Source organism: Myotis yumanensis, unplaced genomic scaffold, assembly GCF_028538775.1.
Source record: "Myotis yumanensis isolate MYYU_CA2020_CCGP unplaced genomic scaffold, mMyoYum1.0.hap1 SCAF_22, whole genome shotgun sequence".
In the NCBI taxonomy this organism is placed as follows: Eukaryota; Metazoa; Chordata; class Mammalia; order Chiroptera; family Vespertilionidae; genus Myotis; species Myotis yumanensis.
Genome location: NW_027223773.1, coordinates 3,200,306 through 3,261,815, shown reverse-complemented (window position 1 = coordinate 3,261,815; position 61,510 = coordinate 3,200,306). Strand labels below are relative to the sequence as shown.

The 61,510-nt window shown below is 52.8% G+C and overlaps 4 protein-coding genes across 5 annotated transcripts in view; 3 read left to right on the top strand and 1 right to left on the bottom strand.

The window, feature by feature from the left end:
• The first annotated feature begins 1,310 nt into the window (after nt 1–1,310).
• Nucleotides 1,311–27,264, top strand: NUP133 (nucleoporin 133). 2 transcript variants are annotated; one of them, XM_070401211.1, is made up of 26 exons: nt 1,311–1,562; nt 3,158–3,276; nt 4,399–4,502; nt 4,953–5,060; nt 5,318–5,452; nt 6,066–6,236; nt 7,752–7,907; nt 8,438–8,508; nt 9,046–9,193; nt 9,985–10,132; nt 11,049–11,206; nt 12,174–12,265; nt 12,835–12,998; nt 14,065–14,159; nt 15,546–15,770; nt 16,502–16,624; nt 17,428–17,527; nt 18,010–18,261; nt 18,908–19,041; nt 19,741–19,899; nt 20,461–20,596; nt 21,268–21,386; nt 23,050–23,130; nt 24,204–24,268; nt 25,488–25,576; nt 26,645–27,264. In XM_070401211.1, the coding sequence occupies exons 1-26, from the start codon at nt 1,381–1,383 to the stop codon at nt 26,779–26,781; spliced, it is 3,471 nt and encodes a 1,156-aa protein (XP_070257312.1). In that variant the 5' UTR covers nt 1,311–1,380; the 3' UTR covers nt 26,782–27,264. The 2 variants fall into 2 exon arrangements, with proteins under 2 accessions (XP_070257312.1, XP_070257313.1); XM_070401212.1 differs by lacking the exon at nt 1,311–1,562 and adding an exon at nt 2,315–2,505.
• A 4,261-nt stretch (nt 27,265–31,525) lies between these two features.
• On the top strand, nt 31,526–34,349 carry ACTA1 (actin alpha 1, skeletal muscle). The gene is made up of 7 exons (XM_070401255.1): nt 31,526–31,603; nt 32,396–32,536; nt 32,660–32,984; nt 33,114–33,275; nt 33,374–33,565; nt 33,706–33,887; nt 33,980–34,349. The coding sequence occupies exons 2-7, from the start codon at nt 32,408–32,410 to the stop codon at nt 34,121–34,123; spliced, it is 1,134 nt and encodes a 377-aa protein (XP_070257356.1). The 5' UTR covers nt 31,526–31,603; nt 32,396–32,407; the 3' UTR covers nt 34,124–34,349.
• An 8,761-nt stretch (nt 34,350–43,110) lies between these two features.
• On the top strand, nt 43,111–55,713 carry CCSAP (centriole, cilia and spindle associated protein). Its single transcript, XM_070401213.1, has 4 exons — nt 43,111–43,195; nt 44,102–44,566; nt 48,543–48,823; nt 51,267–55,713. The coding sequence occupies exons 2-4, from the start codon at nt 44,191–44,193 to the stop codon at nt 51,441–51,443; spliced, it is 834 nt and encodes a 277-aa protein (XP_070257314.1). The 5' UTR covers nt 43,111–43,195; nt 44,102–44,190; the 3' UTR covers nt 51,444–55,713.
• A 4,832-nt stretch (nt 55,714–60,545) lies between these two features.
• RAB4A (RAB4A, member RAS oncogene family) overlaps nt 60,546–61,510 on the bottom strand; it is a 16,920-nt gene continuing 15,955 nt past the window's right edge. Inside the window, exon 8 of the mRNA XM_070401120.1 lies at nt 60,546–60,638. The gene's annotated coding sequence lies outside the window, so the exon portion shown is untranslated. The remainder of the gene's footprint in view (nt 60,639–61,510) is intronic.

Sequence of the window (61,510 nt, the reverse complement as noted above, 5' to 3'; positions counted from 1 at the left end):
ATTGTGGTTGGAAAATATCCTTGGTATGATCTCAATCTTCTTAGGTATGCGAGCCTACTTTTGTGTGTGTTGAGAATGTTCCATGTGCACTAGAGAAGAATGTATATCTTCCCTACTGTTCTGGGATGAAACACTTGGTAAATATCGATTATGTCCATTTGGTCTAATGCATCATTTAAGGCTGATATTTTCTTACTGATTTTTCTATTTGGATGATCTGTACATCACTGTCAATGGGGTGTTCAGGTTCCCTACTATAAATTTGTTTTTGTCAGTTTCTCCCTTTAGTTCTGTTAGTGATTGCTTTGTGTATTTTGGTGCTCTCTGGTGGGGTGCATATATATTAATAAGTGTTATGTCTTCTTGATGTATTGTGCCCTTTATCACTATGAAATATCCATCTGTGTCTCTTGTTACCTTTTATATCTGGAAATCTATTTTGTCTGATATAAATACAGTGATACCTGTTTTTCTCTGAATGCCATTTTCCACCCCTTCACTTTGAGTCTGTCTTTGCAGCTAAGATGTGTCTCCTGAAGGCAGTGTATCGTTGTTTTGTTTGCTGATCCATCCCATTACTCCTCTGTGCCTTTTAATTGATGAGTTCAATCCATTTATATACATATATATGTATGTGTGTGTGTGTGGATATATATATATTAATTGATTTAAGAGAGGGGGGGAAGGAGAGATAGAAACATCAATGATGAGAATCATGGATCGGCTGCCTCCTGCACGCCCCCTACTGGGGATCAAGCCTGCAACCCAGGCACGTGCCCTTGACTGGAATGGAACCCGGGACCTTTGAGTCCGCAGGCCCACGCTCTATCCACTGAGCCACACCAGCCAGGGCAGCCCATGTATATTTAGAGTGAATATTGATATATGAAGATTTCCTATAGCCTATAGATTTACCTTTTTTATTTTATTGTTGACACCCTTACAGATGTTCCCATTTCCCCACCCCCACCCCTTGGCCTACCTCTGCCAAGCCCCCTCCCTTCCCTGTGACCATCAGCCTATGTTGTGTGTGTCTATAGGTCATACATACGTGCCCTTTGGCTAATCCTTTCACCTTTCCAGTCCCCTCCCCTCTGCGCTTAACGTCATCATCTCGCGCACTCCCTCCAGCGCGCGGGGCGGGCGGCGCGGCGCTTAACGTCATCATCCAACGCCCACCTTCCCAGCCCCGACCGCCGGCGCGGCGCGGCGCTTTGACGTCATCATCCAACGCCCAGTCCCGACCGCCGGCGGGCGCGGCGCGGCGCTTTGACGTCATCATTCCGCGCCCTCCCCGCCCCACTGTTGAATCTCCGCGCGCGCAGCGCAGCCGCCCCACGGCCGGCACCCACGCGCGCTCTGTAGCTTTTCCTTCCCGTCATGTTCCCGGCCGTCTCGTCTCCGCGGACCCCGGGGCCGGGCGCCCGGAGGGGCCCGCCGGGTGGAGTCGGGGCGGGCTCCACGCCGCGGGCGGCCGGCAGGAAGGGCCTGTCCCTGGGGTCCGGGGCCGGCTCCCCCGCGCTCTTCTCCCCGGTCGGCCGGCACAGCTCGCTGAGCTCGCGGTAAGCGGTCGCCCCCGCCTGGGGCCTCCGGGCCTCGGGGGGCTGGTCGGGAGTGTCGGGGAGACGGGCGCCCGCTGCCCGGGCAGGTGACGGGGCGGCGCCGTCATGGACCGGCCTCCGCTGTCGCGCTCTCCGTGGGGTTAGCTCCGTGTGGAGGGGACGGAGGGCGCGTTTGCACCGCCGGTGACCGCCTCCCTCCCTCCCTGTGACCTGGTGGGAGTTCTCCTGTCCGGGAAGAGACGGGGACGGTGGCCCCCTCCGGCCGGGGGCGTCAGTAGGAAACGCCAGGCGGATGGAGAGCGATGGTGGGGATGAGGCCCCCAGTCATTGTGTGGCACCTGACATGCTCGCTGCCCATTGGGATTGTAAAGGGCTTTTAGCTACACACGTTCACCTGCAGCTAAATCAATCGGAGAAAGGCTTCCCATGGGCAGGGAGGTGAGAATAGCTTTGCTACCAGGTGAAAGCTTGGCGCGCCGGCCCGCACCGCTGGTCCACACCACGCCCCCTTTCGGAATTAACCTAGGGCTTTAGGAGGAGGCAGCATGTTTCTGAATAGTTTGATGATCCTTTTTTAAAAATGTATTTTTATTGATTTCAGAGGAAGGGAGAGAAACATCAGTGATGAGAGTGGATCCCTGATGGACTGCCTCCTGCACGCACCTACGCTGGGGATCGAGCCCACACCCGGGCATGTGCCTTTGACCGGGAATCGAACCCGGGATCCTTCAGCCCGCAGGCCGGCGCTCCATCCAATGAGCCAAACCGGCCAGGACAGTTGGATGATCCTTTAAAGAAACATCTTTGTTGTACTACCCTGTTGGTCAGCAAAGCTCTGAGCCAGTCTGTATTTGAGTCTCCTCGCTTAATCTTCATATGATAAGAGATTGAATAGCTTTTAAACTGGTGACTCTCCATTATTTTTCTGAACGTTAAAATGAAGGTGAGAATAACATTTCTCTGGCTGTATCGGCTGTATTGAATGGCAGGTAGCAGCAGCTACGTGTGACCCATTTAACTTCTTTTTTTTTTTTTTTTAATATATTTTATTGATTTTTTTCAGAGAGGAAGGGAGAGGGATAGAGAGTTAGAAACATCGATGAGAGAGAAACACCGATCAGCTGCCTCCTGCACATCTCCTCCTGGGGATGTGCCCGCAACCCAGGCACATGCCCTTGACGGGAATCGAACCTGGGACCCTTCAGTCCGCAGGCCGACGCTCTATCCACTGAGCCAAACCGGTTTCGGCTTAACTTCTTTTTTGTTGTTAATCCTCAGTGGATATTTTTTCCATTGCTTTTTCAGGGAGAATATTCAAAGCTAAGGAGGCAGAGTTATAAAGAGTTTAGGTGAATGGCACGTGCATCCAAAAACTAGAGTATAAAAGCGTAAGGCCCAGGTCTCCTAAATCCCGTCAGTCTTTAATGAAAAATACATTTAATGACGCTGAATACATGAGCCAGAGTTGTTTTTCACTGTTCCACTTCATATTTCCTGTTCATCAAAGCTCTCCTCTTTATTGTGGAAATAGATACGTAAACATCGGGGTGACGGGCAGTGTAAGTTCTGCTGAAGGAATGTGCTCTCTTCTGTAGGGGAACACCCACCCGAATGTTCCCGCATCACTCCGTAACCGAGACCATGAACTATGACGTGAAGACGTTCGGATCGTCTCTCCCCGTGAAGGTCATGGAAGTCCTGACGTTGGCCGAAGGTGGGTGTCGGCTTCCGTTTGCCTCTCGTCGCAGTTCGCACGAAGCCTCGCTCCAGCCTGGAGCTGGAAATGGGCGCTTTCTCTGCCAGCCCTCCGCCTAAATGGGCGGACAGGGGCAACCTGTTTGCTTTTTCACTGTAACTGAGAAGTATCATAAATTTAGAAGCAGACTTTCATTCCAGCACAGTCAAAGCTTTAACGGCTGTAAGTCCTGCAAATGCAAAACTCGGTCCCATTTCAAAAGTTCATTGGGGCCCGGCCGGTGTGGCTCACTGGTCGAGCATCAAGCTGTGAACCAGGAGGTCATGGTTCGATGCCCAGTTGTGGGTTCGATCTCCAGTGTGGGGCGTGCAGGAGGCAGCTGATGAGTGATTCTCTCTCATCATTGATATTTCTATCTCTCTCTCCCACTCCCTTCCTCTCTAAAATTTATCTATCTATCTGTCTATATATGTATATATAAAAGATTTTCATTCTAGATCTGTGATTTTCTGGAATGTTGTTTTTCAAACTATAGGTGGTGACTGAGATCAGTTAAGTGTTTCATAACCAACATTTTTTAAGAAATGAAATAAAGTAGAATCTAGAATATCAGACTGCATCTCAAATAATGTTAAGTTTTGTTTTTTTTTATTTATTTTATTTATTTATTTTTATTTACATTGTTTATGAATGCGTCATGATGTAAAATGTATTCATACTGTGAAGGACAGAAAAGTTGAAAGTAAGTACTCCGTTCTAGAAGACGGAATATTTCTCATCAACTTGAACTTGCACATCTTGACTATAATAGTATTACAGAAAGTAAGATATCTTGTTTATTAACAAATAAAAATTAACAAATGTTAAACCTAGGCCCAACATACACTTTTTGTCTTCAGGTATATTTCTAAAAGTGGTTATCAGAGTAAAATGGATCTCTTGTTTTGGATATTGATAACTCCTGAATGATATACAAGAGTATTTTTTGTTGTAAATTAATCTCCTTAATGAGTGGTAATTTTTGTGGTGAAGACTGTGGCAGTGAAGATTTTGATGTAAGGAAATGTTAACAGTTGCTCTTTTTCAGACGCTAAGATGCACTATGTACCTCATTTTCTTTCCCCTTATATTTTTGTTTAGATGATGATCAGCTGACTGTTCGCATAGATGAAGGTGGATGGGCTTGTCTGGTCTGCAAAGACAAGCTCATTATCTGGAAGATTACTCTGTCCCCCATTTCTAAGGTAATGGCTCTTTGGAGAGTTGAAAGGAGATAGAGGAGAGGGAACCAATTGGCCCTTAATTTTTACCCTAAATTCTTAGAATTGTTGGGAGGAGAGTCTGAAGCTACTCAAGCATGAGTGGATTTGCATGTGCATAGTGATATGAAATACTCAGCATGTACTTCTCTCTGAACCAGAATACTCTTTCCAGTCCGGGAAGAGATTGGATTGGTTGATATTCAGAGTGCGGTCTAGTTCCTAAGTTTTCCTGATTTTATATCTCTTAAGAAACTTTGTTTTACTACTGGAAGCCTGATCGAAAATTCTGAGAAGAAAGAATATTTGTAGAGTGCTGTTTCCAGCAATGAAATAGAACGTAAAATATGCAGAGAAAGAAAATGGTGGAGTCAGATGCATATTCAAAAAGGTGGACTTGCTGTGAAAGGTCTTTTGTTGGGCTCTGTTCCGCAGTTATCTGTGTGCAAAGAACTTCAGCTGCCACCCAGTGACTTCCAGCAGAGCGCGGACCTGGTGGCGCTCTCGTACTCGGCTACCTCGGGTGAAGCGCATTCTACGCAGGTAGGTGACTTGAATGCTTCTTGAAATCATTTTTTTCAAATAAGGGGGATGTTAAATCTCATGCAATTGTACAACCGAAGGAAAAAGTCAGTTTTACTGTATGATGATTTTTTTCAATATAAAAAGGTGTTTTTATTTCTGATTTTTCCTAATCAGATAGTAGATTGCCCTGGTGTTTTAATATCCGCTTCATCAGACTCCCAGTTCTTGCGTCCTCCTTTTACCGTGGTTGCTGAGTGTGGTGATCTTGTTTTCAGTCTGTTGCTGTCATGGCTGCCACCAGAGAAGGAGCCGTTCGCTATTGGCCAAGTCTTGCTCGCGAAGACGCCTACACAGAGACTTGCGTAGATTCGGGAGGTGATAGGACTTACAGTTTCCTCACAGCGGTGCAGGTATCGTATACGATGGATATCCTTCTGTCTGTATTGGAAAGCTGTCACGTGGCTTAGAAGGGGGATTGGAATGACTAAATATTCCGGGTTTTGAACAGACCATGCAGGCCAGGGAGTGATAAAAGAGAGACGAGACGGATGGAAGGGTCTATGATCTGAACAGTTAGAGCAAGAAAGGGCTTCTCATGGGGCTCTGAAACGTCAGCACTGGAGAGTAGCTAGTGGTCATTTCTTTCAGGAACATTTCACACGAGTGACGTAAAAACTGACACTACGCAGAATGGTTTGCTGCTTTATACTCTGCAGGTTTACCAAAGAAATAAAATCCTACACTCGATTTGTTTAACCTGCAATGTGGTGAACCTGTAATTTAAAAATCAGAAAAAATAGGCAATTTAAGAAACAACTGCAACAACAGTTTTTCCATGTGGAATTAATAGTCTTAAGTGAATGGATTCATATGTAAGTTATTAACTAGCAGTGTTCCTTTTTATCCTCGGAGATTTCTTGTGAAGGGATAGATGATTTTCCTTGTATTGAAGCATTTTGTGTTGATTTTTTTATCTTGATGTCAGGCGCTTCCCTGAACTAATTGCACAGTATTTGTTCACAGGGAGGAAGTTTTATTTTGGCCGCGTCAGGAAGCCAGCTGATGCGCCTGACGCCTGAGAACTTGGGGAAGATCCATCAGCGGGCCCTGCCCCAAGGCCAAGGCGTGCTCTCCGGGATCGGGCGGAAGGTTTCTTCTCTCCTGGGAATTTTATCTCCTAGCAGTGATCTCGTAGTAAGTTGATCAATCACTTTGTTTTTATAAGCTTGTTTTTTAAATGTATTTTTATCGATTTCGGAGAGGAAGGGAGAGGGAGAGAGAGATAGAAACATCCATGATGAGAGAATCATTGATTGGCTGCCTCCGGCACGCCCCACATGGAGATCAAGCCCACAACCCAGGCATGTGCCCTGACCGGGAATTGAACCGTGGTCTGGTTCATGGGTTGACGCTCAACCACTGAGCCACACCAGCCAAGGATAAACTCCGTGAGTTTTTTTTTGTCCTTAACTCCTTATTGCGAGTTATGGGAACAATGAGGAGCTCCCAAATTCATAAGAATTATTGCACCGAGTGGAGACTGCCCTCAGCCGCCTGGTCAGCCTGCATCTGCGGGCCTCCTCCACCTGCCTCTCTCTGGGCTTCCGTCTCCACCTTGATGCTGTGGCTCCGGAGGGCGTGGCCCCTTCTTCCATGAGCTGGCTAAGGAGAAGCCTGAGGGTGCCCAGCGGCTCTTAAAGACGCACACCCAGCACGGTGGCTGCGTTCTCCTCCAGGACACGCCAGAGCCTTTCCCACAGGGAGGGGGTGAAATTCAGGACGCCATGGGAGCCACCATGGCCTTGGAGAGGAACCAGACCAGGCCCTGTTGGATCTGCAGGCCCTGGGTCCTACCCGCAGGGAACTCTCTGACTTCCCAGAGGAGAGGAAACTCCTCAGGAAGATGGGTGACACCTGCCTCACCCCACTGGCTGCCAGCCCCCGGGCTGGGCGAGTATCTCTTCAAAAGTCTCCCCCTTCAGCATGACTGGGAGCCTGTGGAGCCCAGAGGCCTTTGAGGGGCCCCTCTGCATCCCCTGGGGTCTGGCTTGTGCCTGAGCCTCTCTCTCCCCGAAACCACTAGGCATCCTTTTCACCACCCTGGAGCCCTCTCCCATGCATTGGACCAAATGGAAACAAGCTTTTTGCAGCAAAAATGAACAAAACAAAAACACTCATGTATATCCAACTGTAAAACACATGTATACTTCATAAGCCAGCAGATGCTTAAAAGGCAAAATAGTATACGTGTCACCATCTACACACGCCCCTCCCGATTCAGTTTTGTCTAACAGTCTGTGGTCCAAAGCCGTTGATTAGAGCTCCCTTGCTGACTGGGTTTGCAGACTTACATTCCAGGCTCTGCTGTGCGTCCCTGGTTTCTCATTGGGCCTCATCTCTTGCCTCTTTTCTGGTTATGACCTACGTGCCGCTCACAGGACTGCTGGTCCTCTGCAGACCCGTCCGTTTCCCCGCCACCACCACCTCCCGCCCCGCGTGGGCCTCTGCCTTTATGTCTCTGCCTGTGGAAGCCTGCCTGGCTCTCGGGTCTGTCTCAGCATCACTCCTTCCTTTGGGTCCTAAATGAAGAATTCTGCTGGGAATACGAATCAAGTATCATAAAAGAGACGACGTTTGAATTTCAGAAAAATAGCGTATTAACATCAGAACTGAATCGGTGAACTTGACTTTTTTCTCTTCTCCGTCCAGCTCTCCAGTGTCCTCTGGGACAGCGAGAGGGCCAGCTTTTACAGCCTGACCAGTGCCAACATCAGTAAGTGGGAGGTAGATGAGTCGTCGGAAAAGCAGGTGCACAGCTGGGACATCCACAGGGCCCTGAAGGAAAACATCACCGATGCCATCTGGGTGAGAAACGGCGGCCTCGCCTCTCCTTCACATCTGTGGTGACATGAGTATGCTTGTCCCTTTAGTGCTTTATTCGTAAGAACATATTTTAACGTAATATACAAACACAGGTTTTAGCCATCGGATAAACAAATCAAGTATCCAAGCTCTAGAACAGCGGTTCTCAACCTGTGGGTCACGACCCCCTTGGTGGTCGAATGACCCTTTCACAGGAGCCTAAGACCATCCTGCATATCAGATATTTACATGACGATTCATAACAGTAGCAACATTACAGTGATGAAGTAGCCACAAAAATAATTTTATGGTTGGGTCACCACATGAGGAACTGTGTTTAAAGGGCCAGAAGGTTGAGAACCACTGCTCTAGAAATATTGTAACTCCCTGATTGACTTAATAATGTTTAAAACGCATGCGTCACTCAGTAACTGAGCTGCTGTGGCTGAGGCACGTGAGCCGGTGCTGGGGATGCAGAGGTGACCGATGAGTCCCGTATGCACGGAGCTTACCTTGTTGATGTCTTCACCTAGGGATCCGAAAGCAACTACGAAGCTATCAAAGAGGGGGTCAACGTTCGGTATTTGGATTTGAAGCAAAACTGGTAAGCAGTTACTCTGTCATAAAGAACCTAGGTAGTTGTCTGGGGAGGAAGTTGATGTGTGTGATAAAATAATGGCAGTCTTGCTAGGTCTCTAATGCTAATCTTGCCTGCTGACTGAGGGGCCCTGTGTTCGATTCCAGTCAGGGCACATGCCCGGGTTGCGGGTTCGATCCCCGGTGGGGGCGTGCAGGGGGCAGCCAATCAATGATTCTCTCTCATTGTTGACGTTTCTATCTCTCTCTCCCCTCCCTTCCTCTGAAATCAATAAATATATATATTTTTTCATTGTGATTATCTTTCTATCATCTTTACCACCTAAAATAGTTCCATGTTTTTTTAAACATGAAGACTTTTAAAATAAAGATGTCAGTGGACGTTTACACACAGGTTTCCGTGTGAGCCCCGGCGAGTGCTTCTCCTGTGTGCACATCTGGGAGTGGGCTTGCGAGGCCGCATGGGAAGTGCATGTTTAACCACGTGAGGAGCTGCCAGGCTGTTTGCCAAAGACTCTGTCGCTCTCCCTTTTGCCCTGACCAGTGACGGGCTCCTGGTGCTGGCAGCCGCGTGGCACCCCGCAGACAGTCCCTGTCTCGTCTATTACTCCCTGGTGACAGTGGAGGACAATGGCTACCAGATGTCAGATGCCGTCACAGTAGAGGTCACTCAGTATAACCCACCTTTTCAGGTAAGATCTTACCTAAGTTACATCCCACAGTGATGACCGCATGCTGCGTTTCCTTCCCCTAACCATTTCGGGGTCAGATTCTTTGAGAGATTCATCTGCAGGGCTTGGGTATATTTTATTTTATTTTATTTATTTGGGGAGGGGTGTGTGTTTTAAAATAGCTCTGTTTTAGATACTGCATTTTACTTGCCATCTCAGACTTGCTCCTGTGCTCAGGTTCAGCTAAAGAGAAATGAGAGTCGAAGCAGCTGACAGCAAGCAGTTTGCTGCTGCCCACCTAGCTCTGTGAAGAGAGCCTCATGTCTATATTGTTGAGTAGAAAGAAAATATTGATGGTGAACCTCCAAGTGAACAATAAGGAAGAAACTGGGTAGACACTGGGGTTTGGTTTTGAGCCCTGTCATTACAGAAAAACTCCCTTTCGCTCCAAGCAGGGTTATATTTGTAGGCATTATGCACTTAAAGCTCACGTAAATTATTAAAAAGGTGAAGAGATCTCCAATGTTAAGCTTCTTAATAGCAATTGGACATATTGTTTAATAACTATGATGTTCATGAGGGAAAGCCTTAACCACTGTTAAGTTCATTTCATTTAACTTCGTATAGTACTAATTCTGCTAAATCCTTCTTCTTAATGTGACTGGTTAAACTGAATATTGTAAGGAAATCTAATTTGTTCTTTTATTTCAATAAGCCATAATATGTTGTACCAAAGTGGGAATTATGAAATCATACAGACAAGCGTTCGTGTGTCAGTTCTCAGGAATTGGAATTTTGAATTTAATTTTCAGTCTGAAGAGTCGGCCATGTGTCGGTTGATGGTCCCTGACTTCTCCAACCAGACCACCTACCTGTACAACGAGAGCACCGTCTTTGTGTGCTCCACCGGCACCGGCAAATTCTCTCCTCCCCAGGAGAAGATCGTCTTCAATACCCAAGGTACAGAGCAGTTAGACAGCGAGATCAGGGAACTCGTTAGTCATTCTTGTATCTTTATTCTTCTTCCATAAGTGTTTCTTCCAGCTCGATACCTCCGGGGTTGCTGAGACCTTCAGTACCATACACCTATGGTAGCTGAAGTCACAGCCCTAGTGAGAAACTGATAGGGGGGTAGAAATCCCAGGCTGTCATGTTTATGGACAAAAAAATAGTAATGTTTTCTCCAGAAGAGACCAAGAAGGAAAGAACAAGCTAAGAAGCAATTGCTTATCCTTGGTTAGTGAGAGTGCCTCATTCTGAGTTGTTCTTTAAGTAAGTGTATCCAGACCCCTGGATGAGAAGATTCATGGGGGAGGGAGCGAGGGAGGGGGAATTAGCCATCTGGAGGGTGAAAGAAAGCCAAGCAGGTGGTTAAATCAGGATATTTATCTAAAGGGGTTGGGCAGAGGGCAGAATCCCAGTGAGGCAACAGGATGAAACCTCGATGTTCTGGTCCCAGCACGAGACTTGGCTGGGTGGGTGGGATGGCATTAAGCAGGCCCTGAGCAAGCGTAGACCTCCCCCAACTCGCTTCCTCAGTGAGTCACCTCGGAAGAGAACAAAAGGACCCATCAGAGCACAAACGCTGATACTGTGAATTTTGCAGGACGAGTCATTTGATTGTTTTTGCTCACTCTGCCTGCTGTTGTCTTGCGAGGCTAGTGTTGATTGTCCTGAAGCTGAGGGCACAGGCTGCTACTTCAGACAGCAACAGGTTCTTGACCTTGGACCCGGGCTAAAGAACTGCGTTCACAGCAGGAGTGATATTGTAAAGGCCAAGGACGAGTCTTCGTGCGTCAGCTGATTTTCTGCCGAGGGGGCAGATTTTAGGAAGCATCTGTTCGTGTGATTGATGGTGTGCTTTGCTGTCTTCCAGGGGACAGTATTTTAGGGGCCGGTTCCTGTGGTGGTGTCCCGATCCTGTTTTCTAGAAACAGTGGCTTGGTGTCTGTTACTCCCAGGGAAAACGTGTCCGTATTAGCAGAGGACCTTGAAGAATCTTTAGCATCTTCAGTCGCTGGGCCCAGCAATGAGGTATGTGGTTCTGTATTGCTTTTACATTTTGATCAGGCTGTTTCCACAAATGTTTTTAAAAGTCAGGTAGTTTTAAAAGCGTTGTGATGAAAACATTCGTTCTTTTCTCTCTCTCATCCTCTTGGTCCTCTTTGCCAGAGCAGCCACTTTTAAGTCCTTTTTGCTGTTTCTTCTGGTATTTTTTTCTATATTTCTAAGTAATAACCATATATTGCTCTCTCCTAATTCACCAATTTTAGACATCCTATTATAGAAGACTAGAAGCACGAAATTCGTGCAAGGGGCTCGGCCCTCGCAGCCACGGCTGCATCCAGAAAGTCATCTGGAAGGACGTCCGGAAGGTTGTTCAGCTGTCTGATCTAATTAGCATATTACGCTTTTATTATTATAGAAACCATTGGTATAGAGCAGTGGTAGGCAAACTTCGGCTCGGCAAACTGCGGCTCTCGAGCCACATGCAGCTCTTTGGCCCCTTGAGTGTGGCTCTTCCACAAAATACCATGTGCGGGCGTGCACATACAGTGCGATTGAAACTTCGTGTCCCATGCACAGAAGTCGGTATTTTGTGGAAGAGCCACACTCAAGGGGCCAAAGAGTCGCATGTGGCTCGCAAGCTTCAATTTGCCAACCACTGGTATAGAGAGTATGGTGTACCTGTGTTATTGCTGTCATAGGTGGGCCCAGTTTTTAGTGCAGTAATTAGGAATATTCTGCTGGGTCGGCATGGCTCGGTGGTTGAGCATCAACCTATGAACCAGGAGGTGACGGTTCGATTCCCAGTCTGGGCACATGCCCCGGTTGCAGGCTCGATTCCCCAGGGTGGGGCGTGCAGGAGGCACCCCATCAGTTACTTTCTCTCATCATTAATGTTTCTATCTCTTCCCCTCGGATGTCAATAAAAATATATATTTTTTAAAAAGAATATTCTGATACCTTCACTTCTAAACTACCATTTGTTATTTTACAGAGTATGGTTTTTGAGACCTCTGCAAAGAACGAGACCATAGCCCAGGAGGATAAAACCAGATTGCTAAAAGCCGCTTTTCTGCAGTACTGCAGGTAAAACCGGTTTTTAAATTATGGCTTATTTTAAGTCTGAGGACACAGTTTACTGACATGCTCCTTATTTGATGACCGAGTGGGTTGGAAGAATGAGCCGTTAAGGAGAAATGCTTTTTGAACTTGACGCTTTCACAGCTGTTATTCTGAACTTGGTCGTCACAGGAGGGTCCCAGCTACGGGGGGAGATGATGTAACACCCTCTCCACTTCCTGAAAAGCAGGTTTTCCCTGCCCCTTCAATGATGTTGGGTCCCCTCTGCCCTTCCCCAGTCATCGTGTATGCGTAGCTTTCTGTTTAATCGGCTGATTCCTCATGACAAGTCGTGGGCTGTTCTTCATCGTCCTGTCATTCTGTCTCCAGTGCCTGGCGTATTCTGAGCATTCAGCATATACAGTACTTGCTGAATTCCTGAATGCATTTAACTAAATGTTATTCTAAGTCGTTACCTTTGGGCTAGATTCTAGCCGCTAGAATATGGGACTTTAACTTCACAATTAACTTTCTCACGGTGGCTATTGAACATGCTCTGCCTCCTTTCATGCTTTGGCTTCCCGATTCCGTTTCAGAAAAGATTTGGGTCATGCTCAGATGATGGTCGATGAGCTGTTTTCCTCCCACGCGGATCTGGACTCCGACAGTGAACTGGACAAAGCTGTGGCCCAGATCAGCATGGACCTGGTGGACGACTACCCCGCCTCGGACCCGCGCTGGGCCGAGTCCGTCCCTGAGGGTGAGCACGTCCTGGAGTTAGTGTATGAGGTGATCTGTTCTGAGAAGAACATCCTGGCTCTTTTGTTTAAGTGTCTCTCAAAGCATATAGTTTAAGTTTATGAAACAGTTTAGTATTAACTCAGGATTTTTTAAAAGGTGGTGACTCTCCTTGTAGTCGATTGTGAGAAGGGCTCCACACAGACCTACGTGTTAGAATAGAAGCTGAGGGGACGATGGGGCAGATCTACTTGTTTAGCCGAAGACTGTGGATGAGCCCTACTTATCTGCTCGACGTTTTATTTCTGAAAGGAAACTGGTGTCATAGGTAGCAGGTGGCACTTACTAGCATCCAGAGTAAGTGATAGTTCTGGCGTAATCGCTGTGCTTGGCTATAGAAGCTGTACATTTCCCTACGCACTGCAGTGAGCAGATCCCAGCATGTGGAGTGTGCACACCACGTGTCTGCCTGCCGGGGGCTGTCCCTCCGACACCTCCACCGCAGCCCTGGGCACTTAGAGTTCCCAGCCTGGGAACTGTCTCAGACACCCCTTTCCCTCCCTAAGTTCCTACTTAGCAAGCTTGCCAAGCCTCCAGAGACTTAGGAAGAAAACTTAAGTGTTCACCTTTCCTTCACTGTTTCTTCTGAGCTGGCCAGCTTAGACTGATGAAAAACAAATGGTTAAACTAGTAGTAACATATTCTATGTTTTAAATACAGTATGAGTGGTAGCAAACTCCAAAATTTTTCCCTAAGTTTTCTAAACTCTTGGGTAATCCTATATAATAAAAAGCAGATATGCAGATTGGCCCCTTGACTGGGAGTTCAACCAGTGGGTGTGGCTGGCCAGCCAACTGCCCGAGGCCCCTCTCCTCAGCCGGCCCTGCTTCCAACACACACCCCGATGGGGGCGGGGCCCCACCCATACACAAATTCATGCACCGGGCCTCTAGTGTTATAAATAATTGCATTGAAAAGTTGGTCTTTTCCTTTTGTATGGCTTTTTCTTAACTTTTTATTCTCATCTCAGTAATTACGATAAAGCCGGTATGTTCTGTGTTTTAAGTTTCGTTGCTGTGTTTCAACAGAAGCTCCTGGGTTTAGCAACACATCGCTGATCATCCTGCACCAGCTGGAGGACAAGATGAAGGCCCACTCTTTCCTCATGGACTTCATTCACCAAGTGAGCGTCCGCCGCTGGGAGCAGGGCCCGGACGCTGCTCTGCGGTCCCGTAGTCGACTCCCCCAGGGCAGCGGGGAAGGTGTCCTTTTGGTTTTTGCATTTTCTCTTCCTTTTTTCCAACTTAAAAGTAAATACGTCCAGGGCTGTGTGGAGACCTATTACCCCAAGTATAAAAGTTGCATTGAAAATAAGATAAAAAGCACAGAAATCGTGTATTCCCGAAGAAGTGTTGTTTTAGCTTTTCCTGGGATAGCCTGCCTTTCATTCAGATTCCCCTGTGCTTTCACGTCAAGCTTACATTTTCCTGAGCTGATGTATTATCAGAAAGACAGTGGAGAGGAATAAGGCGATAACAGTAAGATTTTTAGCTGAGGATTTTTAATTTCGAAGTGCCCTGAGAATCAGATTCTCATTTACAGTGCTTCTTAAAGGGATAGTGCCATTTATATGGAGCCTAAAGTAAAATTAAAAAACATGTCTGCTATTAGAATTGTTACACAAAACCACACAGTTTTGCCATTATAGTGGCTCCCATGCCTATGTCCCAATGAGTGAAGCTAGTCTCATTTTTGCTTGTTTTTCCCCAAATCAGGAAGCCTTCGTGTTAAAAAGATTCTAGTCCCTGATGCCTGATAGGCCTTCCTGTGGGGACGAGAACATTCTCTCTGCTGTTCAGTGCGTAGCTCCCTGTTCACAGCATATAAAAATACATAGAAACCAGGTCATTTATTCATGATGCGGGTTACGCTTAAAATGTGGAAGACTTTTAGTGTTTATGTCTGTCTCCTGGCTTTTGGTAGTTCAGGTTATTGTAATGATTTAGCAAATAGGAAGTTAGAAAAACTCTAGAACCTAGTAACATCCCAGAAATGGGCACCAAGCAAACCAGAGGTTGGAGTGCAAAGGATTAAAGACCCTCCCGCTTGTACCCCCACTCCCTCCCACACGCACGCACTCACTGGCTTTGGGGTCTGGAAATCGGTTGTTGAAGATGGAAACTGCTAAGTTAATAGCCCACAAAGGTGTGGAATCCAGGGGAGTTCAGGGATGCAGACAGGAAAGAAAGACTTTATCATTTTGATAACCAGAAGCAATCACTTGAGAAATAAGATATCTAGAGACAACAGTGGACAGGAACTCAGGAGTAACCCTAAGCTTAGAACTGGAATGTCTGTATTTCCTCCAGGTGTTAGCTGTGCGTGTGTGTGCGTGTGCGTGCGTGCGTGCATGGCTGTTGGAAATAGCCAGGAGAGGCAGCTGGGGGGACTTTGTGGGGAGCGCTAGGACAGTGGCTCTGCACCCCCCGTGCTTGGGTGGGAATGTGACTGCATTCTTTGTGTCCCTGTAAATGCATTCCAAGAACGTGTGTGTCTCTCTCTCTGCAAGGTGGGCCTGTTTGGGCGCCTGCGCACTTCCCCAGTGAGAGGGACGCCCATGGCAACGCGGCGGCTGCTCTGTGAGCACGCAGAGAAGCTGTCGGCCGCCATCGTCCTCAAGAACCACCACTCCCGGCTGCCTGAGCTCGTCAACACGGCCATCCTGATCGCTTTGCACAAGCGGGACTGTGACATCCCGGCCAGCCTGACCCCCGCAGACATCTTCTTTAGGGAGGTGAGATGAGCGCTCTTCCCTTCGTGGCTGCATCGAGCTGGGCCTCTTACACACAGATGATGCCCACGCAGGGGAAAGATGGGGGACAAAGAGCTCGTTGAAATTTTAAGTTGGACTTCCTACTTTCTGGGTAAATTATTCAAAAAGTACCACTGATTGATGGCTTTCCGGTGCTCGCTGAACTAAGAAGCCCTCCCTATCCTTGCTGAATGTTTTAATCCACATTTTAAAATATATTTTTATTGATTTCAGAGAGGAAGGGAGAGAGAGAGAAACATCAGTGATGACAGAGAATCATTCATTGGCTGCCTCCTGCACACCCTGCACTGGTTAATCCACTTCAAATGACAGAAGACAAAGTCTGCACATGCTCAGTGCAGATGCGGCCCTGGTAGGCCTAATACATAGTGCAAGTCAGTGACAATGTCACATTTCCCCCAGATATTTTGAATCCCGCAGATAGCTATGAAGGGCTGCCTGTACTTGGTATTTAAGTTTAAAATCTACCTGATAACAGTCCAGAATTCGCTTACCTATAAGACTTAATTATTTGGGTACTCTAATTTTTCAAAGTTAGGGGATTTGAACTTTTCTTCATTTACCCATTTATTTTCACCATTACTTGTTCTTTTCTGACTAATGAGCTGAAGGCATAGTGGATTCTAGGTGGTTGTGATTGTGACCCAGCACCCTAATTGTGACACATGGTTGACGTCTCTCTCCTCCCGCAGGTGTCCCAGGTAGATACGATCTGTGAGTGTTTGCTGGAACACGAGGAGCAAGTCTTAAAGGAGACGTCTTTGGAATCAGTTGAATGGGCTGAGGTGGTGATCAGTGTGAACAATATTCTCAAGGTACCAAAATACAGTGCGGTTTTCAGCAACTCAAAGCCCAGATGTGGATAGAGAAAATGGTTTCTCTAATCCTATTCTGTATCACCAGTCATTTATAAGAGCTTTGCCATTTGTTAATTCCGGAAAGTTAGAAATTGTCAGTCATTTCATCAATCAGTTAACACGGCGGTTCTCAACCTGTGGGTCGCGACCCCTTTGGCGGTTGTACGACCCTTTCACAGGGGTCGCCTAAGACCATCCTGCATATCAGATATTTACATTACGATTCATAATAATAGCAACGTTACAGTTATAAAGTAGCAACGAAAATAATATTTTGTGGTTGGGTCACAACATGAGGAACTGTATTTAAAGGGCCAGAAGGTTGAGAACCACTGAGTTAACAGCTGTTTTGATATTTGCATGTGCATGTTAAGTTTCTGTAATCCTGGGTTCTATTTAGCGGGATAAACATCTCTTTGGAGAAGGATATATATATATCATTGCAAATGTATTAATATTCATGTCACTGTCTAAATAAGTCTGTTTTTTAACTACTCAAAAGCTCACTACTTATTGATTAAAACTTCCATTTAATTTTAGCCAATGTACTTGTTTTTTTTTACTTTGGTTACCATAGTTTTCAAAAATTGGAGTTAGATTATGGAGTTAGATTTCAAATGCAAAAAAAAACCAAACAGTTATCCTCTAGGCCTGTGTTGAGGATTTTTTCATATAAGGAGATTTTGATGTTCCGGATTCCCTTGCGAAACACTGGGACTCATTGCTTTCTGCATATGGTAACGCATTTCATTTTTCCCCAGGACATGCTGCAAGCTGCTAGTCACTATCGGCAAAACAGAAACTCCTTGTACAGCAGAGAAGAACCACTGGAAAAGGAGCCTGAATATATTCCGTGGACGGGTGAGCTTGCGAGCACTGCGCCCAAGGTTACTGGTCTCCTAGCAGTTCCTCAAAATACGTTCTAATGACCCATCACTTTGGAAGCTGAGCAATTCCCCTAGTGCGGGGTTGGAAGTGAAATGCAGAGTAGCACCTACTAGGGTTTAATGCACATAGTTATTCATAGAGGCGGGGCCTGGCCCTGGAGGAACTGACCTATTCTATGTTGACTTAATAGAAGAAAGTACGTGGAGTAGCATGAAAGGAATTTAGAAGGGAGGGAGGGCGGGAGGGCGGGCCGGCGGGCGGGCCATGTTGACCTGTCTTTGCTGGGGAAGTCTCCGTAGAGAAGATGGGGTTTGAGCCGGACAGAGAGAGGGGTGCTGAGCTCCTGTCTGGTTCTTTCCCAGCGGTGGTGAAGCGATAGGATGTTCAGGCAGGTGGTCTTTCCCCGAAGCACTATGGAGCCCTCACTGACCATCTTATTTTGTGTGATTTCACAGCAACCAGTGGCCCTGCTGGCGTGCGAACAGCAATAATGCGCCAACATGAGATCATCCTGAAAAGGGTTTATCCGCAGGCAGACAGCAACCTCCGGAACATTCTCACAGAGCAGCTGGTCGCACTGATCGACTGCTTCCTCGATGGTTATACTTGTCAGCTCAAGTCTCTGGACAGATCCAGGGATCAGGAAAGATTTAACAACCTGGAGACTGAATACGTACAGAAGAGGTCAGAAATCTTGTCTCCGCTGCGTAAGTGCCTGGTCGTCAGCTCGGGCTGTGGGCCTTGGGATTCGCAGAGCAGATGCAGGCGTCCGGTCATATGCCATGTACTCAGTGTAAGAGCATCAGCCCGACCGTGGGAAAGCGGGCAGCTTTCTGTGTCCTTTACTCAGCCTTGTTTCATGAGGATTGGGGGGAGCCGCTGTTTTCCTCGTACGTGAAGGAAGGGAATAGCATCCATTGAGGAAGCCAGGGACTGAATTGGCATCTTTAATGATTTAACTTTATTTATTTATTTTTTAAATATACTTTTACTGATTTCAGAGAGGAAGAAGGAGAGAGACATAGAAACAGCAGAGATGAGAGAGAATCATTGATTGGCTGCCTCCTGCACGCCCCAGGTTGGGGATGGAGCCCGCAACCCGGGCATGTGCCCTGCCAGGAATTGAACCATGACCTTCTCTGTCATAGGTCGGTGCTCAACCACTGAGCGTCTCTGGCTGGGCTCTTTAATGATTTTATATAGATTCTGAAGCCAAATGTCAGTAACTGGAAAGGTTTCTATCCCATTCATTGTTTTTAGGATGTAATATGGATAAGGGTAAAATGGCAAGTAATGTTTTTTTCTTAAGTTTTCACTAACAAGCTTTGTTTCCATCTGGTCTTATTTCCGCAGTCACTCTGGGCCAGTACTCGTGGGCTGCTTCGTTAGCAGAGAAATACTGTGACTTTGACATCTTAGTGCAGATGTGTGAGCAGACGGACAACCAGACCAGACTCCAGCGCTACATGACGCAGTTTGCTGACCAGGTAACGTGCTGGGACTGGGCAGTAGCTGCTCTGTTAAGGTTTCACCATTTCCTGTCTCACCTGGGTTTTTGGAAGATGATACCATCTTTTCGTGGTTAACTTGGATACTAATTTATGTATTCCGTTTCTCTGTAAACGGGTAGACTATTCTTTGCATAGAAGTATTCCTGAAAGATTTCCGTAGGTGTGTTAATATTGGTAGAGCTTTAAAACTTTGAATGGAAAATAGGGGAAGCATAGGACGATGCTTTTAGAGAGCCCACATTCCCACACACCTCAGGTGTTGTTCACCTTGCTGCAAATCATGCTTCCTATTTTTAAAAAAAGTTCCCATTGCCCGGCCGGTGTGGCTCAGTGATTGAGGATCAATCTATGGACCAGGAGGTCATGGTTCAATTCCAGGTCAGGGCACATGCCCAAGTTGCGGGCTCAATTCGCCAGTAGGGGTCGTGCGGGAGGCAGCCGGTAGATGATTCTGTTTGAGGAAGATGTTTCCGAGTCTGAATGTCCTCATTTGTCCAATGTGGTGATTCAGTGAGGTTCTTTCTGAGGACCTATCATACAGGAAATTAGTGTTAACATAAGATTTCTATTCTGGAGTCTCAGACCTTGGGGAGAAATTTAATATCTTATTATCAGAAACATATGTTTTAAAACTGTTACTAAACGGTACTGGGTCCTTGGCTTTGTTATTTGTAGAATTTTTCAGACTTTCTCTTCCGCTGGTACCTGGAGAAAGGGAAGAGAGGCAAGCTGCTCTCTCAGCCCATTGCTCAGCACGGACAGCTGGCGGATTTCCTGCAAGCACATGAGCACCTCAGCTGGCTCCACGAGATTAATAGCCAAGAATTAGAAAAGGTAAGAAGGATTCAGTTATATGGAGCAGATTTAGGGAACTTTACTTAGTTTTACTGCAGTCTTTTTGTAATTAAAATCCTACTTATAAATCATTTAAAATGTGTATCTCTCTCTCTCTCACATAATTTGAATGCTTTTGGTCTATGATAGTGTTGCCATTACTTCTTAATCTCAATTACAAATATAGTCCATTGTGATTTGACTACTATTACAGTAAAATAATGCACAAAAGTTTGGTTAACATGTGAAATAAAAATGTTCAAATTATGAGTCAAAACAGTACACAAATTAATTTTTTAAATTCCTGACAAGATGTTGAAGTGACTGTAATTGTTACAGAGCAAATGCATTTTATGTGTTTCTTTTCCCAATAATTAGTGTGGGTGGTTGATATTTTATTGTAAAATTACTTTTCCTTATATATGGTCCTCATCAGTTTTCAGGTTTGCTAATATTGACTTGATTTTTCATTGATGTAGCTTAGAGGGGAAAGTCTGAGTTGTACTTAACGTTTATGGCTATTTAAATTAGTAACCAAGTTTCATATTTTGTTTTTTGTAGGCTCATGCAACACTCCTGGGTTTGGCAAATATGGAAACTCGTTACTTTGCAAAGAAAAAAACCCTTCTTGGCTTGAGTAAATTGGCTGCATTAGCTTCAGATTTTTCAGAAGATATACTGCAAGAGAAAATTGAAGGTAAAAGAGAATTTTAACAAGGAGGGAACTATTAGATACGTCTCAACTGGGGCATTTCACAGTATAGTCAGCAACAGGGAAGACACCAACAAAGACAGGACGCTGCCTTACCGGAGCCTCAGAGCCATGAGACCAAATGCAGTGTGAGATGCTTTTTATTATTATTGATTTTGCTTTTTAGAGAGAGAGGAAGGGAAAGAGAGAAGCATTGATCGGCTGCCTCCTGTACGTGCCCAGCCCAGGGATTGAACCCACAACCTAGGTATTTGCCCTGCCTGGGGACTGAACCCAAAACCTTTTGGTGGACGGTTCGCTTCAACCAACTGAGCCACCCGGCCAGGGCCAGCGTGAGATTGGCTGGCTCCTGACTCAGCTCCCAGATAATCGAAACAGTTACGGCAGACATTTCAGGGACAACGGGAAATTGGAACATCCTCCCCCCGATTAACTGGTTCTGGTTGCTGTGATAATCCGTGTGATTTCGATGGAACCGTGAATGTTTTAACGTAATCAGGAATCAAGGAGGAGCAGAATTAAATCACCCGAAGGTGGCTGAGGAGGATGAGGTGATCTTTAGAGAGCGTCCTTTTTCTTGTGAAATTCAGATCTGCTTCAGGACAGAGCAGCAGTAAGAGCTGGTGCCCCTCCTCACCATCTCGTTCTGATTCTAGAAATGGCCGAGCAGGAGCGCTTCCTGCTGCACCAGGAGACGCTGCCCGAGCCGCTGCTGGCGGAGAAGCAGCTGAGTCTCAGCGCCATGCCAGTGCTGACCGCGCCGCAGCTCATCAGCGTACGTGCTTCTCGGGCCCTCGCGCCGTTCCGCAGTCCCCAAACCTCAGTCTCTCCGCGTGTAGCGCAGTTTCTAAGAGTAGTCACCTTTCCACTTCCTGTTTCCTGGTGACGTCCCCCTGGAATCGGTTGTTGGGAGCTGCCTGGGAGCAGGAAGCCGGTTAGCAGAGAGCCATGGGCCGGCCCCACCTCTCTGCAGCCCATCTGTTCCTGAAGATGCTGGTGACTGGCAGCAGTTCCTTGTGTGTGACCTCTTCCGTTCCGGACAAATCTGTGCCATCAGATACCTTCCAGGCTCTTCTCTAAGGAAAGTGGTCCAAGGGCCTGGATGTAATAGCTCGTAGCTGCCATCCTCTCGCTTTCCCTCCGCAACGTGACCTGTTCCTGAGCATCGCTAGACGCAGGCCGCAGGCTGGGGAAGGGGTTCTGTTGCTATGGGCGCTGGTGGCTTCAACTCCACTCCTCTTTCCTCTCAGGAAAGCGTTTCAAATGCAAGAATGATGTCTTAGGATTACCTTGAATTTGCTCTGATTATGTTTAAGAAAGGAAGAGATTAAAAAACATTCACATAGCAATTCTTAGTAGCAGATTTCTTATAATCGAGCTCACACAGCCTCTCTGATACAGCATATTCAGTCTAAAAATCTAAGATGCTGCTGCTTGTATGACTCACCGTTTTATGTGTCATAAGAAGGAAGAAGTAGTGCCAGTTTTACTCTATTTTATGAATACACCATCAAATTTGATACCACACCAAGTTCAGAGATACTAACATGTGGAGAAAAAAGGATGGTCAGACACAGTGAAATAAAGTATTGTTTTTTTAGGTACTGTAATATACATTTGTATTGATTTCAGAGAGTGAGAGAGAGAAACATCAATGATGAGAGAGAAAATCATCAGTCGGCTGCCTCCTGAACACCCCACACTGGGGATCGCGCCTGCAACCCAGGCATGTGCCCTGACCAGGAATCGAACTGTGACCTCCTGGTTCATAGGTCGACGCTCGACCACTCAGCCACACCAGCCGGGCTTTTCTTATCTTTTAAGTAAATTGTAGACCAATAGCCTGCTTTATCATAGATCTCCATTTTAAAACTATTTGCAAGGGCAACATCTCAAAGCATTATAGCCAGCTCTAAAAGTTCAAGGGCAGCAATTAATTGCAGAGTATTCTTGGTCTAGCTCAGTGGCTGAGTGTCGACCTATGAACCAGGAGGTCACAGTCAGGGCACATGGCCAGGTTGCAGGCTCCATCCTCAGCTGGAGGCGTGCAGGAGGCAGCCAATCGATGATTCTCTTTCATTGATGTTTCTTTCTCTCCCTCTTCCCTCCTCTCTGAAATCAGTAGAAATATATTATTAAAAATATATTTTAAAATGATGCTGAAATGTATATATACTACTTTGAACCTAAGAATGTACATTTACTGGCATTTTAAAAATATATATACCAGGTTACTCAAATTAGTGACTGATTGACCATATGCATATTTTAAAAGATAGTTTACCGTGAGAGAGATGGAGTATAATTTGCTAATGTGACATTGTTCTTTACCATAAAAATAACCTATAACTTACTTGAAAGACAATGCCTTCTCCAAGAACGTCTCTAGTCTGCTTATGTCTTTACTTAAACTGGTCCTTTATCTTTACCTGCCGTAGCTCTACGTCTGCGAGGAGAACGGAAGAGCTAACGAGTATGATTTCAAGAAGGCCCTGGACCTGCTGGAATATATCGATGAGGTGGGTGAGGTCACGCGAGATGAGCACAGGCACAGTCAGGGTTATACCGGGTTTTCTGTAGAACTGAATGCATTAAACACAGCCTCTCCGGCCAGTCATGAGAATGTGGGAAAGGCTGGCTCCGCTCCCCTCGCTCCTGGGTTATGTGCCGCTCTTCAGAAAGAGGGCGGTGTCATTTCCTGATGCTTCTCACACATTCCCAGGTGTCTTTTTTCTGTGCACAGATAGAAAATGCTGCTTCTCAAAGTCTGAAGGAATTTTTTTCTCTTTCATTTATTAAGCCATGATTAGTTCCTCGGTTTATGTTGCTTTATTAATTTGTTCTGGATAGTATTCACCCTATTCTCAGCCTTGGAAACAAAAGAGATGATGATGAAAATTCTGTGGGATGGGTCGTTGGCCTTGCACTTGAATAGCTGGTAGACTGAAAACAGCCATTGGGAGGAGCGTGGCGGTTCTTGAGACTATCCTGCTAAGCGGAATGAGTCAGGAAAAGTCAAAACCATATGGTTTCCCTCAAGTGTGGGACATAGAACTGAAAGCAACAAATGTAAAAACCAAACAAAATGTCATAAACAGACAACAGTGTGGTGGTTACCAGAGCGGAAGGGGGCAGCCAAGGGGGAAGGGGTCAGTACATGGTGACGGGAAATGTGACTGAACGGTGGGCACGACGCAGTGTACAGACCACGTGTCTTAGAAAGTGCACTTGGAACCTGTGTAACCGTATTAACCAAAGTCACCTCAGTGCATTCAAAGAAAAAAATAAACTTTTGAAAAAGAATAAAAAACAATGTTTTGGTTTTTACATCTCCTTGTTTAAAATCTTAACCCTCTCACTGTGTCTGATAAAATCAGATTATCCGAGGAGAACCAGAAACCAAGTCACAAATTATTAATTGGCTTACTCCCCTGTGCAGTGTTAATGTTTTAAAGGAAGGGAAATATTTTTAAATTATGAATTAAAGTAAAGCAATAATTATGCAGAATTAGGAGTTGACACAACTCAAACTTAAGCATGTGTTTTTTCAAATCCGGACTTAATGAGGATTTTTTGTTGTTTTGCTGTGAAGGAGGAAGATATAAATATAAACGACCTGAAACTGGAAATCCTTTGCAAAGCTCTTCAGAGAGATAAGTAAGTTCTCGCGGCGTGAATCTGAGATGCGCTTTTGGAAAAGTGCTCTGTAGGGATATTATATCGTACACCAAGTAATGTTGTGGCCTAATTGTATATACGCTATTATAAAAATTGTAATGGTTGCATTAGTCATCTTAACCTTTTCATTAAATAATTAAGGCATGGCTTAAGAATTTAGGAACACTGATACAATTTTCCTTTAAAATTTAGACTGTCAGTTTACATGAAAATACATGCTCCTTATTTTCACAGAAGTATGGCCAGTTCTCCAAAACGACCTGAGGCTACTTTTTTTTCTTTTTTAATGAGTGGTTATTACAGTTCGAGGCTCGGCGCCCTCTAGGTGATGGAGACCTGGTTGCACATCCCTCTCCGCCCTACACAGCGGCCCTTTGACTCCGGGATGGTGGAGTGGATGGTGGCAGAGACAGACTCAGTAACCAGCTGTGGGGATGGGTGCTCCCAGGAAGAGAGTTTTTAAAGGAGCAGGATTGGTGCTGCCCCAGCTCCCCTTTTCCTGTGGTGGTGAGAGCGGCAGCAGAACTATTTTTACGGAAGCGTTTCTCCCCCTGATCCCTCCCAGAGGGAGAACTGTTGTCACACTTGGTCTTGGAGGTCAGCCTCAGAAGCATTTCGCTCTGCCTACTTCATTCTCCTTCCTGATCGTCACTAAACACCCTGTCATTTGGCCGCAGTTCCTGGCTTTTTGTTTATCACGTTGGGTAAATCCACTGATTACTCATTACCTCGCAGTGTTGCTGTGTTGGAATTTCATAGTGGATAAGCTCCACCAGATAAAGCAGACTTCATACCAGGCACCGGTTCCCTAGTTGCCCTTTTATGAAACCTGAACGTCCATGTGAACGGTAACTGGCCTGCGCGCTCGAAGCTCATGCTCGGGGTCCTCTCCAGGTTTGTAGCGTCTGCACAGAGATCCCCGGGGACGATGCCTCACGACTTGGTTTTGACATCAAACACGTAATGGCTGTATTTGGCGAACGGCTTCCTAGGTGTGGCTCCTTGTACCAATACAGAGAGTCTCCGTATCATCAGCATGTAAAGCTCCTTGTTCCAGTCATTTGAATGAGGATCGCAGGACTCCCCGTTCGCTCTGCCTGCGCCCCACAATCAAAACAAACCCCAGTAGCAGACAGACGCCACTTACGTCACAGACGCCGTGACTTCATTTCCCCTTTATCCTGATTCTCTTTTCCAGCTGGTCCAGCTCAGATGGTAAAGACGATCCAATTGAAGTATCGAAAGACAGCATCTTTGTGAAAATCTTACAGAAACTTTTGAAAGATGGTGAGTGGCTTGTGACTATCGGACACGAAGCATCGCTCCTCAGTTTTAGAAACTTTAGGATAACGGGGTTTGCCAGGGTGTCAGGTGCTGGGGGTTTAAGGTTAAACAGTAGCATGTTCAGAGCTAAGCGACTTGTTTAAATGAAGGAAGCCTGTGTCAGGTGAGGCCTCCGTCCATGTGGGTCCTGGTCACTGCCCTGCGCAGCCTCCGTGCCGGACGGGGCGCGGGAGCAGATGTGGGCTGTGACATTGAAAGTCGATAAGATAGAACGGATCATTTCCTGTAGTTTTTCACATTGAAAACTGGAAAGTACTGTGATAGCTTTTACAAGTGTGATACTATATTATAGGGAAAACGGTTTTATTGAAAGCTTAATAGTGATGAATGTATGTAGATAATTTGTATTTAGCCTGATAGCATTTATTAATCTAGATTTTTTATTGTATAACAAGTATAAAAAATTGTGCTAAGCGCTTTAAGAGTAGTAAAAAATAGGATTTTGAGAAGCTTATGGTAATTAACATGTTATAAAATATTAGTTTAAATATTTTTCTCCAGTTTTCTTTATCAAATGAGAAAGTTTGTACCTACTCTCTTGTAACTCCCCAGACCTCACTGTAACAGTCTGTTCAGTCGGCTCCCTGGCTTCCGGCTCTCCAGGGGGCTGGGGAAGAAATGATCCCACCACCACCACCTGATTTTAGATTTAAACTTGAATACATTTGGGGATCCTGTCGCTAGCTTTTAGGAAAGTATTTCTACCACGTTATTTCCAAGTCGGAGGATATATAATCGTTTCCAGGTGATGGTTACTTTAAGAGAAACACACCTCCCACCTGAGAGGAAGGGCTTACGCTGTGGAGAAAAGGAAAGACGTCAGGTCTCATTGAAGACCTAGACAGACGGGCTCTTTTGACCACTCGGGGGAATGGAGCAGCTTAAGGCCGGCCTTTCCCAGCAGCCCCCGCGGCAGCACCATCGAGATAGAAGCGCAGGTGTTCACATCCCCATCACCTGATTCGTGGGAGAGTTTCACAACAATAAAAACCGACTCTGTTTGTGTCGCAGGCATTCAGCTCAGCGAGTACCTGCCCGACGTGAATGACCTGCTTCAGGCCGAGCAGCTCGGGGGCCTGAAGGCCAGTCCCTACTTCGCCTTCGTTTTGAAAGCAAATTACGAATATTACGTCCAGGGACAGGGGTGACTTCCGGAAACGGCCATCATCGCTGGGAATCGGCGTCAGCTTCGTGGGAAAACATTGGCCTTAACCATCGGGCTTTCTGTGCCGTCTCACCCTGTTCCGATGCGCGTTAGACTTTACCTGGAAGCTCCTGAGAGCAGCTGTGACCACCGTCCTGGTTTAGTGACATGTGTTTCCTCTCCACCTTTTTCCGTCTGAACTGTGTTCGTTGTCCGGGTGCTCGCTGCCCATTCTGTCTCCTCCCTCTGCCCAGAGCGCTGAGCTCCTGCCCTGGTCCCGCTGCCTGTGCTCCTGGCGCGTCCAGGCCCCTGTCCCGCGGCCCCGAAGCCGGCGGGCTGCCCTGGCTGTCCCTGAAGTTGCTGTGGCTCGGGTGCTGCGCACGAAGGGACTCGGGCCGGTGTCTGTCCCGTTAGGCTGTTGGGATGTTAGTAAGATAAGGGTCACGTGTCGCTGACTCGTCAATAAAGTGTTAGACGAAATGACAAAGCAGAGTGGGCCTCATTCGTGTGAATGTGGTGCCTGATGGGCTCGTTGGGAAAGCCCTAAACTGCATACATCAGAGTGTTCAGGAGAGTGTTCAGGGCATAAAACATGTGTGGCTCGGGTTTCCCACGAGGCTGACCAGCTGCTGGCCAGGGCTTCAGTCACCTGACCCAGCGGGGGAGGAGCTAATAGAGACCAGAGCAGAAGTGAGTGACAGAGACTGGGGGAAAGTAAACCTGTGACTCCAACAGGAGTAACTCCCGTGGCCATTTTGAAATACACCTTAGGCTGTTGGGGGCTGTGCATCTGCCATATGCTGTGACTTCTCTTGTTGGGAGATGTTGTGAGCATTTCTGCGTGTCCCTAACCTGGCTCAGTAGCTCCCCCTCACTGTCCGTGGGTTCTTCCGTCTGCAGCGGAACCGTGGCCAATGAAACCAGTCTTCCCACAGGGCTCCTGGCAGTAGATGAGACTTAAGCTCCTACGGCACCTCATCAGCGCTGCAGCGAAAGGTGGCAGGAAACCATGCCATTCGAGGACCCTCTGTGTTTCTCAGCCTTTTTCCTGATCACTCCTTCCCAGGGGCCTCTGTGGACGGTGTTTCCTGTCGCCCGGCCTCTGCCCCTCCCACCCCACCCCCCATGAAGGTTTAATCCCACAGACGCGCTGTGTGTCTTTACGTACCATGGCCTTTGGTGGCCACCAGCCACTGTGAGACCTGAGGCTTCTCACTCCCCCTCCAAGGGCCAACTTCATCGCCTTTGAGCAGCCATGGCTTCAGGTTTCTTCAAGAGACAATTTTTTAATGACTGTAGGACACTACCTATGGCAGCACTATTATTGAACAGCGCGCTCTCTCTCAGGAGTTGGAGGGACGAGGCTGAGAGAACGGAGGTGTGAGCAATGGACAGCTGGCAGCTGAGGCTGCAGACAAGCAGGCGCTCAGCCCAGCGCCCGGCCGACGTGGTGTGGACTCTTCAAGGCTCTGGGCCCTGCCGCTCACTCGGCGAGAGCACAGCACTGTGCTCCCAGGGCGAGCACGGATGGAGGTGGCTTCCCGCCTGCTCCTGCCTCTGTCCCTCAGCCAGGAGTCCAACAAGACCCGAATGGGACTGAGCAGCCACTCAGAGGCCCAGCAGAGGCTAAGCCGGCCCCCACTGTGGCCGATTGCACGAGCTGTGTTCTCAGGCCCCGTCTTCCCGGGGTTGCTGGCCCAGAAGGCTTCTTAGCTGAGAGTTGTGTATTCAGTGCTCGCAGTGTGTATTTAGTGGACTCTGAGCTTAGCAAAGCTAGCTGTTGCGGGGGAGCCGGTGAGGAAGAGGGCAATGGGGGGGAAAGGTGACACGTAATACTTTCAACAATAAAGATTTTTTAAAAAAGAAAAGCTTGCTAAGGAGAGAGAGGAGTTGCCTTGAGCAAGAATTTTGGAAAATATTAATTCCATTCCCGTTTAAAATGTCAACAAGTTATTAGGTATTTAGTGGATTACAGCACGTTTCTTCCTACCAAAATTGAAGCTATCCCCCTTGCTTTTTTTCCTAGTATCTCCACTACCCATGACACAGCAGGACACAAGTATTAAAAATGAAATGTGGGTCTGTCCATTCTTCATCGTCCTCCAACATCATTGGAAAGGCTAACGTGAACCCTGGCCCGGTAGCTCAGTTGGTTAAGCATCGTCTCCATGTGCCAAGGTTGTGGGTTCCACCCCCGGTCAGGGAGTCAACCAATGAATGCCAACGTAAGTGGAACAACAAATCTAGGTTTCTCTCTCTTTCTCTCTCTCAAATCAATTTTAAGATACTCTCAAAGTAGGCCACATGTTAGGACACAAAACAAGGCTCTACAGGTTCAAGAAGATTGAAATCATATCAAGCATCTTCTTGGATCACAGTGGCCTGAAATTAGAAATCCACTCCAGTAAAAACAAAAACATTCAAACACACGGAGGCTAAAGATCATGTTATTAAACAATGAATGGGTTGCCAATGAGATCAAGAAATAAATAAATAAATAACTTCCTGGGAACAAATGAAAAAGCACACAGCGACCCAAAGTCTATGGGACACAGTGAAAGCAGTTCTGAGGGTAGTTCATAGCAAGACAGGCCTTCTCCAAGAAGCAAGAAAAAATTTTAATAAACTAGCCCTACAACTTACAGAATTAGAAAGAGAACAACCAGAAAAGACCAGAGTAAGTAGGAGGAAGAAAATAAGAAAAGATCAGAGCAGAAATAAATGGCATAGAGGCTAAAAAATAAAATAAAATACAAAAAAATCAATGAAACCAAGAGCTGGTTCTTTGAAGAGTTCAAGATTGATGGCCCTTTAGCCAGACTCATCAAGCAACAAAGAGAGACCTAGCTGGTTAGCCCAGTGGATAGAGTGTCAGCCTGGGGACTGATGGGTCCTGCTTCTGCTTGTGTACCACTCCGGTCAGGGCACATGCCTGGGGTTGTGGGCTCCATCCCCAGTAGGGGGCGTGCAGGAAGCAGTTGCTCCATGATTCTCATCATTGATGTTTCTCTCTCTCCCTCTCTGAAATCAATTAAAATATATTTTTTCAAAAAAATAAACAAGCTTTCCTATTTAAAAAGAGAGAGAGAAATAGGACCCAAATAAATAAACGTGTTTTTTCTAAAGGCTAAATATGAAACCATCGTAGCTTTGAACTGACGACCCTTTGCACTAACCACACTCCTCGTTCTTGAGTTGACGTGGGTCATTTTTAGGAAAAGCCACCCTCAGGGTGTTTTATATCCCCGGAGGGCCCACACCTGTCCCAGCTGCCGGCTCCGTTCCCCAATGGGAATGGCGACTATTTTGGGAACACGTAGGCACTTGAGAAAAATGAACAATTCCGTTCTGGCCTGCGCCCCATCGCTGATGTATCCCCCAAAGGCACGCCACTGAGTTCATGCCCGAAGATTGCTCCTGCTTGTGTTCCACAGCGAGGTTAGGACTGTCCTTGTCCTGGGGGGGGGCGGGAATGTGAGGCAGGCGGCTCCCGCCTGACCTCCCGTGACCCCCACTCCACCTTCCCACAGGCAGATCCAAACCCCAGGAAGTTTGGAAGCATCTCCCTGAGGCAGTATAAATAGAAGCGCTCCAGCCTCTGCTGATGGCGACTCCAAGGTGGACAGGCCTTGGCCAGCCTCGTTCTCTAAATATAAAGATGCGTGTGTGCAGCCTGCGGCGAAGGAAGCGCTGCAGCCTGTCCCACAAGCAGCGCCATGTCCTTGTCCTTGTCCTCTATCGACAGGGTGGCAGGGCTTCCGCCCGTCAGAGCGCCCACCGCCCGTGCGTCCCAGGAGGAGGCTCTGTGATCCTCCCTGTAGGGGGGTAGGGCGCTCAGCTGGGCCCACCGCCACCTGGGGCCCCTCACCCCGCGAGGAAGAGACCCTCCCATAGGAGTCACTTTTCCAGGCACCTCTGAGTGCGCTGCGGGTGGCCCTGCCCGCAGCCCTGGGTGCCCGGCTTGGTGCCCGCAGCTGCTGGCTGGACCCGTCCCCGGGAGCCCGCGCCTCCGCCCCACCCTCCTCAACCTCGGTGCCCGATGCCAGCTGTCTGCGCGGGGCAGCTGCCGACGGCCCTCTCAGCGGTGGGGGTGGGGGCCGGCTTAGACCTCTTAGATCTGCCCCCCTGAATTGGGGCGCTCAGGGGTGGAGATGCAGCATGAAGTTCCCCGGGGAGGGGTCGCCTCCCTTCCCTGCCTGGGACCCAGACACACCGGGTGTCACTCCTTCTCCCATCTTCTCAGCACCCCAGGCCCGGGACCCCTAGGACACGGCTCCCTCCTCCCTGTAGACGCCAGGGAGGTTTGGGGGCTGAGTAAGGAACGCGAAGGGGAGAAACGTGGGAGTCGCCGTCAGGAGCTCCCAGTGCGCGCAGAGTGGACGGGGCGGGAGGCTTTGGGCAGGACAGGTGCAGCCACAGGCGCGGCGGTGACCCTCGCTCCACCCTGGCCCCTCCCGCGGGCCACTGGGCCTGGTTGGGAGGGGCCGCCCGGCCCCGGGAGACACTCCATATACGGCCCGGCCCGCGGTACCTGGGCGCGGGCCAGGCCGCTCCTTCTATGGGCAGCGCAGGGGACCCGGGCGGGGGCCCAGGCCGCGAACCGGCCGAGGGAGGGTCTCCGGTGCCCAACACCCAAATATGGCTCGAGAAGGGGAGAGACATTCCTGCGGGCGGCGCGGGGGAGGGAGGGGAGCGCCCACGGGCTATATAAGCCCTGAGCGGGGGCGCCCTCGGCCACCGCAGCGGACAGCGCCCCGAGAAGCCTCGCTTCCCTCCGTGGCAGCCAGGGCCCCAGCCGGAGAGCTACAGGTGTAACCACCGCCCAGGTAGGGCAGGAGCAGGAAGGGGACCGAGGGACAGGCCCCACCCACTCGTGGATCAGCCCCCACGCCCGCGCGCCCTGCGCCTCGGCCCCGGAGCCACGCGCTCCTGGTCTAAAGAGGAGACGCGAGACAATCAATCGGCCTTTGCATAATGTCTCCAAAGTCTGCAGATCCATCCCCCTGCGGGCCGCTCCGCCCCGCAGTTAGCGTGCGCCCAGGCGCATGAAAGGTTTTGTCTCAACGTCCCCAAAGCAAATGCCTCCCAACCGAGCGCCAGAGCCAGGGGGCAGCCAGGCCTGGACTCCCCGGCTCGGCTCCCAGCAGGCGAAGGGCGCTCGGTGCTGAGTCTGGAACGTTCGGGGCCGTTCCTCCGGGGACCCGGCATCGCGGCCCTTCCCACCAGCTCCCTCCGCCCTCACCCGCGCCCGGCGAGTGGGTATCGGGCCTCATTCTCCCCGGGTGCGGCCCCGGCCTGGAGCGGGTGGGCGCTGGCGCCCGGCTCCGGCCGGCAGCGAAGGCACAGGGTTTCCGGGGACGCTGTGCGCCTCGGCCCCGGGCTGGAGAGATTCCCAGTGTGGGCTCCACCTGCGTCCCTCTCCCAGGCTCAGCGCAGCCCCGGGCGGGGGAGCGCAGTCGGAGGCCGTCCCTTCCCGGTTCCCCCGGCTTGATGCGCGGCGGGGCTGGGCGTGTCCATCGGTCCCGCGGCCGCAGGGCGCTCGGGCGGGCGGACGGGCGGGCGGCGGGGTCTCCTGACCCCACGCGCCCTGCATCTCCGCGGCCCTTCTGTCCTCGCAGAAACCAAACACCATGTGCGACGAAGACGAGACCACCGCCCTCGTGTGCGACAACGGCTCCGGCCTGGTGAAAGCTGGCTTCGCCGGCGACGACGCGCCCAGGGCCGTGTTCCCCTCCATCGTGGGCCGCCCGCGTCACCAGGTCAGGCTGCGCCTCGGCGGAGGGGGCTGGGCCGGGGTCCCCGCGGGGGCCCAGCGACGCGCGCACCTCCCGGGAGTCCAGGCGACGGGGGGGCGCTGAGCGCTCGGTGTCTCCGCTCCGCAGGGCGTCATGGTGGGCATGGGGCAGAAGGACTCCTACGTGGGCGACGAGGCGCAGAGCAAGAGGGGTATCCTGACCCTCAAGTACCCCATCGAGCACGGCATCATCACCAACTGGGACGACATGGAGAAGATCTGGCACCACACCTTCTACAACGAGCTGCGCGTGGCCCCCGAGGAGCACCCCACGCTGCTCACCGAGGCGCCCCTGAACCCCAAGGCCAACCGGGAGAAGATGACCCAGATCATGTTTGAGACCTTCAACGTGCCCGCCATGTACGTGGCCATCCAGGCCGTGCTGTCCCTCTACGCCTCCGGCCGTACCACCGGTGAGTGCCCGCCCCCCCCTCCCCGTCCCCCCAGTGCGCGCCCCGCAGCAGCCGGAGCCCGAGCACACGGGGCCGCCGGCCTCACTCCCGCCCACCGGCCGCCCGGCTCACCCTGCCCCGCCCCCGCAGGCATCGTCCTGGACTCCGGCGACGGCGTCACCCACAACGTGCCCATCTATGAGGGCTACGCGCTGCCGCACGCCATCATGCGCCTGGACCTGGCGGGCCGCGACCTCACCGACTACCTGATGAAGATTCTCACCGAGCGTGGCTACTCCTTCGTGACCACCGGTGCGCGGCGGCCGGGCATCCTGGGCGGGCTGGGCGGGCGGCGCGCGGGTCCCGGGCTCCCGCGCTGAAGGCTCCCCTCCGGCCCTGGTCCCCCGCAGCCGAACGTGAGATCGTGCGCGACATCAAGGAGAAGCTGTGCTACGTGGCCCTGGACTTCGAGAACGAGATGGCCACGGCCGCCTCCTCCTCCTCCCTGGAGAAGAGCTACGAGCTGCCCGACGGGCAGGTCATCACCATCGGCAACGAGCGCTTCCGCTGCCCGGAGACGCTCTTCCAGCCCTCCTTCATCGGTGAGCGCCCCCCTGGGCCCGACCCGGCCCAACCCGGCCCGGCCCAACCCGGCCCGGCCCGTCCCCGCCCGGCCCCAGGGCGCGCACGCGGGTCCCACCACCTCCCCGCACCGGCTCACGCTCCCCCGCGCGCCCCCCAGGCATGGAGTCGGCGGGCATCCACGAGACCACCTACAACAGCATCATGAAGTGCGACATCGACATCCGCAAGGACCTGTACGCCAACAACGTCATGTCGGGGGGCACCACCATGTACCCGGGTATCGCCGACCGCATGCAGAAGGAGATCACGGCGCTGGCCCCCAGCACCATGAAGATCAAGGTGGGCGGCCGCCCGCGCCCCTGCCGCCTGCCCGCCCGCCCGCCCGCGGGTCCCGGGCCGCCCCCAGACCTGACGCGCCCCTGTCTTTGCAGATCATCGCCCCGCCCGAGCGCAAGTACTCCGTGTGGATCGGCGGCTCCATCCTGGCCTCGCTGTCCACCTTCCAGCAGATGTGGATCACCAAGCAGGAGTACGACGAGGCGGGCCCGTCCATTGTCCACCGCAAATGCTTCTAGGCCCCGCGCGCCCCCGGCGCGCCCCTTCTCCTCAGGACGACACCGCTGCGCAGCGGCCACCGCGGCAACTTTGTCTCCAGCCGCTTCCGTCGCGGCCGCCGCAAACCGACACAGTGTTTATACCGTGTACAGACATTAACTTATTTACCTCATTTTGTTATTTTTCAAACAAAGCCCTGTGGAAGGAAAAGCAACACTTGAAGCATTAAACACAGCCACTCTGTTATGCTGCGTCGAGTTCTTTGTCGTGTTGATGGGCCGGGGTGGGGGGCGGCTGGGGGCGGGGGCGGGGGGGGTTGCCAAGAGGGACCCCCTTTTCTTGCGTCACGTTCCACAATAAGTGCGCCCCTTACCAGACCTTAGTTAAGTCTCCCCGGGGTCACGATTTCCCCTCTGGATCCCATCCATTCTCCAAACTGGCGGGCGCGTCGGGCCCCACTGGCAGCGCGCGCGCGGCTCGCCGAGCGCCCTCCCCTCCGCAGCGCGCGCGGCTCGCCCAGGCCCGGGCGCTGGCCGTGGTGCTGAGCCCGAGAGCCGCCCGCAGGGCTCGCTGCTCCACCCCCCGCAGGCGTCTCCGTGTTCCCCAGACCCAAAGGCTTGTGTTTTGCGTTTAACGAACCCGTTTTCGCCTGTGAGTGCAGACGACCCCTTCCCTTCTCCATTGGAAAGCCTTTGGCGTCGTGCCCGTGATGGTGGCGCAAAGAAGCGCTCTTCAGTGCCGGGCTGGGATAGAGAGGCGCCCAGGTTGGTGGTGGGGGGGGGGGGGGGGCAGGGAAGGCCACGGGAGCGCTTCACAAAGGATGGCGCCTGTGCTGGGAGCCCTCAGCAAGGCAGTGTCTGGAGGAAGAAGAGTAGCTCGGCCGGCGTGGCTCAGTGGTTGAGCATCAACCTATGAACCAGGAGGTCAGGGCACATGCCGGGGTTGTGGGCTCGACCCCCAGTAGGGGGCGTGCAGGAGGCAGCCGATTCATGATGCTCTCTCTTCATTGATGTTTCTCTCTCTCTCCCTCTCCCTTCCTCTCTGAAATCAATACAAATATATTTAAAATAAACTAAAATAGCTGCAGTCTTTTCCCTGGGTCTGCAAAGTACCAGGCTGCCAGGGCGCCAGCTGGGAGGCAGAGGGCCTGGAGCCTTGCAGCCGATGCCAATGTGTCACATGTCACCAGGGTCAGCTGAGCCAGGGAAAACGAAAACATGAAGGGCGAAAGGAAAGCTAAGGCGGTTAGAGTGATAAGTCCCAGGACGGCTTCAGTGGGAGGGATGACAGGCGATTCTTTTTTGCCTTTTTAAAAAAATTATTTATATTTTTTATTGATTTCAGAGAGGAATAGAGAGGGAGAGAGATAGAAGTATCAATGATGAGAGAGAATTATTGATCGACTGCCTCCTGCATGCCCCACACTGGGGATCGAGCCTGCAACCAGGGCATGTGCCCTTGACGGGAATTGAACCCGGGACCCTTCAGTCCATAGGCTGATGCTCTATCCACTGAGCCAAAACAAGCCAGGGCTTTTTTTGCCTTTTTATATTTTAATATTTCTTGCAACCTCCTCCCACCAAGAAATATGTTGTATTTTAATATTAAAAATATTAAAGTAAACAATAAAAATAAAGAAACAGAAATCAAAGTTTACGTCCACTATCCCAACAGCCGTGATTGATATTTCAGTGACTGGTTTGGGCCGACCATTCATTGGTGACCCTGCGGTGACCCGAGGCCCGGGTCCTGAGGCAGGTGGAGGGGCCTTGGGGTCTGGGCAGTGGGTCAGAGGTCAGCTGGCTGCATCACACGTGATCACACGTGATCCCAAGGTGGCACTGGCTGAAAGGAGCTAAACTTTCTTTATTCTTTTAAATACATTTTTATTGATTTCAGAGAGGAAGGGGGAGAGGGAGAGAGAAACATCAAGGAGAGAGGGACATCCTCAATTGGCTGCCTCCTGCACACCCGCTACTGGGGATCGAGCCTGCAACCTGGGCATGTGCCCTGCCCGGGAATTGAACTGTGACCTCCTGGTTCACAGGTTGGTGCTTAACCACTGAGCCGCACCGGCCGGGCTGGTCTTGGTTCCTCTTGAGCTCACTTTCACTCCACGATGGCCCTGCTAATCGGCACAGCTGCCAGTCATCAACTAACCCGCTGACTTCTTCGGCAAACGCTCACTGGGCACGCTCCGGGGCCCGGCCTGTGCTGGCAGGGGAAACGGTGAGCCCGGAACCGCGGGGTCCCCCCCCACAGGCTGACCACGCCGTGGGGCAGACAGTTAATCAGTGACAGCACCTCGCAGTGTAAGTCTGTGCATTGGGCAGGTGCTGGGAGGCAGGGGCGCGGCCCTGGCAGCAGAGAACAAGCCAGGGGCGCCTGGGGGCCGGTCTGAGCAAGGGCAGGTGGGGGAACCCTGAAGGGTCAGCAGGGTTAACAGGTGGAGGAGGAGCAGCTCCTGCGAGGCCAGGGGGGGCCCAAGCCCTGAGGGGGGGGTGCGGCGGAGGAAGTGGGGGCGGGTGGAGGGTGCAGAGAGACGCACTGAGCAGACCCTTCATGGCTGAGCATTGATATTTTCTTTCTCTTCTGTTTGTTTTCTTTCTTTCTTCTTCTTTGTTGTTGTTGTTGTTGACTCTATTACAGATGTCTCCTATTTCCCTCTCCTTTGCCCCCCTCCACCCTGCCCCGCGCTCCCCCCCACCCACCCAGGCCTTCACCACATTATTGTCTGTGTCCGTGGGCTGGGCGCCTGTGCATATATATTCTTTGGTGGATCTCTTTCCCTCTGAGGTCTTTCCGTCTGTTTCCTTTATCTTTATTCCAAGAGCAATGGAGAGAGAGAGAGAGAGAGAGAGAGAGAGAGGGAGAGAGAGAGGCATTGTGTGGGCAGGGGGAGAGCTCTGTGGCAGCTCCGGGTTCTCTGACTCACATCAGATACTCACCGAGCTGTGGGGCAGCCGGAGCTTGTGAGCAGGTGGGTGTGGGAGCTGCCGGGGGGATGGAGCAGCCTGGGCCATAGATGGGGTGCAGCCTGGGCCCTGAGGTGGGGTGCAGCCTGGGCCATAGATGGGGTGCAGCCTGGCCCTGAGGTGGGGTGCAGCCTGGGCCCTGAAATGGGGTGCAGCCTGGGCCCTAGATGGGGAGCAGCCTGGGCCATAGATGGGGTGCAGCCAGGCCCTGAGATGGGGTGCAGCCTGGCCCATAGATGGGGTGCAGCCAGGCCCTGAGATGGGGTGCAGCCTGGCCCTGAGGTGGGGTGCAGCCTGGCCCTGAGATGGGGCGCAGCCTGGCCCTGAGGTGGGGTGCAGCCTGGCCTTGAGGTGGGGAGCAGCCTGGGCCATAGATGGGATGCAGCCAGGCCCTGAGGTAGGGTGCAGCCTGGGCCATAGATGGGATGCAGCCTGGGCCCTGAGATGGGGTGCAGCCTGGGCCCTAGATGGGGTGCAGCCTGGGCCCTGAGATGAGGTGCAGCCTGGGCCATAGATGGGGTACAGCCTGGGCCATAGATGGGATGCAGCCTGGGCCCTGAGATGGGGTGCAGCCTGGGCCATAGATGGGGTACAGCCTGGGCCATAGATGGGGAGCAGCCTGGCCCTGAGATGGGGTGCAGCCTGGTACCTCCTCTCAGTGAGCTCCAGGCTGGAGCGGGCAGGAGGCTCCTGGGAGCTGGAATGTTCGCTGTAGGAAGCCCACCGGCAGGAGCAGGAGGGCTGTTTGCATTCCCTCCACCCCAGGCCCCGCTGCAGGGGGCTCTTAAACGGTCAGGGGGCTTGGAGGAGCCCCTCACACAGCCGCTCCATCCTCTCTAGCCCCTCTGCTCCGAGGATCTGTGCTCTGTGCGCTGGGAAGGGGGGAGGGGGGAGGAGGGGTGTCTAGGAGGGAAAAGGCAGTGGGAGACAGGAGGAGAGAGAGAGGAGGGGGGTAGAAGCAAGAGGGGGAGGGGAGGCCGCAGCTGTCTGCCAGCCCTGCTGCCTGCCACCGCCTGCCACCCGGTGAGCCCGGTGCCAGCTCCCCCGCCTGCCTCTATTTTTATCCCAGCGCCTGCTCATGGTAAGCGCCCCTGTGGCAGAGAATCGGATGGCAGAGCGGGCGGGCCAGAGGGAGTCATGTAGAGGCCTAACTAGGAATTATGAAGCCAGGAGTGCCGTCTTTTTAATAACCAGGCGGCTAAGCTGCCTCCGGGGTGTGTGGAGCTGCCAGGCCCCACAGTAAGGACTGGGAACGAGCAGGAGTCACCAGATCAGCAGCCTGGGGTGGGGGTAGGGGGTGGGGGGTGGGGGGTGGCAGCCACAGGAGGGGCTCAGGGAAGCTGTGTTAATGGGCACTTATGTGTGACCCAGGGCAGAGAGCGGGAGGCCCCACTGGTGCTGAGCGGAGAGAACAATAGATGATCAGAAAGAAATGGAGGCCCGGCCCGTGTGGCTCAGTGGTTGAGTGTCCACCTAGGAACCAGGAGGTCACAGTTCATTCCTGGTCAGGGCACAGGCCCGGGTTGCGGGCTCCATCCCCAGCAGGGGGGTGCAGGAGGCAGCCGGTCCATGATTCTTTCTCATCATCGATGTCTCTCTCTCTCTCTCTCTCCCTCTCCTTTCTTCTCTGAAATCAATAAAAATATTTTTTTTTAAAAGAGAAAGACATGTAAGGGCCGGGCCACCATCCCAGGAGCGGCGTTCCCTCGGGCACGTCGTTTGTGTCTTTGAGCCTCAGTTTCCCCTCTGTGAGGGTGGAGGTGCCCGGCCCTGCAGCGTTGGGGGATTGGGACAACTGTCTCCGTGAACGCTGTGAGGGGAAGGCTGCACCCCCAATACCACCCTCACCCCACTCTGCAGTTAGGGCTGCTCTCTCTTTAGTCTGTAATGGGAACACCATGCACAGCCTTTCCGAGGTCACAAGGTCATGGGCAGGACCAGGAGGGGTGCTGCCACCTGCCTTTGCGCCCCCTGGGGCTCAGCACCACCTGGAGGGGGCTGAAGACTTGGATAATCTCCCTGGTGATGGTCCCCTTTGTGTGTGTGTGTGTGTGTGTGTGTGTGTATGCGTGTGTTTTAAGTATTTTTTATTATTATTATTGATTTCAGAGAGGAAGGGAAAGGGAGAGAGAGATCGATCGGCTGCCTCCTGCATGCCCCACACCAGGGACTGAGCCCGCAACCTGGGCACGTGCCCTTGACCGGGAATTGAACCCGGGACATTTCAGTCTGAAGGCCCACGCTCTGTCCACGGAGCCGACCCAGCCAGGGCCAACCTGGCGTGGGGAGCGTCCGGGTAGGAGCCTGCGGTCTGGGCTCTGGCTCCGGAGAGAACTTGTTTGCATCACATTAAAGGCGGATGCGGAGGGTGTCCATCCAGGTGCCGTAGAGGGACTGGGCGAGGAACTGGTGCTCGCTCTCGCTGGGGATCTGGGGTGCTTTCTGAGGGGTGCACAGACAGAGCCATTGTGCCCCCTGGGTCCCTATAGAATGGCGGCCCCCCCCCCACTCCCCCTGTGCTGCTCTCTCCCCGCTCCTTGGCTGGCTGGACAGGAGACTGGACAGCTCTGGTCTTTCCTGGGAAGAATCCCCATATGCAGAGCAAGATCGGGGTGACCCAGGCCCGGGGAGTGGGGGGGTGGGGGGCTGCCTGTGCCCCGAGGTGGAGGCCCGGCAGCTGAGCTGCTGAGCCCGGCACAGCCCGAGTGCCCGAGCTGCACCCACAGGAGCAGGCGCTGGCCCTGGCCCTGGCGCGGGTTCAGCTTTCCTGGGGACCTCCCAGGACAGACAGCTGTCCACTCCCTCACGCGCTCGGCCTGACCCTAGAAGGAAGCAGAGGGACACTGACAAGTGGCCTGATGTCCCCCCGTTCTGCTTGGACAAGTGAGCCCGGCTCTAGACTCCAACTTAAAGCCGGGAGCGGCTCGGGGGGGGCGGGGCGGGCTGGGGGAGGGAGGCCAGGGCCTGCAGACTCAGTGTATCTGCCACGTCGCCCCCTCTGATGGGAGCCCAAGCCCCTACTCCCCGAGACATCGCCTCTCAGCCCCTCAGGCGCCCGCTCCCACACATGGGGGGTTCGCCCCTCACTGTGCGCCTCCGTTTATCCCATTAGGTGTCCTGAGCTGTTTGTCTTTCCTGAGCAGAGCCTGTGTGTGCCCGTCCGTCCTTGGCCCCAGGGGCAAGAGCAGCCTGACCTTGAACTGCTGGGACATGCTCTCAAGCCCCAACTGCCTGCGGTGGGTCCCTGAGAGCCGTGGCCAAGCCCCCCTGATCATGTGGCTCCCCGAGAAACCTCCTTCCTTCCCTGGGGGGCTCGGTGACAGGCTGCTGGCCAAGCAGCCAGTGACATGACCTGGGCTGAGGGGCTGGCCCCGGGGTGGGCTGGGAGCAGTCAGCTCTTGAGGAAAGCCGGAAGGATTCCCATTTTACAGATTTGGAAAACGAGGCTGAGAGTTAATGAGAGAATCCCAAGATAAAGTTGCATCATGAAGCCGATGGTGCCCAGGCGGCGTGGCTCAATGGTTAAGTGTCGACCTATGAACCAGGAGGTCACGGTTCGATTCCCGGTCAAGGGCACATGCCCAGGTTGCTGGGCTCTATCCCCAGTGTGGGGCGTGCAGGAAGCAGCCGGTCCATGATAGTCTCTCATCATGGATGTTTCTATCTCTCCTTCCCTCTCTCTTCCTCTCTCAAATCAATAAAGATATAGTTTTTAAAAAAAAAAACATTAAAAAAAATGAACCCCTGTCTCCAGCCTGTTACTCTCTCCGGAGTCGTGGATGCCCAGAAGGAATGTGGGGGTGCTGGGCACAAGATGGAGGGAGGCATTTTCCTCCTAGAGCCCCCCCTCCCAAGTCAGAGTCCGCATGGACGACAGAGGCCTCCGGCCCCCCCACTTCCTTAACCAGGTTTCTGACTTCTCTCTCTTCCAGCGGCCTCCGCCTTCTCCGGGCTTGTTGTCCATTTCCTGGGCTCATTCTCATGTAACCGAGAGCTCGGGAGGGGCTGCCCTGCGCTGGCCCTGGAGCCGGAGCCAGGGAAGCTGTGGGGACAGGGACAGGGCAGCCGTTCTGGGCTGGGCTGGAGGCGACAGCTGGGCCACATGCCTGCCATTCCCCCCAGCACGCTCATCCTCTCGTTATAGGGCGCCTGGCATGCCCGGCGGGGGGCTCTGGCCTGGGGGGCCCTGGCCTGGGGTGGACGCCCTGCCGCTTTAGGGCAAGGCCACGGGGACAGGCGGCCGGTGTCAGCTTTCGGCTCCTTGCATGGCCAGGGCTCGCAGCCCGCCTTCTGATTTGTGCGTATTCTTAGGTCCCAGGGACGTCACCCGGCAGCCATGGGTGAGCCTCGGAGGGGGGGGGGGGGGGGTCCGTCCAGGTCCAGTCTGTGCAGGGAACTTGGGGGGGGGGGGGTGTCGGAGAGCAGGCCCACGGCTCCTCCAGGCACAAGGACAAAGGTGCCTCTGGTGTGTTCCGTGCCTTTTCTCGCTGCCTCTTCACTGCCCCTGAGCTCCCACCTGGGCCCCTCGTGCACCCCCGCCCAGTGGCTCCTTTCTTCTCTATTAATTAACCTCATTCAGCACGGCCGGCGTGGCTCAGGGGTTGAGGGTTGACCTAGGAACCAGGAGGTCACGGTTCGATTCCCGGTCAGGGCACAGGCCCGGGTGGTGGACTTGATCCCCAGTGTGGGGCGTGCAGGAGGCAGTCAACCCATGATTCTCTCTCATCATGGATGTTTCTCTCTCTCTCTCTTCCTCTCTGAAATCAGTACAAATATATTTTAAACAAATTACCCCAGCGCATGGCTGACAGGGGCTGCCTTGCTCTCTCTCCCTGGGAACATATGGGCATGTTTACTGGGGCAGTTACTCGACCAGGAGAGCTAATTTTGGAAACTGGAACCACACTCCCTGGAGGCCTGCCTGGGGCCAGGTGGGCTCTGTGCAGCTGAGCTGGTGGGAGGCGTGCAGGCCCCGCCCAATGGCGGTTGACAGTGACTGGGGGGAGGTGATGGAGTGACAGGCAGGCATCTGGGGCAGCTGGAGAGGTGAGCCCCCTGCTCTCTGCGGGCAGCCAGGGAGCGAGCTTGCCCCCTGCCTCCCGGAGGACTCAGGGCCAAGGCCAGGCCTGCTGAGCAGGTCTGGTGTGATTTTATTATTCTTACTTATTTTCATTATTATTATTATCATAATTTTACGAGGCAAAGAACCTGGTGAACCGTAGCCTCCAATTCCCCCCCCCCCCCCCTGCCCCCGGCTCATTCAGCTGCATGAGATGCAAAGAATGAATTGTGTCTGTGCAAAATCTAAAAAGAGCTTGGGCCTTCGGTGGTTTCGCTCAGTGGATCGAGCGTTGGCCTGTGGACTGAAGGGTCCTGGGTTCGATTTTGGACAAGGGCACCCCCCCCAAAAAAAAGAGCTGGGCCGGTCTGGCCGGTGTGGCTCAGTGGTTGACCGTCAGCCTATGAAGCAGGAGGTCAGGGTTCGATTCCTGATCAGGGCACATGCCTGGGTTGCAGGCTGAATCCCCAGTAGGGGGCGTGCAGGAGGCAGCCGATCCATGATTCTCTCTCATCATTGTTTCTATCCCTCTCTCTCCAGTCCTCTCTGAAATCAATAAAAATTAATTTTAAAATGTTTGGGGTGTAGACAGGAGTTATACTAAAACGTGAACATGGGTTAAAGCCGGAGTAACAGGTGGAGAGGAAGGGAGAGCCGCCGGTGGACGTGGGGTGTTTCCGGGAAACGCGTCCAGCGCAGGTGCGCGGTGCGGCCAGCTGGTCCCCGGACAGGGGGGCAGCTCGGACCCTCAGGGGCGCCGGGGCAGCGCCGAATCGGGGGGTACAGCGACCTGGGCCTGGTCCCCAGGGCAGCCCACCCGCCGGCGCCCTTGCGCGCCGCGCTCGGCGCTGCAGCAGCCGCCCCCACGGAGCCGGGCGGGGAGCGCGCGGGGGAGGCGTCTGCTCCGGGGACGGGGACGGAGGCGGCGTCTCAGCCGGCGGGGCTGCCGCGGCAACCGGGCCGCCATCGGCGACACCCTGCGCGGGAGGAGCGCGGGGACAGCGGGCCGCTCCGGTTGCTGCGCCACCGCGGAGGACGGGCCGGCGCGGCTGGAGGAGGTAAGCCCGCCCCGGAGGGCGCTCAGGGGCCCCGGAGGCCCTCCCCCCAGCTCCCGGGAACCCCGCTCCCGGGAACCCCGCTCCCGGCCCCGCGCTCGCGTCCACGGCTCCTCGGCCTCCTCCTCCCCCACCCTCCCCGCTCCCGCCGCCCTCGGGCCCCGCCCCGCCCGCAGTCCTGGCTCCCACGCTGCCCAGTCGCCTTCCCGGGTGACCCCCCCCCACCCCCCCGCAGCCCGGGCCGCTCCGCCCTCTCCCCACTGAGGCTCCCAGGACCTGGGTGCGGGGGAGACGCCTCGCCAGCAGGTGCCCCCAGGACCCCGCCCTCCCGGAAGCTGTCCGCCCACTCCCGCTCCCCTGTGCGCCCCGCCTCTCCTCTCCCCCCACCCCGTCCCGCCTCTCTTGTACCCCGCGCCCCTCCGCGCCTCCCCGCCCGGCATCCCCGCGCCCCCGTCTGCCCCGCGCCCCGCCCCATAGCCCCGTCTCTCTTTACCCCGCCCCGCCCCTAGCCCCGCCTCCCGCCACGCCCTATCCCCGCCTCTCTTTAACCCCCCGAGCCCGCCCCGCCCCTAGCCCCGCCCCTATTCTCATCCCGAGCCCCGCCTCCCGCCCCGCCCTATAGCCCCGTCTCTCTTTACCCCGCCCCGCCCCTAGCCCCGCCTCCCGCCACGCCCTTATCCCCGCCTCCCTTTACCGCCCCGCCCCTATTCTCACCCCGAGCCCCGCCTCCCGCCCCGCCCTATAGCCCCGCCTCTCTTTACCCCCGAGCCCCGCCTCCCTCCCATAGCCCCGCCCCTAGCCTCACCCCGAGCCCCGCCCCGCCCCCTAGTCCCGCCTCCCGCCCCGTCTGCCCGTCCGGGCGGGGCTCGGATTTAAATGTCGCGGCGGGCCCGGCGGCCGGAGGGGCAGGACGCGCCTCTGTGTCGGGTCCCGGCTTTCGCAGGCGGCGGCGGCGGCGGCGGGATCGGCGGGCCCCGAGGCCGGCGGGTGGCGGCGCCATGTCCCCGGGCCGCGGCGTGAAGAGCGAGTACATGAAGCGCTACCGGGACCCGCGCTGGGCCGAGTACGCGCCCTGCTACCGGGAGCTGCTGCACTACCGCCGCGGCCGCCGGCTGCTGGAGCAGGCGCACGCGCCCTGGCTCTGGGACGCCTGGCGCCCCGCGGGCTCCTCGGACGACTCGGGGTCCTCGGCGTCGTCGGGCGCCGGGAGCCCCGCGCCCCGGTGCGCCTCGGCCTCGCCGCCGCCGCCCGCGGAGGGGCCGGCCCGGCGGGCGCGCGGGTCCCGGGAGGAGCCGGCCGCGAAGGCCGCGGAGGCCGGGGACGCGGAGGCCGGGGACGCGGAAGCCGGGGACGCGGAGGACACGTCTGTGCCAGGTACCGGCCGGGGAGGGGGGCTGCTCGGAGGATGGAGGTGCCCCCTCTGCCCGTTGCTCGCGGCGCGAGGGGAAGGGGGAAGGAGGGACCGAGGGAAACACCGATGGGGGGCCTCCTGCACGCGCCCCGACCAGGGCCCGGGCCGGGGAGGAGCCTGCACCCGGGCTACCCGCCCTGGAACTGGAATCGAACCCGGGACCCTTTGGTCCGCAGGCCGACGCTCTACCCACTGAGCCACACCGGCCAGGACTGCTTTATCCCCTTAAGGAACGGGGCATCCGCCCCCTTAGACCAAATAAAGCAGGTGTCAACCCCCCTAATTTCCCTAATCAGGGGGCTCCAGCCAGCAGCGAGGGCCAGGGGGCCTTAGGGAGCCCGCGAACCCCCATCCGTGTATTCCTAAGCCCCCATTTTTTTTTTAAATGAGAAGAGCCCAGCTTTGGTCGGAGGCTCAAAGGCGACTCCCGGAGGCTGAGACCCACCTCGCTGTTGTGAACCCCGGGACCTGGGCCCGGGAGGAGTTTGCATTTGTTTACGCAGAGTGTGACGTCACGCGCGGGGGCGGGGCGAGGGCCTGGCGGGTGCGGGGGGGGGGGGGGGGGGTCCCCTCCGCTTCCCTTGCTCGCTTGTGCTCGCTCACAGCAGTAGCTGGGACATGGCCCCTGGGGGAGGGGGGGCGGAGAGGGGGCTGCGCCTCTGCTGTCTCAGCCCTGATCCTTCCCCTTCTTTCCTGCCCAGAGGCTGCAGAGCTGGGGACTCAGCCCGGGAGGCGGGATTTGGGGGGCCGGGGGCCGGGGGATGCTCGCAGGCGGTAAGGGCCAGGTTGAACCCCTGGGATACAGTAGCCAGCCGTGCCTCCTGCCGCCCTCTAAGGTGGTGCCTGGGTTTTAAAGAGGCTCCTCTAGCGAGAAAAAGAACTGCAGTTGACAGAGCGCAGTACCCTTCCCGCCACTGGTCTCAGAATATGTGTTTTTCTCCTTCAAGGTGCAAAACACTCAGGTAGCACCATCATTTTAAAAAATAGGTTTTTATTGATTTCAGACCGGAAGGGAGAGGGAGAGAGAGAGAGAAACGTCAATGATGAGAATCATGGATCAGCTGCCTCCTGCACGCCCCACATTGGGGATGGTGCCTGCAACTGGGGCCTGTGCCCTGACCGGGAATCGAACCGTGACCTCCTGGTTCATAGGTCGATGCTCAACCACTGAGACATGTCAGCTGGGCAGTGGGCGGTTTTATATACTAGAATGATGAGCACTCTTGAGTTTCTGTAAAACATAAACATTTAATTCTTGTTTTTACTCAAGCCACATATACACGCAGAATCATATAGTTCTACTAGAGGCCCGGTGTGGGGTCCACCGGTCCTGTCAGATGTGGGCCGATTCTGGGTGGGGCCAGCTGGGGGGGGGGTACTCAGGAGGTTGGCTGCTGGCCGCCCCTGATCAGGGTGGGAGGGCTGATGGGGCCGGATCAGCTGGTTGGCCGCAGCAGTGTGCATCATAGCGACCCGTGGTTCTGCCGTTGGGTTGCTGGGCTTTTATATATATAGATACGGCTTATTACAAAGACAGAGCCGCTCCCGCCACACACATACCAACTGCCTATTCCTTCGGGACCACTTCCGACTCCTCTGGGTTTTCCTTTGGTGTTGATTTCTGTGACTTCAAGTAGCGTTGCTTTCACTGACACGTCCTGAGTTTATTTTTGTGTGTGTGTGTGTGTTTGTCCTGAGTTTTTTAAGTTTTAAAAAAAATATATATTTTATTGATTTTTTACAGAGAGGAAGGGAGAGGGATAGAGAGTCAGAAACATCGATCTGAGTTTTTTAAGTTTTTAACATTACTTATTGGCTCTCTTCTTACTTCTGTCCTAACCCATACACATGGCCCATTGCTACACCCTCTGCATACAGGCATCTTGGTGTTTGTTCACTTCACGATGAGTATCTACACTTTTGTGCCTGTGCAAGTGTGGCTCAGAGCTGCCTCCATTGCCCTGGCTGGTGTGGCTCAGTGGATAGAGCGTCGGCCTGGGGACCAGAGAATCCCGGGTTCAATTCTAGTCAACGGCACGTACCCCGGTTGCAGGCCCCTCCCTGGCCTGGGCCCTGGTCGGGGCGCGTGCAGGAGGCAACCCATCGATGTGTCTCTCTCACGTCGATGTTTCTCTCCGTCTTTCCCTCTCTCTTTCACTCTCTCTAAAAACCAATGGAAAAATATCCTCGGGTGAGAATTAAAAAAAAAAAAAAAAGCCGCCCTACTTTGTTTGCCATGATCCCTCTTCTTTCTTTCACAATCCAGCCAGCGCGTCTGGTTCACTATCGCTCAGGCCATCTCCAGCGATCCCTCCCAGGGCCTCTGACCCACTTCCATCTGGCCCGGTGGCTGCTCTTGGTGGCGGCGGCCGGGTGGTGCCTTGGGAGGGCCCGTGGCCTCCGCCCCGGGACTCCTGGCCTTCTGGCCGGGTGGGAGCCTCGTTGTGTGGCTTCCCCGGCGTCTTCTTTCCTGGTTGAGCTCCTCCTGGTAGCTTCCTGAGAAAGGCGGTGTGAGAGGTTAGTCTTCCGAGACCTTGCATGTCGAAGGATAGTCCTCTTCTACCCTCACAGTTCAGCGAGGTGGTGGCTGGGCAGGGAATTCTGGGATGGAAGGAGTTGTCTCAGTATCTGGAGGCATCGCCGGGCGGGGGTGTAACTTGTGATGTTGCCGGCACAGTTTCGGCTCAGTCTGATCCTTGTTCTGTTGTAGTCGGCACCTCCCCTGCTTGGGAAACTGTTGGCGTCTTCTCTCTTTTAGTGGAACTAGTGTCTTGTAATTCTGGGAAGGTTTCTTGCGTTGTTCTCTCTCTCTCTCTCTCTCTCTCTCTCTCTCTCTCTCTCTCTCTCTCTGAATTACTTAGTTGGATGTTCACTTTGGTAGAGTCAAGGTCATTGTCGATAGGCATGACAGGTGATCTATCAAGGCCCCTGAGTTGGACTGCCCGTGCAGGGCTCACTGGCTCAGTGGTTGAGCGTCCACCTGTGAACCAGGAGGTCACGGTTCGATTCCCGGTCAGGGCACAGGCCCGGGTTGTGGGCTCCATCCCCAGTGTGGGGCGTGTGCGGGAGGCAGCCGGTCCATGATTCTCTCTCATCATGGATGTTTCTGTCTCTCTCTCCCTTCCTCTCTGAAATCAATTAAAAAGGTATATAAATGTTATAAAAGGGGATGTGGACAGAAGCAAGTGAAAGGGGTCAGGAAGAAGAGTATGTCTTTAAAAGGCGAAGAGATTTGGGAAGAGCAACCAGCAAATCCTCACTCGCCCCCAATTCTGGAGCCTCCAGAGCAGGGGGGACCCTTCAGACCCACGACTGGGAGGCGTGGCCTGGATGCAGAGGAGCCCTTATTTGGAGGGAAGTGTAGGCTGCCAGGGAACAAAGGCTCACAGAGGGTTTACACAGAACAGGACAACACAGCCTTTACACAGAACAGGGGGTTTGTAAACAGCGATGACAGCAGAACCACCAAAGGCCATGAGGGGAGATAGTTGTGCGTTGGAGTGTTCACCGCGGGGCGGGCAGGCCATCACACCGGTCCCCGGCTCTGCCGACAGAGGAGGGGGGGTTAGGGTAGTGGAAGGGGGGGGGGACAGGTGGCCTGTGGTCACAGGGGCATTTCTGATGCAAATGGAGGGCCAGCCCCTTAACACACGGCTCCCACGTCTCTAGCTCTTCACCCTGGGGAAGTGGGGCTGTGCACCAGGTGGGTAACCGTGGAAACCACAGCCTATTGTGATGGGCCTGTCAGGTTGAGGTCACCAGCTACCTCTTCCCAGGAGCGTGTCAGAGCCACGCGCAGCCTTGTCCAGAGTGTGGGACATCGGGAGTGATGGGAGCCGGGAGCTCGAGTTGAGTGACAGGTCGAGAACCGCTGAGTTAAAGGCACTATTCGCAACCCGGATTTTTAAAACGTCTTCCTCTTGTGTTGTCTTCTCTTAGAAAAAGCGTCGCCAGGAAAAGGCGTGAAGGAGAAACCCGAAGAGGAGATCGGAGCGGCAGGGACGGGCGCGGACCGCCCGCTCGGCGGCACCAAACCGCGCCAGCATCCCAGCGCCCTGTTCGCCAGGGGCAGCAGGAAGGCGCTCAGAAGTCCTCAGAGATCGTCCAGTAAAACGAGAGAAAAGAGGCATCCCTTCGCCCTGTACGGGTGGGGGGAGCGGCAGACGGACACGGGGAGCCAGAGAACGCACAACGTCTGTGCTTCCGCGCCCGTGCACGAGGTGTGTGCGCGTGTGTGTATGTGTGTGTGCATGTGTGTGTGTGCGTGTGTGTGTGGTGAGCGTGTGTGCATGTGTGTGTGTGTGTATGTGTGTGCGTGCATGTGTGTGCGCACAAGGTGTGCGTATGTGTGCATGTGTGCGCGCGTGTGCATGTGTGTGTATGTGTGCGCGCGTATGTGTGGTGCGTGTGTGTGCGTGTGTGTGCATGTGTGCATGTGTGTGTGGTGTGTGTGGTGAGCGTGCAGCCCACCTCTTAATTACCCCTTGGAGGGAGGGGGAGGGGGGAGGGAAGCCACAGCTGAGCTCCTTGGAGGGACAGTGCGCTGGGTCCTCCATCCTAAGTGTTTTATTATTTATTTTTATTTTTTAACTATATTTTTATTGATTTCAGAGAGGGAGGGAGAGGGAGAGAGAGAAACACCCATGATGAGAGAGAATCACTGATTGGCCGCCTCCTGTATGCCCCCCACTGGGGTTCGAGCCCGCAACCCGGGAATCCAACCGTGACCTCCTGGTTATATACATAGGTTGACGCTCAACCACTGAGCCACGCCGGCCGGGCCATCCTAATAGTTTTAAGGGCGGAGACTTTAGGGGGCCCCAGGGGGAGATCTCAGTAGAACACTCAGCAGCTTCCCAGGGGTGTCCATTCAGGCCTGTGGTGTCCATGGATGGACTGGCCGGCACCAGGGCAGGGGTCCTTCCTCCACGCACTGGCCCTGACGTCCGCCGTGGCTGGTGGCCTGGCTTCTCTGGGCCTGGAGCTGAAACACAACTGCCTGCCCCTCATTGGGTGGCCCCCCCTGTGGTCCCTGGGCTGCTCGGGGGCCGTGCAGATCTGAGGGGCTGGTATGGCACCAAAGGAAGTCCAGAACTGGGCGTCTGATGAGCCAGCAGGAGGATTCGGGGTGCCGGCTGCCTGGGGACCGGGGGTTCTGCCAGGAGGCCGGGGTGCCTGCAAGGGTTTATAGCACGGAGCCTGGTGAGGGAGTGGGTGGAGTCCAGGGGGTGTGCAGAGGGGCACACAGGGCTGGCGGCTGCCTGTCCGGATTGGCCGCGGGCGCCTGGGGAGGTCGCCAGGCCCTTCGGCTGTGCTGCCTGGTGTCCCCTCGGCTCCTTTGTCATTGGTTTGTCCGTGAGGTCGCCCTTTGCTCCTGGGAGTGGATGCGAATGGTGGGTGGTGTTTCCGCTGCTCAGAGACGGGGTGCCTCTTGCTCCCCCACCTGAGGCCTCCCTGTCCCTGTTCCACGTCCTGAGAGCGTGTCGGAGGGGAGGGCCCTCACGTGCAGAGCCACAAACCAGTGACCCAGGTTCGCATTTTGACTGCAGCCTGAAGCAAGGAATGAATGGAAGGAAGCAGAAGGAGCCCTGGCCGGTGTGGCTCAGTGGATAGAGCGTCGGTCTGCGGACTGAAGGGTCCCGGGTTCGATTCCAGTCAAGGGCACATGCCCAGGTTGCAGGCTCGGTCCCCAGTAGGGGGCTTGCAGGAGGCAGCCCATCCATGATTCTCTCTCATCATTGATGTTTCTCTCTCTCCCTCTCCCTTCGAAATAAATTAAAAAATATATTTTTAAAAAAAGCAGAAGGAGAAAGCACAGAAGGTTTGAATTCTGATTAAATGCCCTAATCACATTTTTACCGAACAGCCTTCTAAACCCTGGCAGATGGTGTGAGCTAGAGGGATATTTGAGACAACAGAGCTGGGGTTTAACAAAGATCGCCCGGTCCCTGGGGTGACGTTTAACCAGGTTTATCTGTGGCATCAAATGTCCGAGGTGGCAAAATCCCTGGAGGATTTTTTTTTTCTTTTTAACTGTTTTGCTGTAAAACATTTCAAGTCCTTTAATGGAATATGGGCCCAGGCTGAATGCTAAGCGGATCCAGTAATTTTCCAGAGCCCATTTCTAGAGACTCATGCCAATGGGCGGCTCACCATTTACGTCTGGAGGTCAGTCCAGTGGACATTTTCAGGTGCGTGGGCACGTCACGCAGGCCAGGGGGACTGACTTCTGTGCTGAGAATGGGGGGGGGGGGGGGTGCTGGGCGTGCCTCTACCCACTCCTGGCGACCTCATTGTAAATATTTAAAAAAAAAAATATGTTGTTGATTTTTAGAGAGGAAGGGAGAGGGATAGATAGAAATACCGAAGAGAGAGAAACATTGATTGGCTGCCTCCTGCCTACCCCCCAGTGGGGATCGAGCCTACAGCCCAGGCATGTGCCCTGACTGGGAACCGAACTGGGGACCTCTTCGTTGGTGGGTCCAATGATGCTCAACCACTGAGCCACACCGGCCGGGCACAGATCAGTTCCAAAGCCACTTAAGTTATCCTTGCAAATATTAAATATTTAAAATTTAAATATTAAACATTCAGATATCCTTGCAAGTCCGTTCGAAAAGCCGCTGACGTTATTTCTACTTTCCCTTTACGAACTCTCCTTAGATTCACGAGTCGGCGTTACGGGCCAAGAACAGGAGGCAGGTGGAAAAGAGGCGGCTGGTGGCTCAGAGGCAGCGGGCGCACTCGGTGGACGTGGAGAAGAGCCGGAGGGCCAAGCCGGCCGCCTCGGAGAGCCCGTGGGTCACGGAGTACATGCGATGCTACTCGGCCCGTGCGTGACGGGCGAGGCCGCTGGCTCCGCCTCCTTGAGAAGCATCAATAAAAGAACAAACTATCCAAACCGCCAACATCAGAAGGACCAGGTCGTGGGTGTGAGAAACCAGCCCCTGGTGCCAGGTTCCTTAGGGGGTTCCCTAAAGATGCTGCCCTTTGGGGGTGCCCCGGGCCCCGGCCCGGGCAGCAGGCGACCTCGAAGCCATCGACGTTTGCTTCTCGACGAAGATAACGCCCTACGTCTTTGCTCTCCCTGTGAGGGTTTCGTCTCAAAGCATCTTAATCTTTTCAGACGTCGACACCCAATGCCTTTAAAATGGCTAGAGATGCTTCATAGTTGGTTTTTTTCCCCGGGAGTTTGGGGCAAGCGGGGCCTCCTTCGTCCCGGCCTGAACAGCTTTTCCAGATTCCACGGTCGATCGATCCGTCGTCGTCGGCATCAGACTCCGGTCCTGGCGCGCAGCTGCGTGAGCCAGTGTCACGTCCACAGGAGTCTCGGCAGGAACGTGGATCCGCGTGTCACGCAGCTGGGACCTGCGTTGTGTTTCGGGTCAGCACTGCAGGTGGCTGTGATCGCGACGAGCTTCCTGGGCTCGGGACGGTCCTTTGTCCTCCTCAAGCCACTGTGTGGGCACCTGTCATTTCGCAGGTCAGATGCGTTCCAGGGTGCGGAGCGGACGCAGGCGTGTCCTGGCAGTCAGACCGTGGTGTCTTTTTGCTTTTTTATTGTGCGATTTTCCTGGAGCGTCTGGTGAGGAACCGGTCCGTGCGGCGGGCACACGCCCCGGCGGACCCCTCTCTTCTGTGACCATGACATTCAGGGCGGCCTGGAATCCCAGGGAGCAAACTGAGCCGGTCTTGCTTGCTCGTGGGGGGTGAGGGGCCGTGAGCCAGGGGCCCCCCGAACTTCTCGACTTTTCCCTCCACGGACCTCACCGATGGCCAAGCGTGACCGTGGGCACATTCAGGCTCCGGTGGGAATCCATTCCTAGCCAGCAGGTCCCATGCAGAACCGTGTGTGGGTGCACGTGGGAGGCTGTGTAGGGATGAAGGGCTCCATCTCTCAGTCCACTTGCTTTTGGGGAAGAAAGAGTGGTTTTAAGAAACCCTGGTCCCCACCCGGCGGAGGGTCTAGAGGAGGGATGGGTGCTGAATCCCGTGGGCGAGGGGAGACGGGTGCCTGGCCAGCCGGGTGCCGGGAGGGTGTGAAGGCGATGCTGGTGTTGGGTGCGAGGTGGAGCGATTCCCTGGTACTTCTCTTCTCCTCTGGGTCTTTGCAGGATGATGCTCGCTTTTTAGAACACACGTGTGTCTTATTCCACATAAAACTTCACATGATGTCGACTGACAGCGGTGTTAAGCTTTGGAAACTCCTACGGAAGGGCCAGGAGCTTTTATTTATTTTTTAAAAAAGACTTTGAAGCCGGTGTGCGGCGTTTTGAGGGGAGTCACCGGGCAGAGAGCGCTCCTGCTCAGTGAGGTGTGAATTGAACAGGAGGAGGCTCGCTGGGGTCCGGCGCGGCCCTGCGAGGGGTGCTGGTCGCTCTTGCTGTGGCCGTTAAAGCCCCGAGACCCTGCAAGGACTGGGAGGGGAATCAGTGTGGTCGGTGCGGTGTCGCTGATGGTCAAGCCACCCCCTGCTGTTTGGGTTCGGGGTTAGCCATTCCGCCCAAGTGCTTATGTTGCAACTGACAATCTTAGGGAAGAGATCCCTCCCACCCCCCCAACTCCCCACCCACACCCCAACAGACTGCCTTAGAAACCCAGCTTCCCGCCCGGCCAGTGTGGCTCAGTGGGTGAGCATCGACCTATGAACCAGAAGGTCACGGTTTGATTCCCGGTTGCAGGCTCCATCCCCTGTGTGGGGCGTGCAGGAGGCGGCCGATCCATGGTTCTCTCTCTTCATGGATGTGTCTCTCTCTCTCCCTCTCCCTTCCTCTCTGAAATTAATAAAAACATTTTTTTTTTTTTAAAGAGACCCAGCTTCCTCCAGGCTTTCAATAAGCCACACCCCTTCCTTCAGGAAACACTCTCATTTAATGAGTTTACTCCTGACAGCTCCAGGGAGATCTGGGAAAACCTAGACGGCGATACTGGCCATTTCCCGCCTTCTTCTCCTCCCCCGAGGATATTTTCCCATTAATTTTTAGAGAGAGTGGAAGGGAGAGGGAAGGACAGAGAGAAACATCGATGTGAGAGAGACACATCAATTGGTTGCTTCCTGCACATGCCCTGACCAGGGCCCGGGCCAGGGAGGAGCCTGCAACTGAGGTACGTGCCCTTGACTGGAATTAAACCCCCGTACCCTTCAGTCCACAGGCCGACGCTCTATCCACTGAGACAAACCAGCTAGGCCCACCCCCTCTTTTTTAAATAAAGGACAAATGACCAAGATTTTTAAAGTAATTTTAATGTGCATGAACAATGAGTAGATCCACACAAATGAATTGTGAGACCCCCCTCCTGTGTCCCAGTCATTAAGGTTTCAAGTTAACTTTTGAGCCTATGAAATGTTTTAAGTTGTAACGATTTGATGGTCTAGAAACAAATATGTAATCATGTTCTTTAAGTCTTGGGCGGACTTGCAAGACAAGCAGGTAGTGTAAAATCCCCTTTCATGGTGCAAAGTTTGAAACTGCTTGAGAATCCAGGGATATTTAAACGATGGAATAAAATATTGCTACATAGACTTTCAAAATGTTGGCTTTAAAAGCTCGGAATTAAAACAATTTGCCAAGTTTCTGTGTTACTGTTATTAAGAGAAGTCAAAGGCTTAAACATTGGCACTCGCTGGACCTAGGTGAATGAGAAGTAAAATGGAATTCATTCTTTTAATTTTTTTTAAAAAACCTGAAAGACGACTCTCACTTGGTACCTCTGGGTATGTGGGTGCCACCCCGCCCCGTAAAATTCCTAAGCACATAGAAACATTTTTAAAAGTTTATAAAGGAATTCTCTTAATGGCTCATCTTATAGTGGGCACTTACTTATGCCACTTTATATGTAACTAGAAGCTCAGGGCTCGAAATCGCGCAGCCCCGCCCACCCACACCGGGGTCTTTGGTCGTTACGGCGTTACAGTGTTTCGGCCAAGGCCTTTTATTAATATTAGATAGCTTTGTTACTTTTATGTTGGGTAACTCAGGTAACTAAGTCCTTTGGGAGAATGGTGGCTGTTTGGGTTATTGGAAACCATAACATCCAAAACAGAACACTGGCCCGGCCAGTGTGGCTCAGTGGTTGAACGTTGACCTGTGAACCAGGAGGTCTCTGTTCCATTCCGGGTTGCAGGCTCAATCCCCAGTAGGGGGCGTGCAGGAGGCAGCGGATCCATGATTCGCTCTCATCATGGATGTTTCTATCTCTCCCTCTCCCTTCCTCTCTGAAATCAATAAAAAATATATATTAAAAAAAACCCCAAACCACAAAACCAGAATACTGCACAATTTGTAGGTTTATTAAAAAAAAAAACCCTCTAGGGTATTTCTCTCCTTCTTTAAATTGATAATGCTCTCCTGGGCAGAGATTTTATACGTGGAGGGTTACAGTGCCTGATTCTTAAAACATTCCAAAGTATTACTGGTGAAGAGGGAGTGAGGTGAAGGCTATGTTAGAAATAAAGACTTTTCTTGTTGACGGCTTTGGTCAAAAAATTGTTTAGTGGATCATTTTACACGTCACTGGACTCGATTTAAAATGGTGCTACGGTTGCTAAAGCCCGATTCTGCGTTGGTTGGGGACCAAACTGCTAACTCAGAAGGTCCTTGCGGTCATGTTGCGACCGTTGGATATTTTAAAAGTGGCCCCGGAAAATGTGAGCCGGCCACTTCAGGATGTTAGCATGAGAAGTGGGTGTTTGTGCAATCGGAGGAAGTGGGGGTTCTTGGGGGGCAGGGTGTGTGCGCTTCATAGCGAATTCTGTGCCAGGAGCTGCGTGTAGATTTCCGGCCCAATCTGTCCCCGCCAGCCCGCTAGTATGAGGTGGGAACACCCGGATGAAGGTGTTCCTTCAGGCAGGACACCTGAAGGAAGACATTAGGAGCTTCTTTTTGGATTAAAAATAATAATAATAATTAGCAGAACTCCCCGTGTGGTAAGTTCAGTGTGAGCACTGAGTTCAGTACCATTCCGCGGGGACAGCGCCCGGGCGCTTACCATCTCACCGCTCAGGCCCTGGGGGTGGGGCTGCCTTTTCTAAGATCCATGTATTGCTTTTTGCTTCTATTTAATATCGCAGTGACTTGGAAAAAAATGTGAATAAAGTGAGTGACTGTGACCCGCTGGAACTTCTGCTTTGTGGGGACGGATTCTGGTGAGCACGTCCGCGGTTGAAGAACGCGGGCGGTCACATTGACGCCTCGATAGGTGTTTCACCAGAGAAAGGTTTAGCAGGATGCGTTCCATACTTTCTACGGGTGTTGAGTCGAACTATCCGTGGCTCAGTGGTTGAGCGTCGATCTATGAACCAGGAGGTCACGGTTCGATTCCCGGACATGTTGCAGGCTCGATCCCTCGTGTGGGGCGTGCAGGAGGCAGCCAATCCATGATTCTCTCTCATCATGGATGTTTCTCTCTCTCTCCCTCTCCCTTCCTCTCTGAAACCAATCAACATATATTTTAAAAAGTATTGATTAATTAAAAAATCTTCTTTAAAAAATGGCTTGGTATCTCCTAGCCTGAATACAGTGCAGAAGTGACCTCAGAGGTGCCGGGTTGTGGCAGCTCACCCCGTGGCTGCCAAGGGGAGCCTGCAGGAGCCCGGGTCCGAGGCAGGAACTTCCTTCACTGAAGAGGGTGAGGCTGAGCCATGTGATTTTTTTTTTTCTCTGAAGGACATGGCTCAGAGACAAAAGTGGGCATTTTGGGGCTGAAGGCCCAGTAATGGGGAGTCTCAAGGAACCAGCAAGAAGTGGAGAGAGAGCAGAGAGGGACGAGCTCAGGAAAGTAGCTCCACCAAGTTTATCTGTGAACCCAGGTTTGCCCCTGCCCCGCTCACCTGCTCACACCTGTCACCCGTGGAGCTGGTCCTAATTAGCATAGCAGACCCAGGAGGCCTGAGCTGGCGTCTGGGCTGACCCCCTGGGGGACAGCTGGGACTGATCTCAATGGCACTGGGCTTTGAAAGCTGAACTGACATGGGAACCAACACCATAGAACTTGTGGCCCAAACCCGATGGCAGAAACCGCCCGAGCAAGCGGAGTGAACGGGAGACATCCCAGCCCATCCCAGGACCATCGCAAACGGTTGAAAACCAAAGGGCATGTGAACACAACTAGAGGAAAAGGAAAGATTACCTACAGTGAAACGATATTTCAAACGACAGTGGGTTTGTATAGCTAAGGAGGCCAGGAGGACGTGGCACATGCAAAGTGCTGAAAGCAAGTAACTGTCAACTCAGAATTCTATACCCAGTGAAACGTCCCTCAGGAACCCGACCAGGTAAAGGAAACGTGGAGAACTGACAGCCAGATGAGCTGCTTTAAAGGAATAGCTGAGGATGTTCTTTTAAAAATTTTTATTTTATTGGTTTCAGAGAGGAAGGGAGAGGGAGAGATGGAAACATCAATGATGAGAATCATTGATCGGCTGGGGATCAAGCTGGCAACCCTGGCAGGTGCCCTGACCGGGAATCGAACCCTGATCTCCTGGTTCATTGGTCAACACTCAACCACTGAGCCAAGCCGGCCGGGCAAGGATGCCATTTAGACAAAAGAGAGAGAATACCAGGAGGAAGCCTGGAACCCTGGGAATGAAGAAAGAGCAGTAGATACAGTGTTTGGTCGCTTGCTCTCCATTCCTGCAACAGCCCTTTCCAACACACCTGTGTATGCTAATGAGGTGATGCGTGGATAGCACCTGAGGATGGGGCTGGAAGCCTGGGAGCCAGCCTGTGATTGGAGGATGGGCTTTCATTCCTGCCCTCCCACTTCCGGGGCGGGAACAGGGGCTGGAGGTTGGTGTTGGGCAGGAGCTGGGTGGTAGACACAGCGGAGGTTGGGGAGCGGGGTGCCCTGGAGAGGGGCGCGGAGGCTCTGCGCTTGCCCACACCTTGCCCTGCACATCTCCTCGCTGCCTGACGATTCCTGAGCTCCTGCCTCTTAGAATAAGCCATCAATCCGGTAAGTGACCCGTTTTCCTGATTTCCCGGAGGCATGGAATGTATTAGTTTTCTTTTAAAATCTAGAGAAAACAAGGAACAAACATAAACGACATTCCCACTCTCCCTATGACCTCCCCCACCCTCCTGAAGATTCCAAACTGGTGATTCTCAAGCCAGACTGGGCCCGGAGGTGGGGGTGGGGGTGGGAGCAGGCTGCACCTGGCCCGGTCTTGAACCTGGCTGGGAGGGCGCTGTGAATATTACTGTATTTCAAGTGCTGAGCTTTTGGGGTAGGAAGGTATAAAAACCCTGAAATTTCACTAAAAAGACTGACCCTTTCCCCCTGGCCGGGTGCCTCCGTGGGTGGGGGCTTTGTACCTTAGGCCAGAAGGTTGCGGGTTCAGTCCCAGGTGGGGCATGTACGGGAGGCAACCGGTCGATGTTTCTCTCGCATTGCTCTCCCCCTTCTCTCTCTCTTTCCTTTCCTCTCTCTAAAATCAGTAAGAAAATCCTTGAATGAGGAGTAAATAAATAAAATAGCCGAATTTGCATATATAAAAAAGGACTCAGGTTTTCGAAGGAGTAACATGTTAACAAGCCTGTGAAGCCGACAGTGAAAGCAGCTGAAGCCCATAGGTCTTTCCCGCAGGACCTGGGCCCTGGCTAAGTAGGCCAGGCTGCTGCTCCCCACGCCTTCCGAGGAGGGCACCCCCCGCCCCACTTTCCTGATGTCCCAGGGGTTCCCGTGCGGCTGCTTCATAACCACGGTGCTCCAAGCCCGTGCGGCTGCTGCTTATAGAATAAACGGCTTCCTTTTTAAAAATATATGCTTATTGATTTCAGAAAGAGGAAGGGAGAGATAGAGACATCAGTGATGAGAGAGAACCAGGGATCGGCTGCCTCCTGCACGCCCCCCACTAGGGATGGAGCCTGCAACCTGGGCCTGTGCCCTGACTGGGAATGGAACCGTGACCTCCTGGTTCACAGGTCTACACTCAACCACCGAGCCACGCCGCTCTAGCTCAGTGGTTCTCAACCTTCTGGCCCTTTAAATAACAGTTCCTCATGTTGTGACCCAACCATAAAATTATTTTCGTTGCTGCTTCATCACTGTCATGTTGCTACTGTGATGAATCGTCACGTAAATATCTGATCTGCAGGATGGTCTTAGGCGACCCCTGTGAAAGGGTCGTTCGACCGCCAAAGGGGTCTCGACCCACAGGTTGAGAACCGCTGCGAGCTGCACCCAAGGAGGGGGTGTGGGAATGCAGATTATGGCCAGGTGGTCAGCACAGGGAACCACCTGGACGCTTGTGGTTGGCCCCTGACGTTGTGCCCTGTGGGGCAGACTAAGCCCTCAACCTGTGGGGTCCGATACTGCCCCCAGGTGGACAGCGTGGGAACTGAATCATTGCAGGACACGCCCCTGGTGTCAGGAGCCAGGATTGGCTGGTGGTGCCAGGGAGCCCTGTACTGGCCAATTTCCTCAGCTCCCCTCCCTCCCCTCAATGCTTTCCCTGGGAACTACCAGGGGCTGGAATCCAGCAACTTTTATTGGTCAAAGGATGTGGAAGGCATCAGCAGTACCTATGGTTTCGCTAACAGACTCGTTTATAAACCAGCCTCCCACTTCTCTTTAAAAACTCCTGCCTGTGAACGAAGGACGAGGGGCATGGACAGGCTCCTGGGCCGTGCGAGCAGCTGTGCACAGGCGCAGCCGGCACACGACCAGGATGAGGCACTGGCCCGGGAGCCCCGTCTGAGAACCGGCTTCCTGCTCTAACTTTCCAGAGTGAAATACTCAGGCTTTTTAAACGCAAAAGGAAAAGAGCTAAGACGGATGTTTCATGCCATTACCTCCCAGGGCGGTACTGCCGCTCGCTCGCTGTCGAACAAAACCAGACAGCAAAGCAGCCGCAGCTGCGGGTGGCGTGGACTCAGCTGGACCTAGAGAGGCCAGTGGAAGAGCACATCCGAGCGAAGATGCCTTTCCCTTCCCAGCTGCGGGTCGTGCTGTGTGTCAGCGGGAAAGAAAGGTTCTATTTATATGTGTTTTTCATTGACGTTTTAAAATATTAGAACGAGTCCTTCCAATACCACATACATCGTCAACCTCATGTGAGTTAACCGCGTGTGGACTTAATGACTGAGGCTTGAAGGATTCAGCAGCACCGCACGGAGTGTCTCAGTGGCATCCCTTTAATATCGACTCCATTGAGTGGCTTCCTTAGAAGGAACACGGGACAGTAACAGGCTTGGAAAGCGGCAGTGAGGCCTGAGCCCTGAGTCCCCGCGCAGCACAGCAGCCAGGAGTGGCTTCCGGCAGGAGGACCAGGGGCCCGGCGTGGGCAGGTGTGCGGCCCAGGGGCCACTGTCCATCACCCTCGCTGAGCAGGAGTTTGGTGAAGGCCCGGGGCCTGGGTGGGCCACAGGGCCCAGAACAGCAGGGACCCGGCCTCCCTCCTGAGTGGACCCGGATGGAGATGCTTTCAAATCAACAGAGTGCGGGACAGTCAGGTTCGGAGGAAAACTCCACTTGGACTTTATTTTGGTACGTGAGCAACTACTGGGCAGCGTTCCCAGCGAGGCCCCTCGACGCCCCGTGGGCGGCGGCAAATGGAATGAACCGCGCTGCCTTGGCCACTGCCGCCGAGTCGAGCAGGTCACGAACATCACCCACCGTGCGACACAGCCAGCGCGATGGGCAAGGCGCGCTCACACCAGCAGGCTTTCGTTCATATGATTACAAAAAATAAAATATTGGACCGCCGTTAGTGTAACATTCTATTATATCATACATGAGATACCATGCTGTAGGGACACGGGCTCGAGTATATACAGTACACAGCCAGGATTAACCCCAGGGGAAGGGCAACATGGTTCAGGACAGTTTACATACATGTACACATCAGTGGCATTGTCCATGGAATTCGGTTTACCACGTGGTTTGCTGTGCACATTTACAGGCTTACATACACCCAATCATTTCTTTTTTTTTCCGCACAAAGATCTACTTCTGCATAAAGTAGAAAAGGATGGTGGTAAAAAAAAACTTCTTCAAGCTCCAACAACTGTTTCCCAAATACCACTGTTCGAACACCTAAAAATATGAAGAACAATTTAGAAATATGCATAACTGTCAATGTACAAACAAGCAGTTTAAAACCCTAAAGGGAGTAGTGAATACTTCCAACTTTTATTTAAATGTACGCCCATTAGATAATGTTGACTATATGTAAAAAGTCCACTGTGGTAAATGGGAAAAAAGAAGACGTTTTAAAGTTTAAATCTTGCTGGCTAGTTGGCTCAGTGCTTGAGCGGTGATTTATGAACCAGGAGGTCAAGTTCAATTCCCGGTCAGGGCACATGCCCGAGTTGGGGGCTTGATCCCCAGTGGGGGGTGTGTAGGAGGCAGCCCATCGATGATTTTCTCATTACTGATGTTTCTCTCCCTCTCTTCCTCTCCCTTCCTCTCTGAAATCTATAAAACATATTTTACAAAGTTAAAGTCTCCACTTGCGAATTTGACAAATGAGCCTCCTCTTTTAGCAACAGGAACATTCATTTAGACTTTAATTCACCCCAGAAAGCCGCCTCACCGACCTGAAGGCAGAAGACTGATCCTCCCAGCAACTCCCGCCCCCTCCTTCGCTCCTGAGCAAGCGCCTCAGGATGGCCCAGACTGAGAGGGGTACGTGGTTCTTTTTATGCACTGTTGGATTTCATTTGCTAATTTTTTTTTTTTTTGAGGATTTGTGCATCTATGTTTGAGATATTGGTCTGTCGTTTTCTTGTAATGTCTTTGGTTTAGGAATGAGGGCAATGCTGGCTGCATAGAACGATATAAGGAGCATTTCCTCTGCATATGCCCTAAGAAAGAGATTGTAGAAAATCTGTGTAATTTCTCCCTTAAATGTTCGGTAGAATTCACCAGTTACCCCATCTGGGCCCGATGCTTTCTGTTTTGGAAGG

Bases quoted from the DNA above. Each gene is read 5' to 3' on its own strand.
- NUP133 (XM_070401211.1), top strand. From the start codon at position 1,381: ATGTTCCCGGCCGTCTCGTCTCCGCGGACCCCGGGGCCGGGCGCCCGG. The intron at 9,194-9,984 runs GTAAGATCTTAC...TTTAATTTTCAG, and splicing joins AGTATAACCCACCTTTTCAG to TCTGAAGAGTCGGCCATGTG. The intron at 17,528-18,009 runs GTGAGCTTGCGA...GTGATTTCACAG, and splicing joins TGAATATATTCCGTGGACGG to CAACCAGTGGCCCTGCTGGC.
- ACTA1 (XM_070401255.1), top strand. From the start codon at position 32,408: ATGTGCGACGAAGACGAGACCACCGCCCTCGTGTGCGACAACGGCTCC. The intron at 32,985-33,113 runs GTGAGTGCCCGC...CCGCCCCCGCAG, and splicing joins CGCCTCCGGCCGTACCACCG to GCATCGTCCTGGACTCCGGC. The intron at 33,276-33,373 runs GTGCGCGGCGGC...GGTCCCCCGCAG, and splicing joins CTACTCCTTCGTGACCACCG to CCGAACGTGAGATCGTGCGC.
- CCSAP (XM_070401213.1), top strand. From the start codon at position 44,191: ATGTCCCCGGGCCGCGGCGTGAAGAGCGAGTACATGAAGCGCTACCGG. The intron at 44,567-48,542 runs GTACCGGCCGGG...GTCTTCTCTTAG, and splicing joins GGAGGACACGTCTGTGCCAG to AAAAAGCGTCGCCAGGAAAA. The intron at 48,824-51,266 runs GTGTGTGCGCGT...AACTCTCCTTAG, and splicing joins CTTCCGCGCCCGTGCACGAG to ATTCACGAGTCGGCGTTACG.